Source organism: Pipra filicauda, unplaced genomic scaffold (genome assembly GCF_003945595.2).
Source record: "Pipra filicauda isolate LSUMZ 115617 unplaced genomic scaffold, ASM394559v2 scaffold13_size5146498_pilon, whole genome shotgun sequence".
Taxonomy (NCBI): Eukaryota; Metazoa; Chordata; class Aves; order Passeriformes; family Pipridae; genus Pipra; species Pipra filicauda.
Window position 1 is genome coordinate 1,789,549 of NW_024103874.1, and position 71,554 is coordinate 1,861,102.

The 71,554-nt window shown below is 48.5% G+C and overlaps 1 protein-coding gene across 4 annotated transcripts; it reads right to left on the reverse strand.

The window, feature by feature from the left end:
• Positions 1-14,777: 14,777 nt before the first annotated feature.
• On the reverse strand, positions 14,778-59,157 carry PMEPA1 (prostate transmembrane protein, androgen induced 1). 4 transcript variants are annotated; one of them, XM_039378516.1, is made up of 5 exons: positions 58,691-58,810; positions 43,414-43,452; positions 22,189-22,343; positions 15,786-15,839; positions 14,778-15,686 (listed from the first exon to the last, which is right to left on the reverse strand). In XM_039378516.1, exons 1-5 carry the CDS (start codon positions 58,791-58,793, stop codon positions 15,141-15,143), a joined length of 897 nt encoding a protein of 298 aa, XP_039234450.1. In that variant the 5' UTR covers positions 58,794-58,810; the 3' UTR covers positions 14,778-15,140. The 4 variants fall into 4 exon arrangements, with proteins under 4 accessions (XP_039234450.1, XP_027566397.1, XP_027566398.1 ...); XM_027710596.2 differs by having other exon boundaries at positions 14,778-15,689; positions 58,691-58,793; XM_027710597.2 differs by lacking the exon at positions 43,414-43,452 and having other exon boundaries at positions 14,893-15,689; positions 58,691-59,157.
• Between the last annotated feature and the right edge of the window lie 12,397 nt (positions 59,158-71,554).

Below are 71,554 nucleotides of genomic sequence, written 5' to 3' on the forward strand. Positions count from 1 at the left end.
TCAATACAGCAAGTGTCTTATTTCCATATTAATGATCTCAAGGTGTACATACTTATATATATCCACATGCACTGCATTAAAAACACTCATATTATCATATAGCATTTCAAATTCAGGTAAATAGAAGCAGTTGATTTTTCTTGGTGGTATCAGTTTGAAATTCTCCATCCACAAACCGTTTTGAAATCCCAAACTGAACAAAAATCAGAGTTATTTCCCACACAACAGATGCAGTGCAACAATCTTTAGGAAAATGAATTTTTAGTGTATTGTTGCTTATGGTGACTTCTGGTCATGGCTGGTTTCAAAGAAGATATTGAGTGTAGCAACAAAATATGTTTGCAAACAGATAATTACCATTATTTTCAAATAGAAGGTTATCATCTCCAATCCAAGTATTTCAAGGCTGGGAAATACCAACATTACTGTTATTGCCACATTGATAAGTTATGTTGTTGGTTTATACAATTAATGGTGCTCAGTTGTTGGACAACCTAAAATGAAATAACATAAACTTGTTACTAACAATCACAGCAAAGAGGGGGTTGGGAAGGAAGGTGTTTATTAACAAAACACTCCAGACGCAGAATCTATAAGCAAAACTGAACTAAAATTCAGTTTCCTAGTAGAAAGATGTGAGATGATGTTGCACTGCTTTGTGTAGTGGAAATCAGTGCTTCTCACACCTCTTATGTAGCTCTCTTTGTATCTAGTGTTTCTCTGATGTCTCAGGCTGCCATTTGCCCAAGTGTCAGGAGGAAGGAGCGGAAAGAAAATGCAACTTATCTGATGACAGAAGGAAGTTCTGGTTAATTTTGGATTCTTTTTTCTGCTATAAATCTGTATTTTCATTATGTTTTATCCCTATATGCAGCCAAAAATCACACAGTGCCTGAAGGCTTAGCCCTGTTTTACAAAGGGTGGAAAGGAGGGGCAGCTCAGTGGTTTTTCATCTCCTTTCCCTTGTCACAGCACAGGCAGCTCCAAACCAGCCTCCCTGCTCTGACCACAAAGGTTAATGATCAATCCAGCAATAGCCATTAGCATCAGTAACTCGAGAAAAACATCAGAAAATTGAAGAGCAGTCAGTGCTCTGTAACCCAAAGAGAACTGGGAAGGAATTTTTTGTTGGCTAATTGGAAGCAGCAATAATCAAAAAGGCAAAGCTCCTTTAAGCAACCTTACCTGATATAACAAAAAATAAACCTCAGCACAATATCTGCTGCACGGTCAGCAATTGTCTGCTTTGTGTTTGATCAGAATTCAAGCCTCTTCCTCTGCAGTTTGTATAACATGGATTGACATCCTTCTGCACCATCATTCCAACAAGAGACCCTTCAGCCCTCTGAGGTCTGTTTTGATGTAGAAACACAGGCAATTATTTCACCTGGGAAACAACATGAGGATTACTGACTTCCAGGGCTTGACAATACAGCACAGACCCTGTTCCAGCAGGGACAGGCCATGGCCTACCAGTGTTCCAGGGGCATGGAACCACTCAGGGCTGTACTTTGGAAATAGTACCTGAGTTATTATGCCCAATGGGCTCCATGCAGCCAGGACATGGTGCCTAAATGTCTCTCATCACTTTTAAGACATGTGAGAAAGAGGCACGTGAAGCTTCTTGCTCGAGGCGTCCAGCAGCCCAGTGGCAAAGCAGATGTGCAGCCAATCCAGCAGGACATTTCTCACTAGGACTCCTAGTGAGTAGGACTCCTCTCTGTTGTCTGTGGCTCTACAGAGCCCAAAGGGCTCCTCCACCTCTTCTGCAGATCCCCCAGGACACTGTTGGGGCAAAACCCATCAAGGGCTGAATGGAATTTGTGCCTTGGCCAAGTTTCAGCTCTTTCATACATCAAGCAAGAAAGGATGGGGAGAAAGAAGAGAAAGAAAGAGGCAGTTGACTTCATTCCCACTGGACTCCAAATAACGAACGTAACTAATTGAGGTCAAGGACCTGTCAAGTCAGCACATGGTTATAGTCTCAGAACAAAAGCCTGCTCCCAAGTGCTTCCCACAGTCAGTGTTGCAGTAACAACTTGGGAAGGTTTTCAAAGTATTTACCAGTTGCTGTGTCTGTCGGCCGGCATGGAAGCTCCCTCTCTGTCATCTGCACAAATCCTCTTGCATTCCTCCACTTGCTTTACCTGCTTTTTGTTACGTTGCACCCACAACACTGTGGGCTGCTGGCTTTGCAGTGCAAACAGCAGTACCAACCTGGATGGCTTTTGTTTTGGCTAATCTCAGATGGTCCAAATCCAGCGGTGATGCTCCTTGAGGCAGCTTAATATTTTCTGTGTTTCAAACCACCCCCATCCTGAATTTTGCTTTTGTGTAGTTATACAGCAATGATTACAGATTTGGGAGGGAGCTGCAGTTGGAAAAGGCATGAAGTAGAGGGAAGGCACCCCTCCCATCCCCCTGAGCAGCTGGGAACTGCAGACATAACTATAAATTCCTGTCCAGTGAAAACTGTATTTACTCATCCAAAACAAATCCATGTACGTCACCATTGCCAAGGGCTCTCACACAATGGATCACACTGATTCACACCCCTCCTGGATGCCTCACCAGGAGACAGGGCTTGCTGTGGGTGACTGCCACGGGCCTTGCCATGACACAAGGTGACTTAATTTCAAAGAGTAAGCAGGAAACTTTGCACAGGAACATCTTCTTGGCTGGTGCTGTCCCATGAGAAAGATCAAAACATCACCCCTTCTGAGGCTGCAGTCCCTGATCCTCAGACCCCTTCCTTTGGGCCAGACATGGTGTGTTCTACCCAAACTTATCACATGCCCTATTGCACCTGTGGAAGGTTAAGGCCTGTGATTGATTTTTGACCTCATTGTTCTTCCCAGGCCTGTCTTGACACTCTCCACCCCCAACCCCCTCCTGTTTTTCATGAAATCCAGGCCAGCAAGGAGGAAGAGAGAGTTCAGTGCATCTGTTCACCACTAACATTGACAAACAGCACGTAAGAGCTTTGCTAACCTGAAAAGTATTGGCATATCTAACCAAAACCCACTTGATTTCCCCTGGAAAGCAAAAACTGTGAGAGGCCATTACTAGCAGGTTGCCCTTGCATGGGAAATAATTCAATCGGGTAATGTGAGGCGGGAGAGCTTAGCTGTCATTTTACAAAAACAATTAAATGCATGAAATGTATCTTAATGATATAATTAGGGCAAAATTCCAATCCTCCATTAGTAGTGGCATTAATTATTGCAAGCGCATTACATTCAGTATTGCTGAAATGATGAAAACCTTTGTTATGCAGCTTTATTAACAAACAAATAAATAAATGAAACCCGATTATCTGCTCCTCAAGAGAAGCTCTGATGCGAAATTACTTTTGAACAAACCTTGATTACTTTTGCCTGTTCAGGCTGGTGGCAAGAGAGGTCAAAGCACCACAGGGAAGCGACTGTAAAACACTGAACTGCTGTTGGGACCCACCATGGCTGTTTCTGGGGGAGTTTGGTGAGGAAGTTGTATGAAGCAAAGTTGATTAGGACCATCACACTGACCCCACAGCTCTCTTCTCTAACACACCTATTTACACACCAGCTGTGTGCAAGACTTTACTTCTACCCTCCTAAAGCAACTGAAATCTGTTGTCACCTTCAGGGCCTGGTTTGCAGCAGGGCAAGATCTCACCTGCCTTGTACGAGAAGCAATGAATCACAGCTTTTCAGTTTTTACAACTTATTTTACACTTATTTCTCTCCTCTGCTCCCACTCACTCAGACTGTCAGTTCTCTGTGAGGTTCCTGGGGTTTTGAGGCAGTTGGTTTGGCACAGCAGAGCCAAGGGCTTTGGAGCCAAGTACCTTCTACCTTCACTTCAGAGGAGCCGTCGATCAGCTGCTAAAAGGCTCTTGGAAGATGCTCAAAACTGTTTTATATATTGTGACAAATAGTGGAATTACCCATCTCAGAGGTGTAAAGATATCAAATATACCTTTCCAACCAATGGAGGAAGCCATCAATAACGTTCCCCCACAGGTACACATTTGGGACTATAAGAGAACTTATTAGACATGGAAGCCTGTTTACAGTGATTTTCAATGTTTAATTCAGCACAAGGAACAAAAGTTGGAGAAATTAACCCCCTCCAGACAGCCATGTGACTCTTAGGTAATAACTGCCAGAGGACAAGCAAACACATCAGTTGAGTGATTGTGTGGATACCTGCTGAAAGAAGGGGATTTTCAATTATGCATGGTTGATTTTCCACATGTACAATTCCCGTTATACAGGGGAAAAAAAAAATCAATTAGTGAGAGTCATTTGTTTCTGAACACATTGGTTGGAGAGAAACATTAGTTCAGAAACATTAATTTCTGGACAAATGTTTACAATTAAAATGCAATTTTGATTCCACTCAAGTCCTCTCCTGTTACCCTGTATCTCAGCCAGAGAAGAGAAGAAATAAGAGTCTCCAGGAAAGGCAGATCAGGGGTTGCAGCACTGGGAAGTGCCAGCCCTGGGTTTGGTGAGAGGACACTGAGACACATCAAAGGACAGGGCTGGGGCACTGGGCTGTTTGTGCAGCTGAACCTTGGTCCTCAAGCCACAGACAAGTCCTGGGTTAACAGGAACCCAGGAGCAGAGAGGACAGCACAGAGATGGCATATGGGGATGGAGAGCAACATGATGCAGCCTCTGAGAGTTTAGGGGTTTTTTTTCCTGTGTAGGGACTGATAATGCAGCATTTTTTTTAAAGCAACATGTACCGGTGCTGGGTGACATTTGTGCTGTTTGCCCAAGGCCTAAAGTCAGTCCAGAAGCTGAGGACCAAGACAGAAAGTAGCAATGAGCACAGTCTCCTGGGGTGTCAAAATCCCCCACACAGGCAGAACTTGCAGAAGCAACAACTCGTGGCTGTGCTTTCACCCACACAGGGAACAGAGAGCCAGAGCACAAGAGGAAAACCATTGCCTTTTCCCATAAACCAAAACTTTAAGAGAAAAGACAAAGCCCATTTTCCAAATTCACATTTGGTTCCAGCAATTACTCACCACCAGCTACATTTGCTCATGACTCAGTCTGAGACCTCGATTCAGAGCCGAAACCTCACCGAGGAGCCGGGCATGTTCTGACGAAGGGGAAGAGCTGAGTAAACCTGTAAAAATTCTTTAAAGTTAGTCGACTTCCTTAAAGCTTTACTTCATACCAGGCTTTTCTACACCGTGAGGAATCTCAGTTACATTCCTTGGTACTGTCCCTTTGTTCCCCAACGCAGCTACTCAAACACCACGCACCCCAAGACGCAGGGGCTCCTTTTGAAGCGCTGCCAGGCTGTAGGCAACTGCGACCACATCCTTCTGCACACGTCAAGAACAAGTTTTCTGAAGGTGCCTCACCTTCCTTGAGATCTGCTGCACATAAAGCACCTGCCTGCATCACCCCCCTGGTGGGGTTTTCTGCAACCAAAGTTGATCTCCTGCCACAGGTTACTCATCAGATCTAAACTCTCAGCAGCAGGGTGCAAGTGCATCCAGGCACTGAGAAAATACACAGAAATTGTTTATTTAAATAGTTTATTTGGGCATTTACAGTAAAACCTGGCCTGGAGAGTGTAAATAGAGTCCCAGTTTCATGCTACTCTTACAACATTACTGTAAATCTAGTCATAGTATTTTTTACTTCAAGCTCAGGAATTATGCACCCAGCTGACCTTGCACTGGCACAAGAGGGAAGGAAGCTTTCCAGACCTCCTGTTTGCAAAGCAATAAAACATAACAGGGCTCAGAGATCAGAGGGAAAATAAACAGATCCTTTCACTCAACCTCCTCCAACTCCCCCTTTTTTCCTCTCCCCAGCTTATATTTAGCTCAGGCTTCTCCATGCCCATGGAAGAGCTGCCCTGGGAGCAGGGAGGCAGGGCATCAGGGCCAGGCTCCTTGAGAACCTCCTCAGAACAGAAAATTGACAGACTTGCTCAGCAGAGCAGAGGGAAACAGCAGCTCTCAAGAGCAAAATACAGATGAGATGGGCAGTCAGGCCCATCAGGGTCATTCAACATTTGTTTTTTAACCTGGTTCTGCTCATCTGAACCTTGCACAGCCTGAGGTTGAGATTCAAGGAACAAAAAATAGATTTGTGTGTGCACATTAATAAGTTGTCTGAAGTGAACATGTGCTTACAGCTCATCTTCTTCCCAGGGAAAGCCACTGGTGTGCACTGATCCCAAGTTAAAACCTAACCCAGCTCCATCCTCACACTCACATCAGCTCTGCTGATTACCCAGACCCACACAGACCCTCCTGAAAGCACCCTGAAGGGGTTGGTCTTGCAGGACTGCATGCTTGCATGACTATTTTAGAGCTGAAGTGTTTTGGATGCCTAATTCTTACCCATCCTAAGTGGCCCACAAAGGAGAAGGTGGGCTTCTAGTGCAGCCCCACCTGCCCTGGTCCAGAGTGTTGCTTGGAGAGCAGTGCATGGAGGTGCTTTTTACTCACATTTCCAGCCTCTGTGTTTTTAAAGCCAGGCTTCTCATTAACAATGCACAGCAACACCAAGCAATAGCTTTGTCCTGCAGAGTTACTCTCTTAATCAAATGCAGCTTCACAGAGCCACGTTGATCTAATTGTTCAATGTCCAGGTTCCCTGCCTTCGCAGAGATAAATACTCCAAGGAGCTGCATTTTGACTGGCATCCAAAACTCACCACTGGCTGCTGGGATTGTGATTTATTGCTGCTGCTAACAATCAATCCTAAGGCAACCATGTGCATTTGAACCAAGAGTCAGGATTGCACGAGGGGGGAACGAACACCCACCAGGAGCTGACAACTAATGGATCCTGACCAGCAGTCAACGCTCTCCCACGTTTCTGCATTGCAAACCCCACCCCAAGTGCACTGCATTGAGTGCTTCATGTCATCTCCCCTCTGCCTAGTCCAGAGCCATCAGTCTGGTCAGCCAGAGCTCTAAATTTCATTTCTCCACTTTTCAGTCTTACCTGACAACAGGCTCTCCATGTGCAGACACGGGGAGGAAGCTCAGAAGCTGTGCAGCCACCAACCCGACCTGCTGGGCAACACAGGGGTGCTCTCCAGCAAGCAGCAAGCGCCACTCACTCTGAGAGCAGCAGCTCATGTTCCCCAGGAAGAAGGCAGACAGGGAGGAAGCCCTAGAGCTGCCACGATCAATGTACTTCCAGCTACAGAGGAAGAAAAAGCACACATACAGCTCTGGCAGCGTGTGGCTCCAGGACAGCCTGAAAGCCAGTTTTGGGTAGCCATAAAAATGCCATAAATCCCAATCTCACCTCATAAAGAGGTGGCTGCTGTTTCAGGTTTATCCTTCCTTCGCATCACCCAGGCAGCTTCAGAAACCTGGGACATCACTAAATCAAAACCCAGTCCTGCCTCATGCAGCTGCAGAGGGTGGTCAGGAAACACCCTCTGCAAAAACTCCTGTAGCTCCTACTCAGCAGCAGAGCAGAGAAAACCCCAGAGGAAACCACCACCTTCCCTGGAGCTGCTTAAATTTGCCTCCTGGGCCATGGCAAGATTGTTCCCACCTGGGACAAAGATCCCATCTGGGCCACCTGCCTGCCTGTCCCCACCTGCCCACTCACCAAGAAAAATTCTAAATCTTCCTGCACTGGGTTCCAAGGACAGGGGTGAGCTTTTGGCAGGGCTCCTGAGCAAGGGGAAAGGGAAAGAGGGAAGCAATTTTGCCCCCATCATACCTTAAATGAAGGGTATCTTGGGCAGTGCTTTTCCAGCCTTTTCCAGCTCCTTTCCAGGAGAACAAGGCAGGAATTACTTCCTCTTTTCTTCTGCCCAGTCCTTTTCTTTTGTTCCTAACACTGTTACACAGTCCTGTTTTATGCCAAAGCAGTGGGATTTTCTAGACTTTTTTTAAAGGAAAAAAAAAAAAAGGATAGCAGCAAGTGTTTGGAGTAAATTCCCATTAGAGTTGGAAGAGTCAACATCAGGATTCCTGTGAGAGCACGTTGATTTCTTAATAAATCTCACTGAAACCCTTCACTGGAGCACTCACCATGAGGGAGAATCTGTTTCCAGTCACTTTACTGAGGGTTTCTGCCCCTGGTCAAGGCTTCCCCTCCCTCGGTGCTGAGACAGGGCTCTGCCTGCACAGAGGCTTCGGGGCCAGCATGGAGAAAAAAGCTCCAACAAATCAACCCGTGGGAAATGCAGCCTGAGCAGATTAAAAAGCAAGAGATCGACTCCAGGTTTCCCACCTCAAAGCACTCCAAGCCATCCCGAGAATCACTGGTGGGATGAACCCTGAGCACCAGGAGCTGAACAAGCCCCGGCATGGAGGGGGTTTGCTCCGTGCCCTCCAGGCACAAACCAGATTAAATGCAGGCAGAGGATGGACAAGGAGAGCAATGCAGAGTTTGGGTTAGGACAAGTAGATAAAATATGGAGACAAAAAGCAAAAAAGAAGTGCTTTTGTGCAGTTTAGATTCTTTGAAGTTGGAATTTGCACCTTCCAGCAAGCACACCAGGTAAAGCCACAAGAGCTGCTGGAAGCAGAGGGAAAATCTGAACCCCCTTTCTTAAGTCCTATTCAATTTGCAGCACAGAAATCTGTTTAAAATCAAAGGCTTTGCCACCTGGGGTTTCCAAAAGTCACAAAGTTGTTTCTTCCACTGAGTTGCAAAAAGAAAAAAAAAAAAAAAAAGGTTAAAAATAATCATTTGCCAATCAGTGCTGCTGCAGCGTCCCCAGATCACCTCATTAGCTGCGGAAAGGTAGCTTAGTAACAGCATCTCTCTGCCCGTTCCCACGCACTGCACGGGTTGAACTTGCCTTTTTTTTTTTTTTTCCTTGTCATTTAAAAAAATTCCCTTTTGGAAAATGTGGTGTCAGCTGAGTTCCCATTTTCTGTGGGAAGATGTTGGTTTCAGCTGTGAATCCAAAAATGAAAGATGTCGTTTCGAAACAGTGATTCAAACCAAACCTTGTCCTTTCCCTGCTTCGCTGTGCCTGGAGCAAGGTGGATGTATCCCACTTGGATATTTGTGATCCTGAGGTTGGTGTAGGGGCATTGCCTGCCCTCAGACATTTAGTGTTTTGGGGGTTTTTTTGCACATTTTTTGCTCCAAAAATGCTTTGGAGCCCCTCGAGCCAACATTGGGGCCCATCAGCATCAGCACAGCACTACAAACATCTGACTTCCTACCATGGGGAAAAGTGTTCCAGCCAAGGCCAGCTGCTTTCCAGCACTGCATCACCCTGGGTCATCTCTCCAGCAGCAATGGACACCAGGAATCCCACAAAATAAACCACAAGTGGGAGGTGAGTAGCACAGTTCAGGAATCAGAGCCAGAGGGTTGGATTTGGGGTTCTCCTCCCTGGGCTGCAATTAAGCTGCTTTCAGTCATAACCAGTGGTATTTTCCCAACTGGCCACCAGCCCGGGGCTGTGTTGCAAGTAGCTGTCCAGGCAGAGCATCCCAGTCTCCCGCTGAAGCCCACAGGAGCTCCTCATGCCCACATTAAAGCCAAGTGTCCACCACTTGCCCATCCAAAGCAGCTGGAGGAGCTGCTTGTCAAAGCCAGGGGCCACTTCCAACAGTGCTGCCACCCGAAACACAGACTTATGATCAGCCAGAGAGAAGGGCTGGGGAGACCAAGGGCTTGGGCAGAGCTGGTGACCCTCAGACAAAGTCCAGGGATTAATGAATACACATTCCTTAATCCCAAGAGGGAACCCAAGGTCTGGGTGAACCTACAGGATATCCATCCTTCAGAGACACAAAAGAAAACGCCCTGCAAACAGTCAAGTTTTCAATCACTTTAATGTGATCACTGCAATTTGACCACAGTCTCAGAAAGGAAAAGAGTCACACGAATTATCTGTGCTTAGGATTTGAGTCAATCTACGCAGTTCTTGTTGATTGACGTTATTCAAGTTAAGACCTTCTGACCATCAGTGACGTTCTTGGCTGAAAAGGCAGGACCGCGAGTGTTGGACATACTGGTGCAAACCGGGAATGCTTCTTCTGGGAATTCAAGCTGCGCCACCTGATCTACTCAAAAGGAACCAGAGCTGTACACGCACACAGGCACACACGGACCGAGCATGCAAATACACCAGGAACCAGCTACAGCTTCACGGGGGAAACACGCGGGGCAATACAGAGGCTGGGCGGTTGTTCAGAACAAGGAAGGGGGGAAACCCACACAAATACCCAAAACTGAGCAGATTCATTTTCCAACATCCGAAAAGAAAATAGGAAGAGCTTTTGAAATTACATTGTGTTGACAAACTCTTGATTTTTTTTTAATTTTTTTTTTTGGGTGGGGAGTAACAAAGCAAAAGGTGAAGGCAAATTTTCCAAAGTATTGTAAAATTTATTGTATAAGTATTGCAGCTTTTAGAATGACATATAATTGCCACTATCGGTTACTGGTACACAAGAAGCGTTTACAACAGATTTTTGTAAATTGGCATCAGAGTACATATTCATACTAAAACAGCAAAATATAGATAAGTACTGCATTGCATGTGCTGTCAATAGTTTACATAAGTTTAAATTGAACAGAACTCAGGATACAGGACTGCCTATAACAAACTCCAAAGCCAACGCAATGCAACTGGAAGTTTAAGAAAATATTAATACAATGAAATGTGTCTATAAGGCAGGCAAATTAGGACTTTAATGTTGTCCTTCATGAGCTTCTATAGTACAGCAAAAATTTGAAGCATGGTTTCTGGAAAACTTCTTTTTGTTTTTTTGTAACTTTGTGTTGTACACAGAAAATCTCTGAGTGGTACAGAGACAGAAGAGATTAAAAATTCATCCTGTTCTGGCCTAGCACTGTTAATGCTACACGTCTGATTCAGTCTTTTCCCGATCCTTAGTAAAAACATTGGGCTTTTCTTTATTTATTTTTTAATATAGCAGTTAGTGCAATTTCATAGTTCAATACACACACAAAAGGGTGATTCTCCAGAAAGCAATGGGATATCCTTAGACCCCCACTTAAGACAGAATGAATTTTGTAACACTTATGGAAACAACACACTGGATTAGTAAAGCTGAATCCTCAAACTGGTGAAATCAAGGGTTGTGAAGGGAACACATGTTTTACCAGTGTCAGCCCCAAATGAAACCCATCCTTCCTCCCCATCCAGATTGACAAAGCCACGTTCCCATTCCAGGCCATTAAGATTTGGGGGCACTTTAAGGATGCTGTTTGCCGTACTGTAAGCTAAGAAACTCTGCAAGATGAACAACCCCTTTTAAAGCTAACGTGACTTAAAACTCCAAGCAAAAAGGCAGGGTAGGACACGAGGTTGCTAAGCATTAGCAGTGCCTTGTTTTTTCTGTATTTACTTAAAAATGAATCACTCCTAAGGGGCCTGAATCTCTCTGCTGGAAGCTGCAAGACACCTGTGGAGCAGGGCCACAGCCCAGCTCTAGCACCGCTCTCTGCTGAGCTGCACCAAGGCCAGAGGGAACGGGACAATCAGCAAGGGTGTGCAAAGCAAATTCCCTGCCTTGGTGGCAATACGGGACGTGGGAATTGGGAAGAAATGGACCCCGAGGCAAAAAGTAACATTAAATAGTAATAATAATAATAATAACAATAACAACAATAATAATAAAAAAAAAAGAACAGACCATTATTTCTCAACACCCACTCAGAACTTGGAGTTGATCTGAGCCCAAGACCTGGTATCTGCACTTGAAATACACAGTTCTTGTGAATGCAAAGAGAGGGATGGACAGAAGAAAGACAAAAGGTGACAACTTGGCTCCATCAAGGAGCTGCACCCGCTGCCTGGGACCTGGGGCTCCCCCTCACCAGGGCTGCACTGGCCTGGGGAAAGGTGGCAGCTTGGGTTTTGTGCATGGATGGGCTGAAAGGCATCGTTTGCAACACAAATTTGGTGTTGATGAGCCACCCCATTTCACACTCATTAAGTTCCCCAAACTAGAGAAAGAGGTAAATGAGACTGGACCCAGGAACTCAACAAACTGATCACTCAACTGTAGAGCTCGGGGTGATGCTTGAGAAGTAAAAGCTCACACTGGGAGTGGACTGGGGAGGGAGAAATAAAAAAAGAGAATTGGTTGAAATTTTGAGGACTTCCAAGCATGAAAGCTGGGTTCAATTGCACTGCATCTTCAGACCCTCTTCCACTACCCCTCTGTGCCTATCCAGCCCCTGCCCACTTCCTTGACTTTTCCACGGGGTTTGGTGTCCAGGTGACACCCTGTGACAAGACAATCCTGTTACCTAACAACCTCTGGTCCCCACGCCACCTCCTTACTCACTGCTCAGTTTTAAACATGTGATGCATATTCCACCCAAAATCTGCTGAGGTAACCGTATTTTTTTTTTATAGCAAACAAACTAGTTCAGCTCACTGAACAACCACCCCCCCCCCCACAAAAAAAAAAAACAAAACAAAACCAAAACACAAACACCCAACCCCAACAACACTATTCACGCATTTTGGCTCAAGAGGGCAGTAGATATTATATTTCGGTTTCTCTTTTGGTTGGTATCTCATTTACAATATCCACCACAGATTCCTACCTCCCCGGGTAGGATAATGTGCATAAACGTGTTCAAGTTCCCTAAGAACAGTCGGAGCAGAGCAGCGGCCGAGGGAGCAGCCGGCGTGGCCAGGCACAGGGAGCTGCTCCGGGAAAAAAGGGACTGGAAAAGTGAATGCAAGGTCCAAAGGAGCAAGAGACCAGACGCTGGTTACTTGTGACACTAAGGATGATTTTGCTTTCCCCTCTCTAAAAAGGGAGGGTTACTGTTTCTTTAATAAGGCACTAAATAGACATGTTACATAAAGGAAAGATACATTTTAAAAACTCGTACAAATTCATCAGTTTTGTACCTTTCATGACAAACTAGATTTATTTCCTTTGCGTTCTTTTTTTTTTTTTTTTTTTTTTTTTTTTTGTGGCTTTTTTTTCTTTTTAGGTCATCAAAATTTAGGTTACATGACTGTAAAGCTATGAAGATTTCAAGAGCTGTGGAAAAGCAGTTCGAAATATTGAGAAGGTACAGGACTATTTCTAGGCAGAAATAAAAAAAAAAAAGCAAAAAAAAACAATGATCAAACTTCAAGTTCAGCTATTCATCATCTTCTTTAAAATATATATAAATATTGTTCAAATGGTCAGAACTTCAAAACCGTTCTCATGGTTAGGTTCGTTTTCGTTTTCAAGTAATAGAAAAGTTGCTTAAAAACAATAGTTTTATTGCCTTTATATCTTTCATTTATGTCACTCTACTAGATAGCATCCTGCAGAAAAAAAATCAAATCACACCCCCTTGTAAAACCTTCGCTCTCTGTGGTTTCCCTACCGACCCTTCCTCGCGCTCGGACAGACGGGACCCACAGCGGGATTTTTCCCTTTTTGCCTCCTCTCCCTCACTCTCTCAGGTTTCCCACTCGCTCGCTCCGTCACGTACGAATTCACCGCGAGGGCAACACACCTACCAGACACCTACATGATATAAAATGTAAACAAGAGCATCGTAAGACAAAAAAAAATGCTTCCGAAACCAAGATAAATTAACGACGCACAACACCCGGCGGCGGGAGGGCAGGTGGGACCGTGGGGTGAGGGACATTTCAGAGGAGGGAAGGGGGGGTTGCTTATAAAGCCTTAAGCATATTTCTGTAGCCTTTAATTAATACATCATCACAGGAGCAGATTCATTTCCATCTACTGTACCCGGTGCCTCTTTAGCTGGGATAATAATGGGATGATAATGTAAAAAAAAATCAGGATGACCAGGGACGGCAGAGCTGCGAGACACGGCTGCGCCTGCTTATGCCAAACAGAGGTTTGGGAGGCTGATACAAAATGAAAATGATGCTCACCACCACCACACTTTTCAGCTCGTCCTTTCAAGGAGACATTTAAACCCAGCTGAAAGGCAGCCGGTGGGTGTGTTACCAGTGACTCACACCAACTTCCACAACCACCACTTGGGCTCCAACAGGGCCCTTCAGTTGAACATTGAAAGAAATAAACCAAAAAACACTTTGTTCCTTCAGACACAGAAGTTTATTCTCATCCCAACCACCCCCCCCCTCCAAAAAGTTAGAGGTTGTAAAAAAAAAAAAAAAAAAAAAAAAAAAAAAAAAAAAAAAAAAAAGAAAAAAATCAAGTAATTTTGGCCTGCTTCAGTCATTCCTGACTCTGGGAAGCAGGGAGTTTTCGTTTTACCTTGTTACTCCAATAATCCTACCGGATGACATACAGACACACACCAACTCCTCTTGCTTTGTAGGGAATGTATAAAGGCGTGGCTGTCGGCGGCCACGCGCAGGGACTCTGGAAATTCAGGATTTCCATAAGCTGCATCTCGCTCACCGCTCCTCCCAGGGCTGGCATCTCCACTCCAGCGATCCTCCTCCCCTTCCAGCTACTTTGTTCTTCACTTCGACATAGATCCCTTAACAGGTTCATGGTAGACACGATAGAGGCTTTGACCAACACAAGCACTGACATATTTATATTAAAAAATAGTGCAAAATTTCAACATTTATATAAATAACTCTAAACCCCTGCTTTTGATTTTTTTTTGTTTTTTGTTTTTTTACAATGTAATACACGCTTTTTGAGTTGGCACTCAAAAAATTGCCATTTTTCTTCTAGTTCAGAAAACAACTTTTTTTTTTTTTGAATAGGCCTCTTCTAATACAAAAATACTCCTGCTCCTTACACATACACTTTCTCTTATTTTTAATATATATTTATATATTTATATTGCAGATCTTTAAACAAAATGGTTTTTGTGCAAATATTTTGTTTTTAAAGATAAGTGAAATATCAAACAAAAAAAAAAGCATTCACACACAGCCCAACTAGAAACAAAAAAAAAAAAAAAAAAAAAGACTACAGTTGATTTTTTTTTCCTTTTTAAACGTCTAGACACAGCTCAATAAAGAAATGTTTTTGCAAGCTTGGTAGGCTTGTGCATTCAGACCAGACATAACAAGTAAATATTTATACACGGAGAGATGGGGAAGGGCTTTTTTTTTTTCTTTGCTCATCTTCCTCAACTCTCTCTCTCCTTTTTCTTTTAATGAGAAGTGCAGAGTGTTTCATTTACTTTCTTGCCTTTTTTTTTTTTCCTTTTTTTTTCTTTTTTTTTTTCTTTCTTTTTTTTTTTAAAAGGGGTGCCCTTTTTGTTTCTCTTTCTCTTTGTTCCACGCCGTTGTGCTCTCAAGGCCATTGATCTGTGAGTGATGGAGTCTGCTGCCCTCCAAGATGGGGGGCATCCCGTTGCTGTTCTGCTGGTGCTGGTAAAACGTGGACCCCGGGTAGTGCCCGATGACCTCGCTGTAGGTCGGGGGTGGTCCCTCCATCCTGCCATTGCTCCCATAGCAGGTCGCGCTGATGCCAGAGTTACTGCTGGGGGGGCACGGCCCCCCGTACACCGAGTTATCTATCAAGTCACTGTCGAAGATGGTTCTGTTGGGGGGGGCCCGCACCGACTCTCTGTTGAGCTCCATTTGCTGCTCGGGGTCGCGCAGCTGCAGCGTGCAGGGTCCCTGGTACGGGGGGGGCTCCTCGCCGTCCGACAGCGAGATGGTGGGCGGCAGGTCGATCTCGTGCTGCATGTAGGGGTAGGTGGGCTGGAACCGGTTGAAGCGGTCCCTCTGCAGGAAGGATGGCACTGCCAGGCGGTCGCTGGGCCTCGGGGTGTAGATCTGCTGCTGGAAGGGAGAAAGAGAGAGAGAAAGAGGGCGAGGAGTGTGAGACGCTGCAGCGCGGGACGGCGGGAGAGGCAGCGGCGCCCGCATCGCCCTCACCTCTGTTATTCCGTTCCCCGACACGGTGCTTTCCGAAGGCCACAGGCTTCCCTCCTGCATTGGAAAGGAGAAGAGAAGGCACAGTGAGTCTGACTGCCAGGGTGGGTTAAAGCTCCCTCTGCAAACAGCTCGTGCCAGGTCTCAGCCCAGAGCCCAGGTACGGTGCTGCTGCTGCCGCCAACAAGTTCCTGCAGCAACACACAGCACATGACCAGAGGATACAGAGAGGGTAATCAGACAACAGAACGGGCTGCCCAGGGAAGTGGTGGATTCTCCATCCCTGGAGGTTTTTAAGATGAGACTGGATGTGGCACTTAGTGCCATGGTCTAGTAACCACAGTGGTAGTGGATCAAGAGTTGGACTTGATGATCTCAGAGGTCTTTTCCAACCCAGCTGATTCTATAATTTTATGAATTCACTATGATCATATATGCTGGGTGTCACAGAGGTACATGCTAAGGTATTACCACTGAAAACATCCCTTCTGATCAAAATTTCCCTCCATTTTCACCTCCATTTCTATTTAATAGATCATTTGCAGAATGAATGATGAGAACGACACCAGCAAACAACCCTCTCTCCCGTTTGCAGACTTCCCCCCTCCCGCCCCCACACACCCAGCATGGTTCTTTCCCTGGTTCAAACATGCCAGAGGAGTATTTTTCAATTTGTGATCCATGAGCCGTGGGTGATTCACAAGACATCAGAAAATGCTCCGTGAAATAATGACAAGATTGAAAAAAAAAAAAAAACAAACCAAAAAAAACCCCCTCACACCCACATTCTGATGCACACAATCAAGGAAATCATAGGAAAATAAAGATAATAAGCAAAGACCCAAATGTTAAGTCTAATTTTGATTTGGCTTAAAAAATAGAAATCTGTAGCAAGTGGATGGTTCCAGAGTATTTTTTCCACAAAATGATAAGTGGTCCTTGGCTTAAAACAGACTGAGGGATTGAGGTGTAGAGGTTTCCTTACACTGCAAACATCACCCTGATCCTGCAATCCAAACCCTGGCGCCAACAACCCCAGGCATGATAAAGCCACAATTTCCCCCAAACCCTGAGATTAGTTTACAATTCATGATCAAAACAAACAAACAAAGGTTCTTCCCATCTGCTAGTGATACTCTGAGTGTACACAGTTCACCCCAGACACTTTTGCCTTAGGGACCGAAATATTTAAATATTGCTAATATTCACATATAGCAACATCCCTCTGGCAGGCAGGGCTGGAGGAAAACAGCCAGAAGGCTTGTAATTATAACCTAGAATAGCTGGCACTTCTCAGTTCCTTGCAGGTGAATCTCCAGCCCTTGCACTAGCAAGTCAGGCACAGGCAGAAGCATTTACCAACAGTGGAAAAAAAATGCCAAGGGAAAAAGAAACCCCCTTTATCCCTTTAAGTGTCCCACTCAAAGCCTATGCAGCAGGGCCCTCCTGGTGAGCAAACCACTCACCTTCCTGCTATGAGAACACATATTGCTCTAATGGTGGGGGGTCCAGGCAGCCCCGTGCCCTGACACCCTGTGAAAAGCTGTAGTGGTACCGCAACCCCACAGGCACTTTCCCTGATAAAGTCAGAAGGGATTTTGCCTGTCTGATCCTCCCTGGACCTCATCCAGCTGTGAAGCACATCTGGCCTCATCCCAGGATGCAACACACAAGGGAACAGGTTGCTGCATTCCCTTGCAGCCATGGCAGCATCTCCAATCCCCCTCCTGACAGAGCCAGGGTGTCCCCGTGGGCAGTGCCAGACCCCAGTGCTGTGACAGGAGCCTCAACACCCCCCTGCAACATGCACTGACAGCCCAAAACACGGCACCAGCACTGTGCTAAAATCTGCAGAGAAACCACCCATTATATCCCCCTGCCCCCCCTTTTTCTTATTTACCCCAACTTTGGAATATATTTTCTCCTATGGTATCGCACATGGTATCAGATATGGACAGAATATATCAGGTTCCTGTTTTTCAAGCTCAGCTCTGCACATAAACCTCAAGGCAGTCCTGGTGCCAGTGCAAAGAAAACAGTGATTTATATGGAAATGAGATGGCCCGGAATCTTTTTCCTTCTTGGTATTTTTTAGGAGCACCTCCTCGGAGCAGAGGTAAAGTTCCACAATACCCAGTACCAGCACCTTCCCTGGCCACAGCTGTGGAATGTGCTGGCTGAGTGACCGCCCTTCCCCGTGTTTCCTACAGACCTTGAGATTCCAACATGCAACTGTTTACACAGGCATCGACTGTTTAGTCTGGTCCATTTTACATGGATTTCTTGCCTGCAGGGATAGGCTCCAGTCAAACTCCCCCAGCAGCTAAAAGATCCATGGGGAACTGCATCTACCACAGACCAAATCCTTGCCTCTGACTCCCTGCTCAGCCATGGCACTGACACCAAAGGGCACAGGGAGGATTGCCAGTGCCACCACATGCAGTGCCAGACTTTCACCTCATCCCAAAGGACGCCAAAGCAGCAGGCGGGAGCGGGAAGCACTCCGAAAATTGTGTTTACTTTGCCATGCCCCCGTGGCAGACTTCCTGAGCAGTGAGTACCCCACTGCCTTCTGCTAGATGTTTTATATTTAACTTGGCAGTGGGCAGTGCCATGGCAATATCCCATCTGCTTCCCCCTTTCCTGGGAGTGATGTCAGCCAGTGCCCATGAGGGTGGCTGCATCCCGGCTCTGAGAGCATTGCCGTGCTCAGCTGGGACACCCCACCTGGCAGGCAATTGGGAGGGCACGTACACAACATCCCCTACCCTCAAGCACCCAGAGTCTGCACCAATATCCCATCCAGGTGTTTGGAAGCAAAGCTCTGGCTCACACGCCAACTCATCTGTTTGGACAGATGAGGTCCAGGAATGATGCTCTGGGCAACACACGGATGCAAGAGCAGCAAACCAGTACAAACAGCACTAAAATGGGATCCTCACAGATATAAGGAGCAGACAGGAGATCTGTTTTCTATAGGAGCTGGATCTCTGCAGCTGTTACCAACCACCTCTGCCGGGACTCCAGAGCCTGACCCGGACACGCTCACTCCCCGTCACCGACACACTACCATGAGCCCAGCTGGGGAATGGCTCAGTTCTCCTAAAAACTCCACAGTGGGATTAAAATTGCTGGAAATCAGTAATCAGAGGAGGGAAAAGCCTCAGGGACAGAACACATACATGCTTTTAGCCTTCACTTTGGCCCTGGGATGGCTCCACAGCCCCACCAAACCAGGCAAAACTGTGCTGCCCCAGCGGGTCACAGTTGGAACCCTCGTCCTCGGGGCTCTCCTCACTCACCTCTGATTTTCAGAATATTTAGGACTTGAATCCATCTCAACAATGAGCAGTCTAGAAAGCCATGGTTTTCTGAAATGAAAGCTGAGATTCTGCTGTCTGGTAAGCAAAAGAGCTGTAAAAGCCTCCGCAAGTATTCCAGGACTTGCTGCAGAACCTAAAATTACTTTTTAATTTCTTTTTAGAGAAATCAATCTTCCACTTTTATAGAACTGCTTGTTTTAGTAATGTCAGAGAATTTTCTCTGTAAAGCTGCATGGTGCAAATTAAGCTTCTGAGCCTTCAGAGGGACTCATATTTTCCATTTTGGGGGACAAAGATATGCTTGGAAACTGCAGTTAAACCACTTTTTCCTGGGGGAGTGGGATACCACTGCTCCAAAGGTGCAGGGACAGTGTCATTCTGACTGCAAAAAAAAGTTTTCAGTAGCATTTCTTAAATATTCTTAGTTCTGGAAAAATAAAGTTACTTGTCATAAGGAGACAGAGTTTGAGTACAGCGAGAACAGTGATGGAGAAACACATGAGGTAATACAAGAACTGCTTGCCAGCGAGAACCGCATTAAAAAAAAAAAACAACCTTTAGGGAAATTAATTTCTCCTTCAGCTGTAATTTTTGAGCTACAGCAACAAAAAAGGACAACTCCGGCAGACCGAGCATCCTCCTGACCATGGGATGAACTGCTTTAATATTTCAGAAGATGAAAAGCGTGAATGCAGCTCCAGTGCCCGTCTGCGGTCACGACACCAAAATGAAGTTTGGGATTTAAAAAGCCCAACACCAGTTCAGCGCAAGTTTAATGGATTACATAAACCAGTATCCAGCCCTGAGTGGCCTCTGCCTGCCAACACCCAGCCCTCCTTCAGACTGGAGCTGTTTTCTGCTAAAAGGCACACTGTGCTGAGCCTGAAAGGTGCTGCCGTTAAGATCTTTATTATGCTGGATCCCACTGTAATGAGATTCCCACTCATTAGCACATGAGGTGCTTCTCCATCCCATCAGGAAGGTGCTTGGGCCACAGGGAACCTCTGCTGCCACTCCAACAACACTGCACACACAGCATGGACAGCGCAGGGAGATGGGGAATAGTTCTAAAGAGGGGAAAAAAACCACTAAAATTCCACATTCCTATTTCTCTCCTTAAATCTAAAAAAGGTTTTGAAGACTCCACACCCTCACTGAGGTCACGCAGAGGCACAGAGGTAAAACTCTGCCAAAAAGCCATTAAATCACTGATGTGTCTGAAAGCTGAGTAAATAACAGAGCTGGGCCAAAAAATGGCTGAAAATGTCGGCCTGGTAAAATTCAAAAAATTAGAAAGAAAAAAAAAGAATAAAAGGTAAAAAGAATTATTTTTTTAAACAGTCCGTTTTTCATTCAACCTGAAATTTTTGGTCAATGTCCATGTGATTTTCTCTTCTCTTTCCATGCTAGCCTTCTTTCATCTTTTTAAAGAAAATAAAAACAGGCCACTTAAGAAAACAGAAATTAGTGTATTAAAATAAAGAGGGTTTGATGTGAATTTTGCCTTGAAAACGTAAAATGAAACACTTGGCATTGTTCACGTAAAACATTCCGGGCACGATAAAACAGTAAAAAAAAATCTGAAAACGGGAAAACAATGTTTCTGCTATTTTTAATAACTCGTGCTCGGGTGCCCACACTTTGCCACTGCTGGATGGGCACAGGATGGTAAGAGGAACATAAGATTTCAGTGACCCCCAGAGAAGCCAGGATGCCTGCAGGGAGTTTAGCCCTGATCCGCAAAGCAGGGAGGTGTCTGAGTGATCTCCACCCTCCCACCAGCTGGTTTAATGCGGGATCAGGTGGGATCGAGCATTCCCAGCACTTTGATCCCGCTGCAGCAGGACAGACATCCTCGAGCTGGGCTCACGGCCGTGCACTCTGCAGATGTGCTCCACAGCCCACGGGATGAAGGGTGAGTTAACTGAGCTTGGGGTTTGCACAGCTCTCCTTCCCAAGGGGAATCTTCCTCAGCCGGCACAAAGCAACTGATAAGGGACCTTTGTCTGCCACGTGTGGGGTGTGACAAAACGAGCAGCTAAGAGGGACAGCCCTGGGCAGCCTTCAACTGCACTGTGCTGAAGGCTGATTCAGTAAAAGATGTTAGGTATCTCCCTCAGGAAAAAAAAAAAAGTGGAAAAATAGAAGAAAACAAAAAAGCAGGCAATCCCAGTATTTGATCGTTTTTCCTGCAGCGAGTACAGATTTGATTCAAGAGAGCACTGTCCCACAGCAGCGTGCCCTGGGACCCTGCAAAGGAGGGGGCGTGGAGCAGTGACCTTCAGAGAGCCCTATTGTTTAAAGAGCTCTCAGATCCTACAGGGTGAAGGCTAAAAAATAAAATAAGTCTCAGTACAAGATACCCCTGCGCTGAAGACAGAGCCAGGGAGGCAGCTGTGAATTAAACACTGTCCTCCAAGAAAATGTGATGTCTTTTCTTTGTACATCCTTCTAAGTCTCTCTGAGCCACTGCATTTGAGAAAACTGCATGAACCAATATCTGCCTCGAGGCTGGAGAGGTTTCCCCTCTAATCCCTGTCAGAGGTACAATTAACATGTTTCTCCTCAGGCTTTTATAAGGCAGGGAGCCTGGGTTACAGAGAACCTCTCGTGCACCCCCTTGGAGAGATTTCTGCTTGTCTGGCTGACAAGTGTTTTCTGGCCCTTCTACCACCAGCATCCGTGAAAACTGGAGCAAGTCTGTCAGGATTTCCTATTCTCTGCAAGGTAGGCAATAAATTTTTATATAGTCATTTGAGACGGACTGGAGTCAAAGAACTCAATAGCCTGGGGCTGCTGAAACAAGGCATATGAACCCCAACCAGCTGAGGGTACGTGGTGGTTTCAGGAACAGGACATGCCAAGAACAGCCTTGTGCAGTTACTTTACTGATGTAAAATCCGAATTGCAAAGCCCAGGGCAAAAGCAGATGCTATGGCTGTCAATAACTTAGCACATGCAGAACCCTAAAGAGCCAGAGGCACCCCTGAAAGGCTCCCCCACCCCCAATAACTGAGAGACACACAATGCCAAGGCCAAACATGATCCGGCACTGGTGACTGGAAGAGCAGGGTGTGACTTACTGATGAGAGGTTCTCGTCTCGCCGCCTGCCCTGGCTGTGCCGGCTGATGAAGGATCGCGCAGAGAGTTTGTAGTGGTTCAGCAGACACGTGATCACCACCACCATCACCATCATCACCACCACGATTATGATTATCTGTACAAACTCCAACTCCGCTGCAAGAGAGACAGACAGACAGACTTTGAGCCATCAGGAAAAGCAACAATTCATTGAGCACAAGAATAACTAATGTGGCCGAGATGCGATGACTCTGCTCATCCTTCCCCTTAAAGCTCTCACACGTGCCTACGTGGGCTCTGTGTGCTTTGAGCACAGCTACCTACTTAATAAAAACCTCATTAATTCACTTTTTCACTGTCACAGAAGGATCTCTAGGAGGTATCTTTAAGATCTACAAAGCAGTGTTTCCAGGCTACAACACAGACCAGACCTCCCAAAGCCCTCCTGGCTGCAGGGTGCTAGACATCCCCACTGCCAGGTACAAAACCAGGAGCATCCCAGTGCCTCACTCGGGGCCACACAGCCATGAACCAGCATAATTCATCCTAATGAAACCATTTAGCTGAATGAAAGCTAAATTTCTGTAATTCTCTTCCCATCACCACCACTCCTTCCTCCAGGGAGGACCGGACTGGAGTCCTCCTTGGCACATTCCTGCACCAGGCACATGTCCCCTCTGTCAGGGGCATCACAGTGGGAGCCCAGGGGATGGCACAGCACAGCAGGCACTGGCAGCCCCCCTCTCTCCATCGCTGCCCATCCACCACAGGAAGCAGGCGGGGAGACCTCCTGCTTTTCGGTGAGACGCCAGATGGGTGCGATGTGTCTGCCCATGGGGGCCACATCCCGGAGCTCCAGACATCCCTGGGCTCAGGGCTCGGCAGTGGCAGCTTGAGTGGCTTGAACTGGCATAAAGAAAAGCTGCCAAAACCCCTCCAAACAAACAAGAACAAGCAAACAACAGACTATCCGGTTAACTCTGCAGACACTTGGCAGGAGGCAGTAAGAAGCCACTCCTAAAATTTCCTAAGGAAATAATTCCTCACACCTCTCTGAGGCTTAGGAAAATTGAGTACTAGAGGCAAACGTAGCACTCCCTGGGTCGTTATTTCCATGCATTTGGCAGCCAGGGAATACCTGCCATCCCCAAACCACTCAGCCACTTCCCTCCAAACCCCCTCGTGCCAACAGTGCCCAGGGCTGGGCAGCAGCAACTCCACTACCCAACATAAAGGAGGGGCCAGACCAGCAACATTTAATAGTTCTGGGGATTTACACTTTGTTTGCTTCTCAGTAGGGACAGCTATAAAATCCAGTTTAGGAAAGCTGTGCCCTAAGCTATCGTGGATGCTGCCATCTGTATTTAATCTATACAGACACACACGTATATGTTTGTATATACATGGCAAGGCCCAGCAGACCTCCAAGGGCAGCATCACACCACTCACACCAGCTGGGGTGGCTTCTGCTGAGTCAGGCAAATTTATTATTTTTCATTTTTTTTTTGTGGAAAGTTTTCTCCTGACAGGTGGCATTTGAGTGCCAGTAAAAGCAAATAAATGTCAAGAAAACAGTCCAGGTGGTGAGCACTGCCAGTTACCTTGGAGCTCTTTCTGCTAAACAGCAGCTATTTCTGCCACTGCCCACTGCCTGCAGAAAGCAGAATTATGCCTTGAAAGCAGGAGCCTTATCTGGCACTTCGAGTGAGGGACTTGGAGCACCCCTAAAACGCAGCTCCTCTACACCAGAAGGATGCACACGGGGTGGGGAGAGAGGGATTAAAAGCCAAACGTTGCAAAAGGAGTTTTGCCTTGAAAATGCCTTTCATCTTAAAGGACAAGCTCTGGGTCTTTCACAGCAACCCCAGCAAGGTGCCCCACGCCACTGTGAGAGGAAGAGCATGGATAAAACCCCCCCAGATTCCCAACCATTTGATCCAGCCCCAAAGCAGCACAGCTCACCCTTGGGAATGACAGGCGACTGGACCCAAGAGCTGCCAGCGGTGCCTTGTGCTGGAGAAACTGGCTCAAACAAGAGCTCATTTCTTTTAAACACAACTCATATGCTGCAGAGCAGCCACCCAGCCTGGGTGCAGAGCCCATTTTTTTTTTTTTTTCAGAATTCGTTATGGAAAAGAAAAAACTAAACAAAAAAAAGAAAAAAGAAACCCAGAAGTTTTTAGGAAGATGAGTCACTTCAGCCTCAAATGCACCATGTGCTTTGGCCACGGTAAGAAAACACAAGAAAAAATATAAATGGAGCCAGTGATGGAAAACTTCCTTTTCTGTTAAAAAAGGTATTTCTGAAGAAAAACAAGACTAAAGTAGTTGTAAAGGAAAGTTCCTTTCCTAGGATGAGAGGTCCCTTAAATGAACCAAACCTTGCTAAATTGGTCCTGGTACTTTGGTGACCCAGGTGAAGTTTTGGCCATCAGGAAGTGCTGCCCTAATTCCTTCCAAGGAGGGAACACACACAAGATGTGTCACTTACAAATGACCTAAACCAGGCTCCCCCCACACACATATAGACATAGAACCAGCAGAGCCTGAAGCAGAAGAAAGGGTGGAAATTCCATCAGGGTTTAGGACAACACGCCTGCGTCTCATCCACCCCCATTCAGCCTTCAGTGCTCTGGGACTCCTGTAACTGGAGTATTACAAAACACTTGCCAACAGGTGCAATAGGAAGGCACAGGATGAGTACCAGAACAAAGGGGACTCTGCTTTCCAGCAGGGATGTTCCTCCTGCCCCATCTCTATCCCAAGCCCAGGCTGTGAGGAGCAGCCCAGCCTCGCCATGCCCAGGAGCAAACCCATCCCATATGCAGAGATGAGCTTTAATCCCAAGAACACTCATGTTGCCCAATCTGGCCTTTGGAAAAAATAAAATAAAAGTCAAACCAAACCAAAAAAAGGCCCACACACTCAATTTGTGCTTTTCAAGTTTCAAGAGACTCATTCCCACTCGAGGCACCAAAGTTTCTGCCAACTCTCCCTCTGTTTTAACTTGTCTTCATGGGCTTCATTTGCAGAAGGGAAAAACAAACCCAACACACTGAAAAGCTGGATATACTCAGTAAGATTTTATCCAAGCAGCTCAGTCAAACTAATGAAGAAAGATCATTAAAAACCCCAAGTTTGAGTTAATACATTATTATACAAGTGCAATTCAGCTGCTATGCTAATAAAAAGCCTTTGGGGAATGAAAAACAAGCCAAACTGCAAAGCACATAATTTATAATTCTACTGGTATTCTTAAAAACACACACACAACAAAACAAGAAAAAAAATACTCAACACATTTTGTATTTGGCTTCCTAATCATTGTCACTTTTCAATTAGAAGAGACCTCATTCCATTTCTCTCTGTAATTTTCCCCAGGGGAAGTGTTATAAATGCACTAGGCTTTACAAGATGGGCATATTCCGCCTCCAAATGCAAAGCAAGGTCACACTAATTTAATTTTGCATAATTTTTATTCCAGAATACGTTTCAAACTAACAGGTTCAGACATCACATTTAAGTGACACAACCTGCTTTTCCGTATTTCCTGTCTAGACGCGGCAGCTCCGGGAGCCGGTCACCGTGCGTGCAACCGTTTTGCAACTAAAGCAATTTCCCCCCCCCCAGATTCTCACCATCCCGAAGCCGGGTGTTCGTGATCGAGTCAAACCTCCTGTCACGTCCCATTCTTCACGTTCACCGCTCGCTTGCCACTTCCAACCACGCGTGGCCCTGAGCGAGGGTTTCACGGGAGATTACAGGGACACGTTAACGAGCGATCGGAGACTCCGCCGCTTCCCAAAGCCTGCTCTCCTGCTCGGAGGTGTATCTAGGAGGCAGCTCATGTCCTTGCTGCCCACCCCCTGGCCACCAAGACCACAATGCCCTAAAGCACTCGGAATTTATGTGAGTAGAGCTGACGTGGGGGGCACCTCACTGGCACGACCCCACTCGTCCCACTGTGGACCACGCTCACCGCTCGACAGAAGCAGCTGCAGGAAGGTGCATCTCTGAGCTTCCTCGAGTGCCTATAAACAAAATACCTGGCACCCAGAGGTTGAAAATCCATTAACATTTTTACAAGGAGGGTGATTTGAGTCAACGGTGACTCTGGGAGCGCCGAGCCTCTGCACACCCTCGCGGCTCACGAGGGCCGCAGGGGAGGTGAGGCTGGGACGCACTTTAAATGCATTGCCTTACCTTTTACAGCTACACTACAGTTCATAAAATGCTTACTATAAACTTTATTAATGCTCTTCCTTCCACATAGGCTACCTCTGAGGAAGACAAACGCTCTAAACCACCAGCAAGGATAAAGGAGGAAAAAAAAACCCCAAAACCCTGTATTTTGCTGCACTCATTCTGCAGCTATTACTTACAAGTGGACAGAACAGCTTTCAGACAGGGCCTCAGCCAAGATGACCTTTGTAGTCAGCCAGGTATAATACACATCTGCAGGTTAAACCAACTATCCATAAGATTCAATTACAATTTCTGTATATACTGTAATGATGAGAAGTGAAGTTACTGAGGAGATAACGGCTAAGCTGAACAGAAGTAGTTGCACTAGCCATGATTCCTAAGAAAAAAAACCAAATTTTAAAAAACCCCAATTCCAGTCATCATAAACATTGTGGTGCACCATGATAAAACCCAGGTCTGTTTTGTTGCGACAAAACTAAAGCCAGCAGAGAATCTCCTGCAGAACACTTTGCTTCTCCTTTCACTTCCTCTGGGTATTTTTGACATTAAAAATCCCTTAGTTCTGACTCGAAACATTGCTGGGACAGTTCAAGTATGATAAGTCTGATCACAAGCTCACACAGACTATCCAAAACATGCTCTTAAGGGTGTGGAGAAACAACTCCTGCTGCTGATTTCATCTTCTGGTGGACATCAGCCCGTGTGAGGCAATCCAGGCAGGGTGAGATACCTCGCAAACAAGCCTCGCTGTTCAAAGTTAATGAACCAACAATTAATTTTTACCCAGGATGGATGGAATATGCATCTCAGCTTCTGAATGTTCCCAAGACAGTCCCTCAGCATCAGAGCCCCACTATCACTTTTTTCCTCAGCATTCTTTGGGAAAATACATTACATCTAAACCTGTGTTTTGAGCTCACTCTGTGTGCCTGATGGAGAGGAGAGCTGGTAAGAGTCTGGCAAAGCCTCCTCTGGGCCTTGGGAGCGCTGGGAACAGACCCTCCACCACAGGGCAACTTCCAGCAGTGCCCCAGCATCTGCAACAGCACAGGTCACAGCAAAGGGAGAACGTGGGTTTGAAATGAAAGCTTTACCCTAATCTAGAAACTGATACGAATCTGAGCAGCAGAAAAATCCAAAAGGAAGTGAGTAGAGTCAGGGAGACTAAAAAGGGACTGAGAACAACGCGGATTTTGCCATTTTAGAAGTTTCAGAGAACTGTGGAAACAGCATTTCCCCCTGAATCACTGTGTGCCATCACTGCCACTGTACATAAGGATTATTTTTAATTAAATGTCACTTATGTACCCAGAGAAAAATCCTGAAAGTGCCTAATGTAAGGAGCCAAGGAAAGCTAAATGTATTGAGCCTCCCTCCACCTCTGATCTTCACTTTCTCCAACACATTTCCAACAACTTTTACACCACAGCTCAATGGGGCAGTGTTGTACAGAGATCCCTCCTGCTGCTGCCTGACGAGCCTCAAAAAAAAAGGCACAAACAGACTGAGGCTTTTCTAACTTCCCTGTTGAAGGACAAAGAGATGTAATCAAGTCTGGTACAAACCTGGGCAGCACCTCTTTAGCCTCCAGAAGACACAGGCTATGGATGACTTCTCATGGCAGGTCACATGAGTTCCCTGGCCCCGTCCTGCCCTGCAGACCTTCTGCCCACCCCAGCCAGGGTTTCAGAGCAAGGCTTTGCCCACAGTGGTGGCACATCACAGCCTCCCTCCCTCCTGGATGACAAGGCCATAGCCTATGGATGGAGTCAATGCACAGATAGATGGTGGGGAATGATGTCATTCAGGTTCCTGGGAAGCCAAAGAGGGCAAGCAGCTGGAGCAAAGCCTGGCACAGGAGATGCACCACGGTGAGGCAGAGGAGTGCTCACCCTGACCCCAGGCACTGAGATCAGCTGCCAAGTGCTAAACTCAGGCTCCCAGCCCAGCTACTGCAGAGGGACAAAGTCTTTCCCTGGGTCACTCAGCCCAGGAGCAAGACCAGCTCTGACTCAGCCTCACTGAGGAACTTGGTCCCTCCTGGGACTGCAGAAGGAGCTCAGCCCTCAGTGCAGGCACGGAGCTGAAAAAATCACCGGCAACAGGATACAATTACTGGGCACAAACCTATAAGTGTGACCAGGGAATCCACAGCACAGGGCACCCGAGCCCTCTGCCAGCGACCTGCCCTTAGGTGTGTGGGTTGGCAGCAGGATACCTGTCAGCACCATGCACAGAGCTCGGGGAGGCTTAGAGAAAGAAAAGCGTCTCTCTGCCTGCCCCCAGAGCCCCTGCTCCAACTGTGAAGCAGCACTTTCTGCTCCTTGGTGCCCATGGTTATTTACAGAGCCTAGTTCACCAGGTGACTCAGCACTGTGAGTCAACAGATTCCAGCCGAGAGCCTGCAGTGACACAGAGTGGGGCATCTCAGTGGGGACCGTCCAGCAGCAGCACCTGGTGAGCAGCACCAGACTCTGGCACAGCCCCCAGGGACTGGAGAGAGTCAGGTCATGACCTGTCCTGAAGCTCCTGAAATCTGTAAATGAATTGCTGCCTGTCACCTAAATATGGGGACACTGTAATGTCACACTGCATGTCCTGGCTTCTTCTGTAATCCTTGGGGATTTAGGGTAAGTTCGACTGACTGCAACACTGTCCTCCATGCACCCCCATCACACTCCAGAAAAGAAAGTCTCTACACACAACACAGAATCTTTCCAGACATGGCAAAATTAACTGGATGAATTAATGAAAAGTGTTGACAAACCTGCAGCGAGCACTTTCATCCCCGATTTTCCATTAACACCTCTGATATCCACAGAGCTGCCCTGGCTGCACAACTCAGAGCAAGACACAGCAGAGATGTGCACAGTCCTGACTGCAGTTCCCTCTCCTCCCAATTTTCTCATCTTTTCATCCACCCCCACCCTTAGGCATCTTCTGTTTGAAGAAGTTCCTCATGGCCCTTGATGGCAGCGCTTTAGTTACGTCAAAAAAAGCACACAGAAAACATAAATAAGGGTACAGCTGGCTTTTGACTGGCCATGTGTAGATGAAGCCACACAAGAGAGACACGAAGCTGGTGGGGAGAAATCAGTCCAAATCAGACTGGTACCTCCATTAATTTGAAGCTTGGAGCTGAAGAGCATCCATGCATTTTTCCTCCCTGCTCATGACTCCCCAAATCCTGCACTTACAATGTTTGTGGGGCACCCAGCAGGGCTGCTCAAGGATTTCAGCCAAGAACAGTTTCAGATCAGTAACCTTAAAGGCTTCTCAGCTTTGCAGCTTGTGCAGTCCCTCAAAGAGGAAAACAAGTCTTGAATAGGGGCAGACCAAGGTCCCCTTCTCCCAGCATCAGTGTCTATCAGCACCCAAAACCTGAGTTGCTTCATTAGCACCCTTTAGCAAACATCCTTCTCAGCTGCTGGTCCAGAGGTCCCTGCCTGCTCCCCTACCCACCAGGGGGCTTTGACAGGCAGACAAAGGACATGACCCAGCATTTTCTCCAACAGACCTGGGCTGCCGCCTTCGCACGAAACTCATTGCCAGTGGGTAGGCAGAGACACTGCCCTAAACTAGAAGTGATGGGTCTGACTTTCAGCCGTTCTCAGCACCCACATCTCCGGCTGAAGGCAGCAGCAAGGGTAGGGGCTTGGGCACCAGCAGGCTGCAGAGGAGGAGGAGACACTCTTATCCATTCTGTCAGCTCCCTGACAGCCTGACTCGCTCCCCTCCCCAGTCTTCGCTGACTTTTCAGAGCACCACAGCTCCAGTGGTGCCCAGAGGCACCCTCAAAAACAAGGAGACACACAAGGACAGCCCTTGCCATGAACAGCTGGGAGCCTCCCGCTACCTTGCACGCCCCAATAATTAGGGCACAAAACAAGTCCTAATCACTGCTGGAGAATGAAAGCTGAGGACACCCCGTACCACCTTGCCTTACACAGACCAACATGCTGACTTTTGCAAGCAGAGAACCAGAAAGGCCAGTGCTGATGTTACTTAACCAGTCTGTAGCAGGCCTGGACCAAAGTGAGCTCCACAGAGCTGGCCTGAGGTCTGTCCAGTCCTTGTGCTCAGTTTAGAGCCCTGCCTGCCCCAAGATTTTTTGCCTGCCAGCTGCAAGCATACTTGTGGAGAACAAGGGATAGATGTTAAAGCAAAATGTGGGCACACTTTGGAGCAGCATGTGGCTCCCTGGAAGGACCTGAGGGTTAAACTCAGCAGAACTGAGTCCAGCAGAGGTGCAGTTGTTATGCCAGATGCTCATCAAAGCCTCTGTGAAAGGATGTGGGTTGAGCAGTGTAGCCAAAGAGTGGATTTTTTCTATGCAAAGCTAAAGAATGTGAATTTGAAAAGAGCCATCTGAATCTAGTCACCCTTCTGAGCTATGGTTTCAGTAGGGAATAAACTCCCAGCTCCTCAGTGAGTGGCTGCAGGGACTCAGACTCTGCAGCATCCCACTGGAGTGGCAGCAGGGTCAGTGTGGGACCCCTTACCCTTCCCTGCTCATACAGCATGGGGAAAATACCCTGGCACAGCAGCCATACTGCCCAGTGCAAGCAGCTCTGCCCTGGCACATCCTTCCCAGCCCTGCTTGGAAAAGGGACATGCCCATTATGCTAAATATTACATTTGAACTGCTCTAATTTAAGCAAGAACCAAAACAGCTCCAGGCAACAGCTGGAATCCAAAGGCTGACAGAGAGGGTGCAGCACCAAATGCTGCTCCTGGTTCAGAGTCCATTTCATCCACCAGATGCTGAGCTCCACTCGTTAAAGAGACCAATGTTCTCTCTCTTAGGACAGGGAAGAAGAGATGAAAGAACAAAGAACTTCAGATGGCAGATTACTCACCCTCCCCACTCGTCTGTTAGGTCATCTTAGAAACAATCAGACCAGGCGAAGTCATTACTGCACTATTTTTGTATTAGCATCTGCTGCATTTATCTTCTAATACCTCCATAAAACCAGATACCAAGGGCCCATCAGACTGTCAGCAATTGTATTTGTTTACAAGGGAGCACGGGAAGTACTGGAGTAAGTACAGAATATGATCTCGATATTGAGGTTGGCTCCAACCAGCAGCACCCTGAAGCTGCAGCAACACTGAGGCATCAAAGAGACCAGGATCAGTCCCGTGACAACAGGCAGGACAGCTGGGAAGAGCCCGTTGGATTTGGGCCTGCTCCATGCATCATCAGTACAGTTAAATGCAGCTAAACTGCATTTCCAGATTCAGCACGGCCAGTTCTGAGGTAATGAGCAGAAATGACACAGCGCGAGCCAGTGACGGCAGGCTGAGAGTGGGGAAGGAGGGCAGGGAGCAAGTGGGACTCAAAAAAGAAGCCAGTTTAGAAAAAATATTGCTGGCAAACAGCTGATGGGGCCCCAAGAAGTCCTGTTCATAGTGCCAATTCTTGGGCTATAAGTGTGTTTAATATAGTTCTTTTTCTTCATCTGTCACCTTGGGTAATCAAGCATCACATCCTCTTGAGTCAGTGACAAATGATGGCCTCATCCTGCATCCCCACCCCCAATTTTGTTTGTTTTAAAGGAAACGGCCCCATTTCATGCTTAATAGCCACGGAAACATCAGACTGGTCGAGCTTCAGAAAATTTTTCAGTTCTTAAAACACAGCAACACTCTGGGCCTGTTTTCAAAAGGTGACCTTCCTGAGCTCGCACGGCTTAGTGGCAGGGCAGGGAGCAGGACATGCATTCAAGGGCCAGAAAGGCAGGATCGGCACGGTGGAACTCAGCTTTTACATGGAAATGGCAAACGTGAGAGCTGGGTCAGCAGCTCTGTCAGCTGGGACACTTCCCGGCTCCGAGCAGAGACCTGTCAAATGGAGACGTGTTTAGAGAAACTCCTGAAGACATGAAACAGCTCCCTCGGAGCAATGAGAACTAACAAGGTTCTTTGGGACACCCAGACTCTAAAATCTTGCATATGCCAACCTCTTCTCTCCCTTTTTGTGCCTATTTCTCTCACCCTCCCCTTGTCCAGGGTTTTGAGACAAGGTATTTCATGCACAGTGAGCCTGATCCCAGCCTGCCGAGATGGCTGGAAGGAGTACCTTGCTTTTGAAGTTACTCCCAAGGGTGAGAACAGCTAAACTGGATTAAAAGAATAAAGTCATTTTGATTTTGCACTTAAAAGCAGGTAAATCTGCTTGCTCACTAGAAAACGTGGAGCAAGGCTCACGGCCCCCACCAAGCTGAGAATATCCAGAGTATCTCCTGATCCCCCAGGGGCAGCACGATGGCATCAGGCCTGGAAGATGTCTGGGCAGGGGTGAGGACAGAGCATCACCCTCCCCCCTTGAACATCAGCACCCAGAGAGGGACACAGGAACAAGAGTTTACCGTTTGCAATCATAAACAGCCTGAACCAGGAAAAAAAATCTACCAAATAATGACTGAAAATAAACAATATCTGGATCAAACCCTACCAGCTGACCCTAAAAGATCAGACAGGTTTTGTTTGTCAGGGGTATTTCTAACAGCCAGTAAAAATAAACACATGAATAAATAAGTATTTTCGTATACGCTGGAAACACTCCTGATCAATATGTGGCTTGCTACTGTAGGGGTTTTTTTTTTCCTTCCACCCAGCAGAAACTCATGACAAAGGAAAGCACATCTCATTTATGAACTTAGCTATAAATACTTTTGCTAACTGCCATTTAGGAATTTCATTTCCTGCTTGAGCAAGTCCTGTTGAAAGAGGCAATTACCAAATTTGTTTCTAGTTATAGAAATAGATGTTTGTCGCTGCCCACATCTGTTTCGACAGACAAATTGCCAGACGCGGACGCTGCAAGGAGAGCAAGTGTTCCATCCAGGGAGGGCTTTGCCACCTCTCCAGAAAGCTAACGGCAATTAGGGACGGGGTTTCCGATTCCAGCTTCCTTTCAGCCCTGTTTCCCACTGCAACGGAGCTGCCTCGCACCGACAGGGCACCTGCAGCCTCAGTCAGCCACAGCCACCTGCACCATGTCCCACAGTGCCGGAGCCTGCTCCCTCCTCCTGCTGCTCCTCCTGCAGAGACACCAAGGAATATGGGATTCACTTGTCACCAGGCCCACCAAAACAAGGCAACTTTAATTCAGGAGGTCACGAGGACCCGGTGCACTGTACAGAAAGGCAGGGAGCAGCAAAGCATTCCCCTTGCCTGCAAAGCAGTGAGATGGCACAGGCTGTCCTGCTCCACGTGGGACACTCACAGTGCAACAGCCAGTGGAGACGGGGGTTTACGGCTGCCATCAGCAGGGACCGCAGCCTCTCCCAGCTCAACAAATGCTGTATGTACAGGGTTTTACCAGGTCTCCCTCCCCAGTGTCCTCTCTTTCCACTTCCCTCCACTCAGGCTGTCCCCTAGAAAGTTTCCATTTCCACTCATTCTTGGGAAAACTATTTGTTGGTCAATTCCCAACATACTCAGCCACAGCCCTGCTGGAGCCCACCGTGTGTCAGGTGCCCCACTGCCAGCACCCAACTCCCATCACGGTGCTCAGCAAGTCCTGTGGGAACAGCCCTCGAGCAGGGGCACCCCGGGAGGGACGCAGGGACAGCGGCAGTGCCACAAACACGACACCCATCGACTCTCGCCAACACCCGGCTCAGGGGCGTGGTGGAGGCACAGAGAAGCCACAAAGCACCACGAGCTGCAGCCAGGGAACCTCTGCTCCTACAGCATTTCTCCTGTGTGAATGGCTCCCCCCATCACCTCGCTTGGAGAGAGGAGCCCGTCAGCCTTTGGGAGCAGTGCCAGGGACCCCGCCATGCCCCCACCCCGAGGCTGTAGCTCCCCTTGGGGCTCCAGGACACGCACCCTCGGGCAGCAGTGCCACAGGGGCTGCCCCGGCTCGCAGACGGGTGTTGAAACCCAGATTGAGCAAGTTGGCCAAAGCCACACAGGTCACGACAGGGCTGGAACTGCGACCGGATTTCCTCAGCGCAGTCCAGGGCCGAGCAGCAGGAAACGCTCCCTCCTCTGCCGCTTCCTAAGCCCCGTTATCATCTGCATCACTCTGCAGCTTTTGCCTACCAAAGGAGTGACCTTTGGCAAGGTAAGTTACTCCCACGGAACAAGGACAATCTTAAGTTACAGACATAATTATGCATCGCAGGAAAAAGAAAAAATATGCAAAATGCATGCAAATGCCCAGACACACACACTGCATCTGGTCACCACGGGATTCAAGTTCAGCTCTTGAACTGGTCTGAACTGGTCTCCACCACCAGATGGGAGCGAATGCATGTGCACACTCTCACAGAGATGTGAAAAAAAATTATATTTATATATATATATACACACACACACCAGAGTGAATGGGGGAGGTGAGTACAACCGCCCCAAATCTGACAAAATTAAAGGTAATAAATTTACTTCCACCTCAGTTGCAGCAACAGCCTGAGAAAGGTTTTAACTCCCACAGCAGATCTGCTGGGAAGTCTGTTTCGCTGGGGGGGTTTGCATACCCAGGTTTTAGGGCGCATACAAAGAGAAGCCCCATAACAAGCAGGGTGTGGGGCCAAGAACAGGGCTGGGCTCCCCTGCCCTCCCCGAGCATCCCCATCTCCATTTCGGGCTCTCCTCCCCATCTCCAAGAATTCCCCATCTCCATCCCGGCCCATCTGTGTCCCTCCTGCCGCCCCATTGTCCCGCTCCCCCGTCCCGTCCCGGCGCAGCCCCAGACACACGGGGGGGCTGCGGGGAGCCGACCCCGGGTCAGCCCCCACAATGGGCTCGAGGGGAGGCGGCGGAGCCCCGGCTGGCCCATCCCGGCCGCTCCCGGCCCGGCGCTCCCCCGGCACCTGCCCGCGGGATGCAGGATTCGGGATACGGGATGCGGGCGGCAGCTGCCCCGCGCCGGGCGCGGGGCGCTCGGGAGGGCGGGATGGGGGCAGAGCACGGAGGAAAGGATTATCCACGGACACAGCCTGTCCCCTTTTCACTGAATTTAACAATAAAGCAGTAGCTATAGCAACGGGGTTAATTAATGCATCGATTTGCATAACTAAAACTCCCGCACCCATTCAAACCTCGCTGAAATGTTCATTCTTACACCGGCGGAGCGCCCGCGGCCGGGGACCCGCACCCACACCGGGATACGGGGGTGCGGGGACACCCCCAGCTGTGCCCGCTGCAGTGTGACCCGGGAGTAACCCCCTCCTCACACCTTCATCCCCCCCAAAGCACCAGCATCTGCAAACCAGCACGCCAGAAAGAGCAGGAAAACGGGGGCTGAACTGTCCTTCAAAAAATAAAACAAGAGGGGAAAAAGTGATTTTCAGGGATGGAGGGAGTAAAGCGCATTCCGAGGCAGAGGGGGTAAGGAGATAGGGAATGTAAAGGTTTCAGACTATCGTATAACCAGAGGGGGAAATGTCTTCTCACCACAAACATGCATCTGCATGATGTCTAGACAGTCATAAAAAGGGCAATTAAAGTACTGCAGGCTGCAGTAAGCCAATGTCTCCTCTCCCAGTCTAAACAGTTGAAACATACTGTACTAACTTCGAAAAAAAAAATATAGGATAGGGAGAAAAAAAAGACAAGTTTGTAAGGAAAAACGTTTTGAAATTCAGTTTTAAATAAGCCGGTAAATTAATTCAACCTTGTCACATCTTTGCCTTATAACATATCAAATATTCCGCCTGCGTCCTGTCTAGACTGCGATAACAAAGGGCATTTAAAGCCCTGCAAGATGCGCTGACAGAGTAGCCATTTAAAGATGCAGTATTGCTTTCTCCATCTAAAACGATTTGTCAGATGGAGTTAAAATGAAAATGATAAGTAATCACTCTGGTTCACAACCATTTCAAAAGAAAAAAACCACAAAACCCCCACAGCTCATAGATATAAATCCCACTAAAATCATTCCAATGTATCATTCCAGTGGGATTTGTCTGGCTTCTTTTTTTATGGCATTTGCTTTATTTATTTATTTATTTTATTAATCTGAGATGTCAGTAGCTTTCTGCAGCACATGCATTTCTAAATAGGAGTGTATTAAGTTTGAAAAAGCCAGCTCCAAGTTTTAACTGTTTTACTGGCATAAAATGATAACTCGTGGAGAGACACTAACATAATCCCAAGGGTTAAATAAAAACACAAAATTTCTTTTCAATGTTATTTAAAAACAAAAGAACAATCTACATCACATGAGAAAAACTGGCCAGTCCCCATCACTGACACAGTTCAGCCTGGTTAGTCCCTGTCCTCAGGAAAGCAAGAGAAAAAGGAAGGTTAAAGCAAACTATGTGGGTGTGCACAGCGTTGTTTTTTTTACTGAGAAAGGACCGTTTTCTGGAAAAGGCAAAACAAGATATAATCCTGTCTAACACAAAAAACATTCTCCTCCCTGAGCTTTATCAGCTGTTGAAGAACCAAAAAACTCAAAATAAAATATATAGACAAAATAGCTGATCTGCTGAACAGGACGGCTAAGGCTGCTCACGACAAAGCCAGTGCCCACAGGCCAACAGCACCCTCGGGGCAACGCTTTTACCAAGTGCAAGACTGGCTTTAGAGACTGTTTTGTTGTGCCATGGCATGACCACGTGCCCCTGGCAAGGGAAGGGGACTAGGCTGTGCCCAGCCCCGGGTCCAACTGCACCATCCAGTCCCTTCTACTGGGGGGAGCCCATGGTGGGAGTCACCCCTGGAAGTTCAAAATGGGGATGAACTCAGTTCTTCTCTGCTCCTCACCCTACAGCATCCCACTACCACCTCGTCTGCACCTCCCTCTGTCTCCCAACTCTTGTTTCTTAATTATTATTTTAATAAGACTGTTTCCAACTTCATTGTTCATTCCGCAATAGCCCAAGGGCTACAACTGTTCATTAGACAGAATTTCTACTTTAATTGCACTGACACAGATGTGTAGGTTATCTGGAAGAAATTACTAAAATGAGCAGTAAAGAATGGGGTTGGATGCTTTTCTTCCCTTATGGAGAGTTTAATTTAACATTATTTCCCCCCACGCCCCATACAAGCAGCATCATTTGGTGCATTGCGGGTTCACAGAGGAATTAACCCCAAATTGTTCCTGCTGCCGTGGTGCACACAGGTGCACTATGCTCCCAGTGCTGCATGAGGATTTCCACAGGAGAAGAGGGGCAGGTTTGGGGGCTGCAGGGTCTCCACCACTGCGAGCAGGATGGCCCATGTGCCCCAGGATGGCCCATGTGCCCCAGGATGGCCCGTGTGCCCCAGGATGGCCCGTGTGCCCCAGGCAGCGCAAGCCAGCAACGTTCACCCAAGAGCGGGAGCATCTGGGATCACAGATAAAGCTTTGGGGAAGAAGCTGGGCCACCACCACCCAACGTGTCCATTCCTGCACCAGCACTGCAAGTGCCAGGACTGGGGTGGGAAACAGGCTCCCTTGGCCCCCCCTCACCCTCTGCAAAGAGGTAAATCACCAGACACCAAAAAATGTCATCGCTGCTGCTCAACAGCGCCCGGGCTTCGCACCCAGCACGGCTGTGCAGCTGCCAAATCAGCCATGGAGTTCACATGAACTTCCTCTGCAATTCATGTTGGCCAGAGCCAGACACATAATAGCCTTGGATTCAGGGAGAAAGAGCTGCCAGCGTTATTTCTATTTAAAACCCTCTATTTGAGCTTCATAGACTCATTCTTCACACATGATACACATGCACACACACACGAAATGCAGAAGTGAGCCAGATCCAGAAGTGTTTCACTTCACCAAGAGCAGTGCCTAATAGCAATTCCAGGTTTTGGCTCTCTGATATTATTTAATAGATTTTAATTCAATAATAAGAAGCATGAATCCGCCAATTTTTTTTTATTATGTCTTCTTGCCAGGAAGAAGAAAAAAGTTGCTCCCAACTTTTAACCGAACTGTTCCCTCCTCTTTGCCTCCCACCCTAAGCAAGGGGCTGCAGCACAGAGGTACCTCCTGGCCAGAGGAAGACGGATGCTGCAGGAGAGCTCAGCCTGCCAGGGTGGGCCGGGGCAAGGGCAACAAGCAGATGCACATGAAGCGTTCAAGTCTCATCTCTAAATATGTCTAAAAGCCACTAAAAACTTCTCCTTCAGCCAAACCTATCCTTGATTTAAGGAGGGAGAAAAAAAATCCCAAATGCTACATGTTAAAAAAAGTCTGCATTAAGCAAAAAAAACTTCCCTTTGTTGCTAGGGGACTTGCTTTGTATCTGCTGAAAACCTTTAAAATGCCACCATTGTATTTTAACAAAACCCCGAGACTGAAGCATCTCATGTGCTAAAAATCAAGAGACAGAGCACATCAGTTCCATCTTTCCTTTGCAAGTACTTTGCTCAGGCCTGACTTCGTTTTGTATCTTGGTCCTCGATGCTTTTTGGCAGTTTGCTCCAGACTTACTGGCAAGGGCTAAAAGGTTTCTATTTAGCTGGTGTCAGCTGAGCATCTGTGCCGGCAAGAACTGGAGTGGGGGTGATCCCGACTGCATTTCAAAAGCACATTTCTTTTTGGGAGCTGCCACAATAATTTTCAGTCTAAGTGCATTTGGGTAATGGGGTGACTCCCTCCGGAGGGGTCCCCTCTGCAGGCCTTAAGCAGAGCACTCGGTTCTGGGAAGGATTCCTGGCCAGCGGAGGGAAAAGGAGCTGGGAACACTCCCTAACCTGTGACCCTGATAACAAAAGGCAGGGAGACCGTCTAGACCTCCAGTCTGACGGGGAGTGAAGGCGAGCATTGTGCTGGGGCTGCCTCAGACAAGGCAGGCACACAGCGCTGCGGGGCAGGAGCACGAGGCGGTCCCAGCTGCAGCCACCGACAGCATCGCCCCAAAAACCCACCGCCTGCTCGGGGAGGGGGGGCACGCACAGCCCACCCCTCCTCCCCAGCGCAGGGCTGAGTTTTCTGGGCAGCTCCCAGTCCCCAGCGCAGCTGGAATCAGTGGAAATGAAGGAGCCCGTCCGATTTCCAGCCTGACCAGCCCCGGGTTTCCCTTTGCCTCCGTGTATTTCACACATACAGTCCTCACGCTCCTGAACACACTGATCGTGCAATTCTAGCTCTATGCAGACTGCCAACAGGGGAGAGCAAAAAAAATATGCTTCCTTCCTTCCACAGAGCCTTTATTTTCTTCCCTCCTTGTCTGGCTCAGTTAAAACGGGACAAACCACGACATTCCCACTCTGCCAAGCCCAGAGATCAGCTCAACATTCAGAAAAGCTGAAGCCGAGCCCCAGCTCTGCCACATATTTCTTGTGTGACCCTGGACAAACCCCCTGCCTTCTCAGTGTTGAGGTCCTCACATATAAAAATACAAATACCCTAAATAAATGCTGGAGCGAATGGCAGGTTACTGCCAGGGAACTGCACGGAGAGAAAACAAAAGACCTATTAAAAGCCCTCTGTTCATCTCTGCCAGAGAGAAAACACTATTACCCAGTACTTAAAAAGATGCATTAAAGGAGAGAGAGAGCATCCGGGGGGGTTAAGGACACCCCTGGCAGAGCAGTGAGGGGAAGCACTCCGGGCCAGCTGCCCCCCACGTGCCCTCAGGGCAAGGACTCAGGTGCTCCCACACCCTGGCCATGCCCTTGGCCATGCCCTGACCATGCCACTGCAGGGACCAGGAGCATCACCTTGCCCTGAGCACACCCAGCACACAGTGGGGCTGGACCTGCACCAAAACCTGCCAACCTGCAGGTCAGAACTCTGGGGAAAACAAAAACCATTAGTTTCACTCTTCCTGAAGGAAAGATAAGTACCTCTCAGAAACTGGGTTTCCTGCCAGAAGATGTGCTCCAACCTGGCTGTACAGACAGGTCCTGGCTGTACAGGACACACTGTGACCCATGGTGGCACTGGTGTGGTACCACCCTGGGCATCAGCAGTGCTCACTGGCCCAGGCCAGACCTTTGGAGTTACAGCGTGAAGCTGAGCAAAACCAGCCTCAGCCCCTGAGATAGTTTTAATAGCCATGAAAAACCCACCCCCTTCTGATGAGAGGTGAAATATTAACAGCTGATGGTGAATACAGTGAATTCAGAGCAGGAGAGGAGTTTTGTTATCCTGGCAGCCACCTGATGCCAATCCTCAACTGCATACCCTACCACAACCACACCTTTCTACCTGAAAAAAGGTGAGGGCCAGGGAGTTTCTACACCCCCTGCCTCCATCGTTTCCTACTCCACTTCCAAAACATCACCTCTCCTGCAGCAGCTCCTTCCTCAGGTGCTCCAGGTCCCTGGGACCACCAAGGCACCAATGCTGCCCACAGAGCTGGGAGCTGTGGCAGGACACTGCGTGGTGGCACCAGGATGGGATGTCACACGCCTGCAGTCTCAGCAGGGTCCAGCCCCAACTTCCTCACAGCTTGGAACCTGCCATGGCAGCAGCTCTTCTTCTGACAACTGCCTGTGATTTATTTTGGTACACATGCCCAGGGAGACTGAGAGATCCTACACTGGGATTTTATCAGCAGTATGCAGCTATGGAAACAAACCCATTTAAGACTAATATAACAAAATGCCTAAACCCACAACAATAAAATAAAGAACGGTGCGTATTGGCATTTTCACAGGGGAGCACTGCAGTGAATGCAGAGCATGACCCAGCTTCTCTCAGACAGAATTCACCCAAACCTCTAAGAAATCACGTACTTTCATGTAGTTACATGTTTAGCTATGTGAATTTTGTTTTGTGCAAATCCTCCACCCTGCCCTTTGATTTCACAGAGTTCAAGGATGGCATCTCCTCCTAAATCAGATGAATAGCCATTTCGGCCCTTGCTGAGAGTATTCCCTCTTCCCTCTCCACATCCATTCCCAGCCACTCTTTGTGAGAAGCACGACAGCAGACACAAAACCCAGCAGAAACTGCAGCACCCCTTCTTGCTCCGTGTGCAGGGGGAGAATGGCAGTGCCTCACCATGCTCAGCCACACTGATCCCCCTCAACAGGAAAGAGAAGGATGCACAAGTCATTTACAGAAATCCAAAAGTCTGACATCCACATCAGAGACACCCCGGAGTTACTGGGGAGATGGTGGAATATTTAAAACACACAGGAAAAAAGCCCAAAGAAAGCTAAATCTCCCTTTTGAGTCGGTCTGAGGTGGTGCTCCCTGCCCAGGGTTGGTGTTTTGCCACGTGCAGGGCTTTATCCCAGGGATGGGCACGGGCATCTCTGCCCGGGGGTCCCAGCTCCGCAGGCAGCACCAGGGCGCTCCGGGAGGAAGGGGATGGTGGAGGTGGCGATGTCTGGGAACGCTGGCCCAGGCTGGAGCTGCAGACAAGGACCCAGACAACAAAGGCGAGGCAAAAAGCCGTCTGATAGAGGCAGCCCCGTCTGGCAGCCGGGTCTTTCAGAAGCCCGGGCATGCACTGATGTCTGCAAGCACAGCTCTTCGCTGGGCGCACAATTAACCCCGCAGCAAGATCCCTAAAGTGTCCTACAGCACACTCCAAACAGCATCCATCTGGTAAGATGAAAAAACCCAAGGAGTACATGAGCGCGGCAAAGGAGCAAACAACTGGAGACTGCAGGGAACGACTCTACAACAAACAAAAATTATGCTTAATTTTCTGTTATTTATATTCTAAGAAAACCGCATGTTTTCACTTGCATCTCTGCCTCCCTCCCCGAGGCACAAACACACACACACACAAAATGGGACAGGGAAGACCAAGGAAAGCAGGAAGAGCAGCACAGCCAGAACACAACCCCGCTCACATGCCTTCCCAAATCACAGGACAAGAGAACGGGTGCGAGTTTTACAACAGTCGAGTGACAGCAAACACCTTTTGCTGGAGTGAAAAACGCCCCGAGCAGCTGCTCAGAGCACCGTGAGAGACACCGGGGCTCCCTCTGCCCGGCTTACCTGCTGAAATCTTAAGGCATTAATATAAAATAAATACAAATAAACCATTGCCTGCTGCAGGACAGTTTCCCTACAGACTGGTGTGAGTGTCCCAGCACTGGGGCTGATCCCAGCCTCTGGCTCCTGCAGTTCCCCTGCCTGATGTCTGCACCAAGATAATGCTGCTGGGGGACCAGTGGTGTCTCACAGCTTTTTTGCATAAATAAGGACTATTCTGCTGTGGAACCAAATTCTGCCATCAGGCTCGAAATAATGCAACTGAAATAATTCTTTTTTTGTCTTATTTTAGATTATGACTTTTACCAATTGATGCTTGATGAAAGCCTAATGAATGATCTGTAGGCATTATAAGCCCGTTAAAGATCTGAGCGTGGTTATAAGCCAAGGTCATAAGCTCTATTGACTTCCCAGGCTCTATAGCAATTGATTAGCCATTTATTAAAATCATTTATTCACCACTTGTTAGCACTTTATTTTGCTGGTCCTTTCCCAGCGGGCTTGGGACTCCACATTTGAGCAAAGACACTTTACTTTTGGGGTACTGTCATAAACTCGATTCTAAACTGAGAGACAGATACACAGATGTTATAACAATGTCTTTTTAAAACAGCAAAAGCTATTTTTCAAACAGGTTCAGCTCAAATCCAGCAGCCTGGTTCAACAGGGCTCCCAACACCTCATTTTGTCTGCTGAACACAGGCAGCTCCAGCCACACTCAAGGGAAGTCTCACATCCCATGATGTTAAAGGGTTCAGACTGTCACACTACTTTCACAAAATACTATGAAAGTTTCTGTCCTCGATGTAGTGCTGCTCATTAGTTTGCCAGAGTATCAGCAAATGGAAGAGTACTGGTGCTTAAAAAGACATTCAGCTTTTGAAGATGGTTCTACATTGAACAGCAAAAGGAAAAAAATCCCATCCAGGATTACCAAAGTGCAGCCAGGTATAGATAGCCAAAAAACAGCAGGTTTGCACAGTCAGCCACTGAAGACAACACTGCATCCCCCTCTGCACCCAAACAGCAGGTACCTGCTGCTCTCGGGGCCAGGCAACGTCCCACCCGTTCCGTGGAGTGAGTAACCGGGGTGTTTATGGTACAGCAGCTGCAATCATGCAATCAGCCTTCGTAATTAGATCTTGGCAACTCTTGAAATACTTCACTTACCCAGTTTACCTGGAAAGGTGCGACCTAAACATTCAGTGCCTGGAGACATTTGAGAGAAAAACAGAAAGCATCCGTCAGTGATGGGAGCCACCTCCGACCGGCTGCAACACACCCCAGCTCCCTCCTGGGGACTCGTCCTGGCAGAGCTCCCCCGTACCAGCCGTGGCTGACACCTGCACCCAAACCTACCACCTCCAGGAGGAACAAAGCCACCCTGAGCCAGGTGCCACCACTCCTGGTTAGACCCCACATGCTTTTCCCACACCAGACATTGCTGTACAAAGTCCTGTTTCTCTCTCGCCCACACGGACCTCCCCAGGACCACTCTCCTCCACCCATGGCCATCTCACCTGGTGGCATGCTGAAGCCTTACAGAGGTTTGTGAAGTTTCTGTGATCACTCAGCCCACCCCAGAGACTTCTCTGCCACATTCAAAAGTGCCAGACTGCCTGCCCATGGCCCCGGGGCAGCACTCTGCACTTCAAAGCACTGGTGGGCTATTTGTCATGTTCTGTCTCCTCTGCAAACACTGGTAGCTGAGCCCCATGTGCTGCTGAGCCTGGGTGAAAGCTCGGGGTCTCCTGATGCCCCATCCCCCAGTGGGGGCTGTGGGGTGATGAAGAGGAAGACCCACAGCAAAATCTTGCACAACACCCCAGACGCAATGCCCAGCAGATGTATTTTCAAGTGAGGAGAACAAAGCAGCCAAAAGTTTGCATTAAAAGACAGCTCATGACTTCTCTCTCGCCCATCAGTGAGCACTGTGTGACTACCTGCAAAACTGAAGGGGTTGTGGGATATGGACCCTCCCGACCCCCCCAGCACAACCCCAGTGCCTGACAAGCTGTGACACTGGGGGCAGGGTGAGTGCTCTGCATCCCCCAGGGGCTTCACTGAAGAAACAGGACTTTTTTATGAAGCCCGTAAGAACTGTCTGTCACTGATAATGGTTAATTGGTACTAATTAGTACAGTCTGATCTGAAGGAGTCCTACTGGCCTATAAAAGTGGCCTTTAACCCAACAGACAGCAAGTGTGTCGCTGCCAGACACACCACGCCGGGGCTGCAGACACACCGCACGCTCCCACAGTGGCAGCAGAGCAGGCTGGGAGGTCCAAGGGGTTATATCAACACATCATTGCTCCCAAATAAAGCTTTAAAAAGCTACCTTCCATGCACCTGAGAGGACAGAGATAAGCAACTTTCGCACTCCAGGAAAAGATTAAGGGTCAGAGAGTTGCTGCAAATTACCACTAAATAACAAGGGGTCGTGGGCTCGGAGTCGGCTCACTGAGGTGAAGTCAAGCTGATTCAAAGGGATGAGTTCAGACATTGCAAATCAATGCTTCACATGCAGGTGTTCAAAAGTGACTGTGCAAGAGTGTGGTGTCACCTGAATGCACATGGGCTCTGAGAGCCTCCAGGCCCCTGTGCACCACCACCACCCTGCTGGAACGGGCACCGACACCGACCCTGACGGGAAAGGGAAGAAAGGAATTCTGCCGAGCCAAACGCCGACGTGTGGCAACAAGCTCGGACCTCCTCCTCCTCCTCCTCAGCCAGCTCTCTGCACAGAGCCTGAAAAGGGGTGGGAGGCTGGAAAGGAGTGAAAGGCCATAAGAAGACTGGAGGCCAAAAAGGGGTGGGAGTCCTAAAAGGAAAAAGTAAAGGCTGAGAACAAGTGGACGCCAAAAAAGGCTTGGGAGGCCCAAAAGGGTGGGAGTCAAATTTAGATGTTGAAAAAAAGAGCCCCCATGTCTGCAGCTGGTTGGATCAGGATCAGCTTTTCTCTGGTTAAATTTCCAAAAGGGTAGAAAGCAACATCTCTCCCCACTCCACAGCCCAGGCAATGCCCCCACTGGTGCTCAGCACGTAGCACTGTGCACACCCCAGGTGTGACACCCTGTGCACACAAAGGCACATCACCCTGTCTCATCATGCCTCATCCAAAATGTTTGGTGATGGTCTGGGATGTGTGGGAGAAACAAGCTGAACCCTCTCAAGCCAGGCAGGATTTTGGGATGCTGCTTCTCCCCTCTCTCTGAGCATTCCTGCCTCTCCCATCCTCACATCTGCCCTTTAAGTTCAGCCACGCATTTGCCAACTTTTTAAATGCAAATGAGAACTGGCACATAAAGTCAGTGCTTTAAACCTGACCAGAGCCACCCTCGGCTCTCCTCCCTCCCTCCATATATGCATAACTTTTTTTATGCAATCGGCAGCAGGGAAGAGATACAGGGAGTGGCTGAGCCGTCGGCGCATATTCCCGGTGGATCGGTGCCCGGAGCCCTTCTGCAGCCGCAGTCCTGCCAGACGGCTCCATGTGAAGGGTGGCTCACACTGTCTGCCTACCAGCAGCAGCAGCAAGGAACCAGTAATTACACTGGCTGGACCAACACCTGCTCGTGGTTTTGTCTTACACTGTTTGTGCAACCCAACAGGCTGCCAACAAAACAGAGATGTGCTTCGCCTAAACAGGTGAAAACATGAAACAGGGAACGGAGCTGCCGTGTTGGTCCCACAACGCCTCTGTGCAACACATGCTGGAAAATCGTTGCTGGTTTAGCCTGCAAGAAGGCTGCAAAGCATGGCATGCAATGAAAAGACAGGTCTTAGCTGTGGGAGGAGGGAAAAGGGCTGCCCATCCACAGAGCCCAGCTCCTGGATCCAGCCCCACGCTGGTGCAGGGCACACGGACGCTCTTTTCTGGGCGCCAGAACAGCATGGCTGGCCAGGAGAGTCCCACTAAACTGAGCATCCCACGTGGGATGATGGCATGCAGGACATGGTAGCCCTCCCCACCCTTCAGAGCAGAGCTGCTCCCCAAAAATCCCGGTGCCAGTTCAGAGCAGAAGTGCCCGTTCCCACACCAGGGCATGGGCAGGGGATCCAACCCTGCACAGTGTCTCTCACTCATGGAGCTGGAGCTTGGCACCGAGGTGGGAAGGGGAGGGTGAATACCCTGAAAGACCAAGAGCAAAGACCCCAAAGGAACACTTGGACCAGCCTCAGCCTTCCTTGCCTTTCTGCACGGCAGGAAAGCCGGGATCATCTCCAAACCCACCAGGTCACACCCAAGATATGCTCCCCCCTATCCCATCGGCAGATGGGATTTGTTGTAGATGATTTGTCCTGGAATAAAAACATCAGCCCCACCTCTTGCAGCCTGTTTACTGAAAGCCACTAAACATTAAACAGAGGCAAAAAGTGTATCCCAGCAACATCTGGAATTTATCCCTTCTTCCTTCTGCAAGAAAAAATAAATCACGCTCTATTCTTTCAGAGAAAGAAAAGTGATTATATAGAATTATAATGCTGGAAGAAGATAGAGAAGAGCAGAGATTTTCTTTGAAATGCTGTTTGGACAATTAAAAAGGGACAGTTTCAAAGAAGCAGCAAATCCTATCTCAGCTTCTTCCGCCCTGTCTCTCAGTGCCAGGCTTTCCTCCCATGTGTTGGCTAAGACACTTAGGAAAGCAACAGATTTTTTTCATCCTTGCAAGACCCTAAGTAAGTTAGAAAGAAAACCAGCTCTAAGGCCTAAGTGGTTAAAGATATACCAAATAAAAAAATTATTCTTCCAATTCCTGCCAACGGGATTCGCAGGAGCCTTGATTTCTTTCGGACCAGCATTCCTAAAGAGGATGGGTCAATCTCTTCCCAAGAGAGCCAACGCGCCGTCTCTCCAGACAGAAGAATGGAAAGGTTTTAAATATTAAAACAGGAAAGACTATCGGGATTAATATGAGGATGCAAGGTCAAAATGAGATTTCCTCCATTTCCTCAGGCTCCTGATCCCAGAATGGCTGGGTGACAGCCCCACAGCATCACCTGGCCCCAGTCACAGCCAGGGAAGCCTGGGTTCAGAGGGAAACCCTTCCCAGCCTTCCCAAGGGGGGAAGTGAAGCAGCCGCTCTCACGCCAAGCCCACAGAAGTGCCTCCAGCTACTAAATTACCCAACAACTTAAATGAACTGCATTGATCAGCCTGGAAAACAAAGCTGCAGCTCTTGGCATGTGCCCAGTTAGGAGGGTACAGCTGCATTTTTCACCTGCAAGTAGTTACAACCATAGCAAGAGACATCCCTTTCCCAGCCCTGACGCCCCTCCCTGAGGGGAAAGACCAAAGGGCAAACACAGGCAAGAGGGAACCACTGCTCCAGACACCTTTCAGACAGAGCAGAGCCTCAGTAAATGACAGGTGTGTCCAGTTTTGCAATCGAGGGCAAGGCTGTTCCTAGAACAAGTCCCATTACTTGGGCTATTCAACCCCCATCTCCTCGGCTGCACTGCTCCTGGACTGGATGCAGGATTTCATCAGGACATTAAACTCAGAAGCTGTAAAATCACTGTGCAAAAACCCAATTATACCTATTTTCGTAACTGCCAATTTAAGCTTGTATTTAGGTCCCCTCACATACCCCTATGTTACATAAAGCACTTCTTCCACTTGAAATGTAGCTTTCTAAAGGCCATTTTGCTTAATTTAATAGACGCCTAATGTGGGTCTGCAAATCTCGAGAAACGCAACCAAGGAAGACACACGGCTGCGAGATCCCCTCCCGAGCACCCAGCAAGAACAGGAGGGGATGAAAGGCATCTCCAAACCCATGAACCTGCTGTGACTGGAGTGCACTTGTGGTCTGAAGAGCAGCAAAACCCCACGGTCGAGTCAAAAGAGAAATTCCTGAACATCTGCACGCACCGTTAAACCCCCTTGAGACCACCCAGCGCTCCAAGGGCTGTACAGCAGGATGGATCCTTCCCTCACTGCACAACCAGGAGCTGAGCTGAGCCCACTCGGGCATGCTTCCCTCAGTCTGGAGAGAGATGCTTTCTGCACTTCCACTAAATAAATGCAGTCATCTTTTTTTTTTTCCTTTCTTTTTGTAAAAAGCTGCACTAATAAAAAGCTCATAGTGCATCTATTAAATCAAGCCTGTCCATTATGTTTATTGTTCCTTACAATTCAGGCCTGGATGGCAAGTCAGTGGAGGTTGAGAAGTATTTATCAAGAAAACCCATGAGAACGATGAGGATTAAAAGCTGTCAGCAGGACAGGACATGTTTGTAACCCTGTAGTTGTTCTGCACCTCGCTCAGAGCATACAGGACCCCCATCAGAGGCCTCTGCCCCCTCTCCTTGTGTCTGAGCCCATCTCTGGCACATCAGCCACCACCTGCATTCCCAGCAAAAGCTGAGAAAGGTGTAATGTGTATATACTGCTACCAATAAGTCACACCAGAGAAATATAAACCGCTGATTGCATTACACGCCAGTGACCAGTATCATTAAGTGTTACACACCTCGTGTGTGTGTTTGAACATGCTGGAGAGGGAGACACTGAACTCAAAAACACATCTTCCCGTTAAAGCAAAGTCCCAGGACAGTAATAGAAATGAAACAATAAAAATAAAATTTCTGCATATTATATGGGAAATAATTGCAATTTAAGATCATTTTCCTCTGAATTGTATGAAGCAGGTGTCCATCGATCACGTTGTTTCTTAAGTGTCCTAAAGACATCACTGAGCAGGCCAAGGTACTTTCAGAGCTCAGTGCTAAAGAGCCTAATCTGTATATGCTATTCCAAGTTACTGAAGCCAAGAGACCACCCTTGGTAAGGTGGAATAATGGGGGGAATAATGAAAATAACACAGAAAGAGCAGGACTTGCTCCTCCAGAAAAGCAGCTGAGATATCTGCCCTTGCAGCCTCTGACTGACTCTGGAGGAACCAAGTCTCACTGCACAAATACTTGGGAAGAGCACAAGGAAATCCAGCCCAGTTTCAGGCCTGGAGCAGGCACCAAGCACAAGCCCAACCCTGGGCCATCTCAGCTGCTCAGCTGTGTGTTTCACCCTGTGGCCCCAAGAGTCAGCTGGGACCCTCAGGACCGTGGGAAACGGCCCAGGAGGGTGTGGGAGGCGCAGGGCACAGCTCTGCTTTGGGGGGATCTTCTGTTTTTGTAAGAAATAACGACATTAATCATAACATTAAACAGAAACCGCTGAGGGGGAGAATTTCCAAGCTTGCTGAGCACAGAGCCCAACCCACTGGGGGACAGCTAGCAAGCGGCCACAGCAGGGCAGCTTCCCTGGGACTCGTCCTTGGCAGCCAAAGCCACGGATGGAAGTGGCGACAAGCAGAGTCAGGACTGTTGTAGGACTCGGGCTTGGAAATGTTAGTCTTAACGCTCAGCGGTTAGATGTCTTTTGGGAATTCATCCAAATGGCACTGCTTCCTTCCCACTTGCCCTGCAGGTAAATCTAGCATGTGGCTTACACAATCTGTTGACTTAAATAAAGCAAGGGCAGAAGAAGAAAGCTGTTCAGACATCAGGAGAGACTCATCAGTCCTTTGGGCAAAAGTCTGGGTCACTTCCCCCTCCTCAGCGTACTTGGGGTGTCAGCCAGGACCCCGTCCCCCTCCGAGGGAGCACGGGCAGTGAGGGTGCAGCAGAACCGGTCACAGTGCTCAAAACATCAGCAAAAAAGACAACAATGACATGTTGCCAAATTCTTCCATATTTTTGGCCAGCGACGATGCTTCAATTCAATTTAGAGAAATTGGAGTCCATGAGCTCTGTCCTCTGAAATCAAACACAACTGAGCAGTGACTGTACAGGTCTCCCAGGGCTCGGGGAGATGGGGCCACAGCCACTTCCAAACATCATTGTGCTGGTCCACCTGTGCTTCCAGCTTGTCTCCAGAGTAACACTCAGCTACCCTGCAGATGTGGGATGTTTCTGAAGCACTGAGATCACTCCATGCTCTGCAAGTTCAAGATCTTACTGGATGCACATATTTCAGGTTCAAACCCAGCTGCAGTGTGCAAGGCTGAAGAGCAGGCAAGTAAGGGGTCCAGAGCGAGCCTACCAGCAGTCCTCATCCCCGTGCCTCTGGAGGCTTCTTGTCCTGCTATTTCCTATTGCTGTTCTCAAACTCCCTCCTCATCACAATCAACTCCAGCACCGAGTGCCAGCCCTGGGGATCCTGCACTCCTGAGCATGGCAGGAGCAAACAGACTCCCCCAGAGCAAAAGACTAAAAGCTGAACGGAGCAATTCTGACAGAGCTGCAACCAGGGATGATTTGTTATCAGTTACAAAGGGAAAATGAATTCTTACAAATGGGACGACAGCAGAGGAAGGCTACCTTGTCAGATGCTGGTTGTTTTCCCTCTGAGATTTTAAACCACTGAGGATGCATTTGGAAGGAAAAATGACTCACCTCCACCTGTCTCTACTAAGATCACACAGCCATTCTACCTTGTGTGCCAATGACAAATGCTACCCCTGATCACCGATACAAGCCAACTAAGTAAAAGGCCAAATTCTGCACGTAAAGCATAAAATGACTGAGGTCTGCCACTACAAACACTCACAGTGCAAGTTCCAGTCTAAAAATCTTAAGGAAGGTAGAAGAGCCTTCCACATCAGTGAGGATGGTGAGCTCCTCAGGAGGCAAGCTAGACACTCAATCCATCTCCTGTATCAGATCTGCGTTAACATTTAAACAGGGCCTGCTGTTGTGATCTTTAGCAAGGAGCAGATGTGGTTTTGAGTAATGGTTAGCGTTACTTAACCGGTTATATTCACCAATGTAATTGACACCTATTCCATCATCCTTAATACACCCACTTCTTTCTCCGATACCATAAATAGATTAGAAAAATTTCTGCAGATGGCCATGACCCCATTTGTTTGTGCACTTAGCCATGTATGAATCACTCTTGGCTTGTAGCAGCACTCTGGAATTACTGAAAGATAACTAGTCGGCACAGACACCAATAAATGAATCATGCTTTCCACAAGACCAAACCTTTGGGCTTTTACAGACTCCAATTACAAAGTAAGAAGAAAAGAACAAAGAAATTACTCAGTCTATTTGCACAAAGTCATGCAGAGTTGATTCACAGTTTTACAGAATTATTACTGACAATCATTTGTAGGGGGTTAGAGTAACAAACCAGCTACTTTACATATTGGACAGAATGAAGAGATGGAAAAAAAAATCCCCAAACCATGTCCTGCATATATTCTTTGAAAAGTAGCATTGATTTTGGTGCCAGTACCTCTTTTCATTCTTGGTATGCTCCGAGCCTGGGGGTTAATCAGCTTTCATTTGCCAAGGCTAAGTTCTGCCTTGCTGGGTTGCTTGGGCCAAGTTTGCAAATGTGGGAAATCCTGTTGCACCTGCTGAAGTGCACAAACCTCACGCCTGCAAACCATCACAGGCACAATCCCTCAGCTCTACAGCCATCAGCAGGGTCTCATAAATGGCTCAGAGAACTGCCATGTGCAAAAGCACTCGCCTTTCTAGCTGCACATTTTTGAATGTACACTGCAAGTGAAAAATTACCCAGTCTGAGGCATTTTATTAAAGATATGTGCGAGACTGAAACCAAACACCAACGTGTGAACCACTTGAAAGCGCTGTGGACGTCCACCAACACTGACAACTTGTGAGACAAGTTCCCAACGCTGTGCAAGGTATCCTTATGTAACACCACAGCCCAGGACACACCAATATACACCACACACAGCAAAAAATACACCCTCTGCTAAAGGGAGCATCAGCCTAGTCCTGTAGCAATGAGAAACTGGAAGTCTGACTAGTTGGACAGACAAAAGGACACTGATGGATCGTGACCTCAGTGATGCTACTTCACTGTATGCAGTGAAAAAGCAGCGTTAAATCAAAGAAATCTAAAAGTGAAGGTGGACTTGATGCCAACCTGAGCCTGGCTAGGGACCAGTGTGCTGCTTGTAGCATCTCTGAAGTGAACAGAGTCACTGTCAGTTTGGGAAAGGATGTAAATTAAACGTACACACAATGCTATTTGTCTAAGGCCTCCCAGTGATACCACCCTTGACATGTAACCGAAGATCCAACTTCCTGAGTGAATATACCTTGGAAATCATATGTGTGCCCTGTTTTACACTCCTGCTCCACTTGGTCCACAAGCAGAGAGGAGCTGCCAGCCTGGTACAGCTTAGAGCCACAGCTCAGGAGAGGCCAAAACCAGCACCAGAACAGCTACCATACAGCTCAAAACTAATTTGGGAAAACTTGTTTATTTGTTCTCATGCTTGAGGCTTCTGATTTCTGAAGGAAAGTAGAGACTCCACCCCAAACTGGCTACAAGAAGGAAAGGTGCTATACAAGATTTACATTAAAACCTTAATAAACATTACCAATTCCTACCCCTCTCCATTACTACATAAATTAATGCAACGAGCTCTCTTGTATAAGAATATGTAGGCGACAACAACCTTCTCCCTTCAACAGGAGTTTATCTGAGGATGTGCTGTAGATAGAAAGGAAGGGAAAAGATTCCCAGTAGGGTTGTCTTTAGAAAGCTTGAGTCACTAGAACCACGGTCTCCAGGTGCAACACAAGACTAAAAAGATGAGTGTGCTAAACAGTAACGTGTCCTTCAGAAGGAAAAAAAAAGCTAAATCAGGAACCTGCAGTATGAGGTGGATGCCTGGATAAACACTGTACAACAGACCGCAGCAAAAATGCTAATGCAAGTTTAGTTTTTCACACCAGAGAGATTTCAAAAGATTTGCAAAGCTTTGATAATATTTAACATCTTTACTAATTTCCTTTTTGGTGCAATCATAAATTTACCACGGTAGCCAAAAGATCTGGGATGAACTACAAGTTCTAGCTGGCTCCAAAGCCAACAAGAATAATGTGTGCTGTTACTATTTTCTCTGAAAACATACCTCTGCAAAACTGACTCAAAATGAGAAAAGAAATTGTGAAACTGTCATTACAAAGAAGCATTTAAAATGCAGATCAAAGTGCTGCCTTAGAAGCTGTATTCCTTGCCAAATCATCAAAGCTCTCTTTACTCTCAATAGCTCCCCAAATCCTCTGATTTGGATGATAAATTCCTACAGCTGAAATTTATCTCCTTTAAAAAAAAACACAAAACAAACAACAAACCAAACAAAAAGCCCAAACCCCACAACTCCTCCTTTATGGTTACCAACTACTTCATCAACCAGTTGATTGAACCACTTTTTGTACTACTAAATTAACTTTCACAGATGTGTTTATGCCTGTGTGCACACACAGACAGTGAGACTTGCTCTCAGCAGTGTGTGTGTGTGCAGGGTCTCACCAGCTCTCAGTGGTGCCTGTGTGTGTGTGCAGGGTCTCACCAGCTCTCAGTGGTGCCTGTGTGTGTGTGCAGGGTCTCACCAGCTCTCAGCAGTGTGTCTGTCTGTGTGTGTGTCTGTGTGTGCAGGGTTTGACGTGCTGACACTCAGGTGGCTGTTCCTGACCCCGCACTCACTCATTACTCCTCGAGGAACTCCCAGACCACTACTACATCCCCTGCAGCAAGGAAGCAGCAACACAGCAGCCCACTAATCAGCTCTGAAAGATGGAGATGAGAGGTCACATCCTGCTGTCACAGAGGGGAGCCCTGTGCTGAAATCTTCCCTGTTCCTCTCTGGTGCCGGATGCAGACGGAGCAGGTCTCTGATGTGCTTCCTCACCTGGGATCTGCCCGAGTGACCTACCTTCTGCCACCCAAAATAGTTATAAAACAATCACCCAGCAATTCAGCCACACAGACAGGAAGAACACTGCATAAAACATCCCTGTTGACATCAATGATTCCTTTGCTTTATGGACGTCTGGGAGCGTGCTCACGGTGTGAACCAAGTTTCCACTTAATTGCAGCAAAGTGGCCCTTGTACCTCTCTCCTCGTGAGCTCTCCAGCCAGGCTTTATTACTTTGACAAAACGTGCCAACAGCAGATGCACCGTGTATTGGAGAACAGGAGGGATCTGATAAGATAAACCACACACACCACACATGGGATCTCCCTCCAGGAAGAAAACTGGTAGGCAGTTTTTACACGAAACACCACCGCAAATAAATGACCTTTTTTTCACTAATTAGGCTTAGCAAACTCTGATGGTTGCTGCTACCTGAATGAAACAACACCGACAGACATGACTGTACAGTGAGTTACTCAGGAAAGAAGCTGGATTGTAATTACTGTCTATTAGTGACACCATGTATTTTGGTACTTCCCTTGGAAAGGTCTCCTCACGTCTATCCGTTTATAATTTAGGTTTACAAATTCATTCTAAAACTGGATTTATCAAACCACCAACTTCAGCCTGGGAAATCTAAAAATATTAGTATATTTGGTGAGCAACAGCAAATAAAGTAAGAACATACATATGTGGGTTCCATCCGCAAGGGAAGCAGTGGTAGTTCAACTAATTCAACATCTTGAAAATTCAGAGGTGATCCCAGGCCCTACCTTGGGAATTCCTGGCGTTAAAAATAAGGTTGCTGTTCCCAGCACACCCTTCAGTGCTGGTCCACTCAGAACTCAGATCTGAAAACACACTACTAAACAAAACAAAGGCAAATCAAAGGCTCATTCAGGGGGTGGAGGATGCCTCCATGGCAGAAGGTAACAGGACTCAGTTAATCAAACATGCTCCTCTGAAAACACCCTGATACTGACTGAAAAGGAAGAATTAGCCATGTCTGGTCTCCACTTTGCATTATAGATGATCACCTCTGATTATACAGGATCACCTCTAGTGTCGTGTGTGCCGGTCCCACTGTGCAGCTCAACACAATCCAGGTGTTCACCCACAGGAAAAAAAAAGCAAAGTTTGACTATTTTCCCTGCATTTCCCTTCTGCGTCTTTTCATTCTCCCATTCAACACCAATTATAAAACACTAAAATTAAAATCACCAACTGAGGGCACAAAACTAATTTTAAGAAAGACCCCTGTGCTCTCCAGGCCTTTCCCTGGGTATGAGAGGTATGACCTGCAGGGCTGGGACTTCAGAGCATCTGGGTCCCCAGGGATGGCCAAGGGCACACACAGACTGCTCTTAGGCCACTGCAAGCAAAGCCATCCATGCTCTGCTCCTCCTGGATCGTACCTTGGGGCGCTGATCTCAGCAAAAAGCAGCACTTTGTCATGGACACACAGCCAGAGCCAGACACAGGGAACTCCCCGGTTTGGCTGAGGTCAAACTGAGATGCCACAAACTGAGCATCCTCTGTGCAAGCACTTTCAGGCTTGTTGAAACCCTGGTAGCATCTCTGGTTTCCTTCTATGAGGAAAACTTGGGGGGGAATACAGAAGTATGTGGTTACTATCCACTCTGCCCTGGAAGAAGCCGTAACTGCCATTGACATAGCGTCAGGAAAGAAACATATTTGCCAAAAAAGCAGTCTGTAGCGGAAAGGAGATGTGATCCCTGGTTTGAGCCATCTGCATTTGGTTTTTTATTAAACCAAAGAATGTGAAAACCTAGAAGTCCTTGCTTGGACAGAAACCTGCTCTCACAGTTTGTGTCACTGGCCGGACACAGCACTGCCACCAGCCCAGGGCACTGCGGCCAAGGGGACGGAGGTGCAACGGTACCTCTTAAACTCCCAAAGGCTTTGGATAACGTTCCTGCACCAGCAAAGCCTCTGCCCAGAGCCACCCAGCCTAGAGAGAGCTGCTCTCACACCCCGTGCCTGCAGTCATCCTCCCGCAGGGATGCCCAGGTGCCCGCGGGATGCCCGGCCTTGGCACCCACACCCTCCGGGAGCCGTCCCGGTGAGGAGCGGGGAAGGCAGCGGGGAAGGCAGGCACAGCGCCCCGCTCTGCCAAAATAATTAGTTATTTACAGACTCTTCCGCCACCACGGTCACCCCTGACCTCCTTCGGCAGCCGGAGCGATTAGAGCCCACTGCCGCAGACGTCTGGCTGCTTAACACGGCCCGGCACACTGGCACTCCAGCCGGGCGAGACTCCGCGCCCCCGCCCCCAAAAAGCCCTTTTATAATCCTAATCTGGGAGCGCCACACACAGAAACCAGCTGCTTCCTCCACCGCAGCGCCGCAGCCTGCCATACGGAATGGAGCCTGCAAGGAAATGTTCGGGGGGATCGCTTGGCCAGTTAACCTATTCAGAGGGTTAAGTTAGAGGAGTTTGCAGTTATGCCGCCGCTTTCCCGGAGCGTTGCTGCCTTGGTAACTTTTCGCTGAGAAATTAAAGAGCATCTGGTGGTGGCTGCTCCGAGGATCACTCGAAGTTGTATTAGAAAGATACATAAAATAAAGAGACGGGAGGAAGAAAAAACGCTGTGTGATGAATTTATCTCAGGGAGGCTCAACTCTGTCCTTCCCACCTAAGCCAGGTGGAGGAAGCGATCAGGTAACAGCCCCTGCAGTGCAACCAAAGCTCTCCTGGAGCACTGAGGTGAGGGAACACTGCCCGTCACCAGCAGGAAATAAATAATAACATTGGCGATAAAGAAACCTGCAGGAATATGAAGTAAGGGCAGGCGGCAGCAAGGGAGCTCTGTCCAAGGCTCCCAGGAGCTAATAGGAACTCAAGTGTTTGAATGGCAGGACCCCAGAGCTGACAGAGGGCAGGGGACAAGTCAGGGAAGGATCTCAGGAGTCGTGTGGCATCGGGCATGAGGCTCCTACAACACCCACCCGAATTCAGGCAAGGTCTCCTCTGCTGTACTTCACTGTCCCCAGCCTCTCGCACACCCCCATCCATAACTGGCACCTGCCTCCTACCAAGCCTTTCATACACTGAAAAAAATGGGAAAAAAATTATAAACTATGCTGCTTCTAAAAAGTCACAGAATGAAATTAAAAGCCTGAGTTGTTCCAACAAAACCTCATGCCAAGAGTTAGACTGGAAGAGAAGCTTTTTCTTCAAAAGACATTACACATTTTAATTCACAACTTTTATCATAACCATGAGCCTTGATCAGACACAAAGTAAAGTCTCTCATCCTTGGGATTCTGTGGGACATAGTTTATGTTCAGCAACTGGCTGACACAAAAAAGAACTGTATCTTCATTATTTATACACTGCTATTGGTATGCACATCTAGCCCGGCCTGTTAAAGTCAGGAAAGAATAATGGTCTATTCAGTACCGGTAGTGTTAATAAAATCAGGCAAATCCAGCTTAGTTTTGTCTGAACACGAATGAGATTAAATCAAGATTAAAAGTGCATACAGTACAAAGGGTATGGTTTATGCTAAAATTCAGAATGAACACATTTGAGTACCCGGTATACAAATGCCTGCAGACCTTCCCCGGGACTCAGACACCTGAATTAAACAACGATGAAACTGGAGAAGGAGAAGGCAGATGACACTGGACAAAAGCCATCCAAAATACCAAGGGACAGATGCTCTGCAGCCCCGCTGGAGGTAACGGGGCAGATCCTGTGCTAGCAGAGACAGGCACAGCTCAGCTGGCTCCCCCAGCACACACCGAGCGCCAGCCTGCCCCGTCGCAGTGCCAGGAATATATGCAAAATCCAGACTCTTTCCCAAGTTTTCCTTTTGGGCCATTTTGCATTAGTCTGTGCAGGGTTTGGATTTCACGGCACTGAACGAGGTGCTAAGCAGGGTACAATCCTGACAACCCTCCAGGGCCGGGGTTCCTTGAAAATCATCCCTTTACAGAAAATACCATTTGCTTGAAACTGCCAGAGAGCCCAACTCATTCCTCTTTCCTCAGCAACAATATTCCTTCTCTCTCATCTCCGTGCACTTCATTTCCAAGAGGGAAAGAGCACACAGAGAAGTGGTGGATATTTAGGTCAGGCACTGGCCTCACTGCTACTCTGCGAGGGCTGAAAAATATTAACGAAAAAAGGAAAATCGCCCTTCGGAACAAAAAGCCCCGAGGGGCTGGAGACGGGGGGAACAGGTTCCCAAATACAAGCCCTCCCCGGGTGTCCGGACCGCGATGCTCCCCCACCCGGTACCGAGAGGAGGGTGATTTACCCCGGGGGAGTTCAGACCCCCGGGGGAGGCTCGGGGGCCCCGCAGCATCACCCCGCAGGAGGGAAAGGCGCGGGGCAGGGGCGGCTGCGCCCGCCGGGGCACGGCGAGGAAGGGGCGAGATGCGGGCGGTGATGGAGCCGCGATGGGGAAGAGCGCGGATCTCACACAGCCGGTGCCGGGGAGCGCCCGGTGGAGGCTGATCCCGGGGAAGCTGATCCCGGGGAGCTCCGCCAGCCCGGCCCGCGCCGTGTCACACCCGCACCAACATCCCAGCAGCAACAGATGAGAGACCAGGGCTCGCACGGAGGGGGAAGGAAAATCACTCCGAGAAAGCGCATCGCAGCGAAGGGTCCCGGCGCCGCCGGGAGCCCCCGCGGAAACTTCCCCGCCCGCGGCGGGGCCGCCGGGCGATCCCGCACCCACGGGCACCTCCCGCACCCACCCCGGGGAGCAGCAGGACAAGTACTTACTGATCTCCATGCTCTGGAACAAAGACCTTTTGCAGTTGCATGTGCAGGACACATTGGGCTGAATAGCTACGGCCGTGCTGTTCAGCCCCATGAAGTTATACATTTAAACAAAAAAAAAAAAAAAAAAAAAAAGGGGGGAAAAAAAAAAAAAAGGGAAGAAGGCGACGGCGACACAAAGAACTTCCCAGCCGCCGAGCGCTCCCCGGGCAGCACCACATAAAGCCGGGGCTCCTCCTCGGCGCGGGGGGGCGGAGGGAGGGAAATGCAGCTGCGATCAGAAATTGGAAATAAAAAACCCGGCGCGGCGCAGCGGCCCCGGCAGCGGCTCCGCTCGGCCCCGCGGCTGCTCCGCGCCCCTCCGGCCCGGGAGGCGGCTGCGCTGGGCCCGGAGCGGCAGCCCCGCACTTTTGTGGGGCGCGGCGCGGTGGGAGCGCGGTGGGAGCGCGGCCCGCCCGCTCCCGCTCCGCTCCCGCCCCCCGCGCTCATTCACGGCCACGGGGACGCGGCCGCGCCGCCGCCGCCGCGGGCGGGACCGTGACGTCAGCGCCAGACGGGGACTGCCCTTCCCTCCTTCCCTACCCTGCTTCCCTTCCCTCCTTCCTTTGCCTTCCCGGCGCCGCCGCCGGGACCAGCGGTGGGGGGAGGGCGCGGGGGGGGCGGCGGGAGCGCGCCCTGCACTGCCCCGCACCCGGTGCGGGACCCCCGGGACGCGCCCAAGGGGGGCGGCGGCTGCTCCGGGGGACTACGGAATCACAGAGTGGGTCAGGCTGGAAGGGACCGCAGTGGGGCATCTGGTCCAACCTCCCTGCTCCAGCAGGGTCATCCCAGAGCACACGGCACAGGATTGTGTCCAGACGGCTCTGGAATATCTCCAGTGAGGAGACTCCACACCCTCTCTGGTCTCTGTTCAGTGCTCGGTCACTGTGCAGGGAAGAAATTCTTCCTCATGTCCAGGTGGAACTTCCTGGGCATCAGTTCCTGCCCGACCCTCTTGTCCCATTGTTGGGCCCCCAACAAGCAGAGCCTGGTCCATGCTCTGACCCCTCCCTGCAGGCCCTGACACACATGGATGGAGTCCGAGTCCCCTTCTCAGTGTGTCTTCTCAAGGCTGAACAGGCCCAGCTCCCTCAGCCTTTCCTTGCAAGAGAGATGCTGCAGTTGCACTTGCCCTCCCACACCCACTGTGGATCTTTAATGCACCACCCACACTGCTGAGCCCACCCTTCTCAGAGCCCACCCCAGGTGGGTTTGGTGTCACCCACCACTCCTGGCCTCCACCAGGACTCATCAAGAGATTTTGCAGATCAGCCCCAAAAGCACCTGGATTCGGGCATCCTGCAGGAAAAACACCTTCGAGCCGAGCTCACCCACAACACCCACCCTGCTGCAGCCCCACAGCACCGAGACACGGGGCTTCGGTCTCGCCTCACACAGCCAGTCCCCAACGTGGCTTCTCAGACAAAAAAATGGGAAAGACTGGAAAAGAAATGTGGGGGAAAAACCTGCACCATGGCTGAACCTGGTGTAAATTCCGCCATTAGCTCCAATGTTAATGCCAATGATGCTGCTTTCTACTCGGAAACTATTCCAGACAGAGACATTCCCGCTTTGTTTCAAACCATATGCTTTAAAATGGAGTGACCCCATTCACTCCATAGACAGGTTAAAGATAAAAAACATCATCTCTCCTCGAGGGCTCAGCATGCCAAGCTTTAGTCAAGAGAGATTTTATTTTTTTTTTCCCCGGGAAATAAACCTGTGAAAACAGAGGTTTATAATGAAAATGCTGAAACAAGCTTAACTACAGCAGTGCGAAGTAGCTGCTATAATACTTGGTGAATCCTGTTACTGGGAGATAAAGGCAGCTTCAGTAATCTTCTAAGAAAGCATATTTTCCCATAATTGTTGATAGCTCTGATTTAGGATTTGGGAGTATCTGAAGAGTCCCCAGCTGGGCCTGTGCTCCCCAGAGATGCTTCTGGGAAGATTCGCCAAGACAGGGATGAGCAACTGACCTGCAGAAATCCTATTCCTACAAAGCTGTGGCAATCCCACAAGATGGATGGTGTTGAGAGTCGGGTCAGGCACGGTGGCACTCACTAGTAAGGTTTAACCTTTATTTTCACCCCAAAAAATGGAATTTATTTCTACATGACTACTTACAAATTAATGTTAAATAGCTGCCCATGCTTTACTCCTGCAGCCCAATCCAGTCCTGTGAAAATGCCTGGAGAGAAGGAACAAGGAATTTCCAGGTTGTTTAATCTTTTACTTCTTGCCACTTGACAGATGGTAACTCCCAACAATTACTAATCCAAAGGAAACACGGAAGAGGATCGTGCAGCTCAGATAGAAACAAGCTTTAAGAAGTTTGTGCTTCCCAGAAGTGAATTATCCAAGGAGTGCTATTCCCAAAGGCGGTGAGAGGGACCGGGGTGGCCCTGGAGGAGGGGGTTAGTGTGCAGAGAGAGGAGGGACGATTACCTGAAAAAAAATCTACACTAGAACTAGAGATAAAGCGATTCCAATCCTATTTTTATATTTTGTTCCCTGCCTTAGTTTCCTCATTGGTAACACACAGGAGGGGTAATCCTTTACCTGCTTTTTGGTTGATTGCTTCAGGTTGGTCCAGGGAGGCTCCATTTCTTTTGTGGCAGTCAAACTTTTGGAAATGCTTCATGAAAATGTGAAGCAACATCACCCTTATTACAGGGACGTGGCCCTCGGGTGGGAGCCCACCAGCCCCAGGAAGGCCATCAAGAATGTCAAAGCCAGGAACACACAGAGTCAAAACTCTGAAGATAAATGCCAGTTCAGATATGCTTTATCAGTCAACCCACTTTTGTTATTATTTAACTGGAAATATATTTTTATGTTATTTTTAAAACACTCGACAGTTGAATGTTAGAGACCATTCTCCAATGGACCTTGCTTGACTGGCCAGGAGAGCTTGCAACTAACACCCTTTGCACTTAAAACACTGCCATAAAGTCAAGCTGAACAGTACAAAATGGTCTCAAGCAAGTAAATGCAGCTCTAAGTAATGTATTATTCCTCTGTGGCAGGTCAGGTCCTTGAGTGGTGGGTTACAGAACCCTTCTGCACAATCTCTGCTGCAACAAGCACAGCTCTGCCTTTCCCAGCTGGGCACGGCATCACCCACAGGCCCAGGGATAAAGGCTCCAGTTTCAGATGCAGGCTGCTGCAAGTTCACACATCTTCCCAACCTTCTTTAAAAATAAAGAAAAAAAATAAATGTTTGCAAGTCGATGCTGGTTTAAAAATGTTATGTTTACCACCATCCCCATTTCATCTGAACGACTCATGTGGCTTTAAGAACAATCAGCATTTTTCCACCATGATTTAAGAACAAATAATTAAAGCCATCCCAGATGGGCTTGTAAAAATTAAAAGTACATCAGCTAAGCTAAACGCTTCACCCTGTTCTTTGTAATGACACCATCCACCCTCCAGCCCACCCTGTTTGTCAGAGTCTATTCTGTACCAGCAGCAAGTACTGGTCAGTGGGACACTTCCAGAGTACACTGTTGTTGATTTTGGCTCCTGCATTCTGTCACTGATCAGCTTTCTTCCACTTCTTTTTATGTCCTCCCCGGAGACCCCTCTGATGGCTCCAGGATGAGTCTGGCACTGCGAGATCTCCCTTTGCTTCCTGGATTTGCCATAAAACTTCAGGGTGAGCCGAGACTGCTCCCTGGGCCTCAGGCTCTTCAGTTGTGGAAAGGGACACACAGGAGCTCCAGTGTCATCTGAGGTCCTGGGACAAACTGAAGGACACGGACACATCAGTTGGTTCTGGCTAGTTTGGGACTGTAACTTAATTTTGCTCATCGCCAGACCAGAAGTCAGGCATTTGCCTGTGCAGTCACATTTAAATCTTCCCTTTTATTCCTCACTGCAACACTTCATCCCTAGTTAAATCAGCAGCACTAAGGGTAAATTCATAAAATGTGATGGGGAAGCAAGATCCACGTGAGAAATAAGTAACTCCAAGAGTCAAATCGTATTCTTCCAAAAGTGGTTGAGTCAATCTAAGGAAAAACAAAACAAAAAAGCTCCACATCTCCCCAAAGCTTTGTTAACTAAACAGTTGTCCATTAAAGAGTCCAAATATTTCCCAGCATTAGTCTTTGGATTAATGTTAAATCGATACACACTAACGCAATAGGGCAATAGTTACCATGGTGAATAATTCTATATTTATTTTCAAGCAAGCCTTATTTCTAACAATTCCAGACATGGTTTCCACTTTCTGGTGACTAACCTCTTAATTTAAGTTTATTTTTCTTAACTGTTTGGTACCAGAAACTCAAGTTTTCTCCCCAGCAATTAGAACAAGTGTTCTCTGCCACAACAGAGAACAATGCCGTGGGAACATGGATGCTCAGCAGCTTTAGCTGAGGGCTCCTTTGCCTGGGAAGGTCAGCACAGCTACGTCTCAGGTATGATTTGAAGCGTACAGGATGGTGTGAATTACGCCTCTGATGGACAAGCCCTCATCCTTACTTGGAATGTCAGAAGCCTTTTCCCTCTGAGGCTCCATCCCATTTGCAAAGTGCCGATAACCCGCCTCAAACAACATTCCACCTCCAAAATGACCTCCTTCCCCTCTCTGGGAGCCCCCTCTCAGCCCACCCACTCCCTCCTTTCTCCCTGGGCGAGGCCAGGACCCTCCTTCCCTCCTGCTGTGACATCGGGCTGACAGGGGACAATGACCCTGCTGTCACCAACCCTGCAGTTCACAGCTGCCTCCCGAGTGCTTTTTTTCCATCCCTGCACAGGGTTGGGTCCCATTTAGGAGGTTTTGTTCCCAACCAGGAGGGATAAAAAGTCAGTGAGTATTTGTCTGTAATGAAAATTTTTACTGAAACCACCAGAATGTTATTCCAACCCATCCTGGACCATTTGGGGCCTGATATTACTCCGTCTGACGTCACTGGAAAGACTCCACCTTTACATTTTATTGAGGCACTGGTAGAAAATATATCACTGCACTACCAAAAAACAATCACCCTCCGAATTCATAGCTCCCCAACTGAACACATTTCATTTTCTTGTGCTAGAAAAACCAGGATGGCACATGTGAAATGGAACAGCACTGAGGGAAGAGTTTTAACTCCATGAACATAAAATAATCCTTAACTTTTTTTTTTTTTTTTTTGATGGAACAACAGGCATTTTGGAGAGAGGAATGGCGTTTTGGAAAGCAGACAAAGATGACCCCGAGCTCCCCGACTGAGAGCTGACATACCCAAGTGAAGACTCCAAGCTCATCCAAGGGAGCACTTGGGCGATGCTGAAAGCCAGCTCTGACCCTCTGACCCGCTCCCAGCACCGCTGCTGCTTCTGCAGCAGAGTGGGAGCCGAGCAGCTGCCAAGTTCATAGATTCAACTGTCCTTACATGATGCCCACCTGCACCTGGTTACAAACACACACACACACACACACACACACACGGACACGCTCCTGTCTGCCAAAACCACCACTGCTGCGCTTCGTTTCTTTTGTTTCTCTCGAGACCTGAGATCAGCCAAACCCAGGCCCTGCTCTGCCCTCTTCTGCCTGGACACCCCTGGGCGGGCTGGGGCTCTCACAGGTACCGCTCGGTGCCCCTGAGCGCTCACACCCGCTGCCAGTGCTCCCAGCGCGGCCACCGGCCCGGGAGTCACCCGCGGAGCCCTCTGGCCCCGCTCTGCGAGGAGCAGGCTCCGGAGATGCCCCTGTCCTGAGCCGCCATTCAGTGCCGGCACAGGGCGAGCGCTGCCCTCCCCCTCCCACCATTGCGGGGTCCCACAGGGGTTCACCAGCGCTGTCCCCTCGAGCCCGCAGGGACACCCGGCAGGACAAACCACCCACCCCGCGGGGCGGCCGCGGCCCCTTTAAAGGCCCCTCACGCGGCGGGGGCGGCCCCGCCGTGCCGGGCGGGCGCTGCCCCGCCCCCGGCCCGTAAGGGACGCGCCGGCTCGGCCAATCAGAAGTGCCGGCCGTGGCCGCGGGGAGCGAGGCAGCCAATGAGCCGCGCGGGGGGGGGGGGGCGGTGGCGCCACGTGGGGCGGGGCCGTGACCGCGCCGTGACCCGGGGCCGCCACAGAGGCGCAGCGCGCGCCCGCCCGCGCCGCCGCCTTAAAGGGCCAGTGCGGGGCCGGGAGGGGCCGCGCCGGCCCTGCGGGGTGCGGGACAGCGGGGTGCGGGACAGCGGGGTGTGGGTGTGGGTGTGGGTGTGTGCGGGGGCTGTCACGGCACCCCCGGCGCTGCCAGCGCATCCTGCCCCGGCCACGACCAGCTCGCCCGGTGTATCGCGCGGCAGGCGGGGCACATGGCATCACCTCTGCGGGACGGCGAACGGGGACCGTGCCCTGCCCTGGGACAGACGGACAGCCAGGGCTCAGGCCGGGCAGACGGACGGACAGCCAGGGCTCGAGTGCACCCGCTGGGCAGGACAGACGGACAGGCAGTGCTGGGCCATGAGCTCCCGCGTTCCCTGCGCAGGGCTCCACAGCCCGCTCCGCGCACAGACAGCGGCAGGGCCTCCGAGGCTGCCAGGGCCGTGACCTTAAACTCTGCTTCCCTTTAGGCTTTAGTTCTTTTATACCCTCGAAGTGCCTCTCGGTGACACCGCGGAAAGCCCCGGTCAGGAGCATCGCCCGGGACGGGCCGAGCCGCTCCCGCTCCCCGGGTGCTGCCGGTGGGAATGACTGCGCAGCAGAGGGAGAAGCCCCCAGGATGTGTGTGTGTGTGGCAGGGGCTGAGCTCGGCCTGGGCTGTGGGTGGCGGGGAGCCAAGCGCAGCTGAGCGGCCCCACGGTGCAGAGGGGCCCATTGTCCCTGGGCAGGACACACAGAACTCACACCCCGAGGGGCCCCGGGCACTGCCCGCTGCACATCTGACATGGCCATCGCTGCCCCATAAACCTGGGGACGGGGGAGCTTCGACACCAGAGAGACAGGAAAGCAAACAAACAGGAGGGCTAGGAAAGAGGGAGGATCCTGGAACACAAACGCTCCCATAAATGTCTTTTCCGTAAGTCTATTTACTCAGCTGCTGAAATTATTTCAGCCGAGTGATTAGTCTTACATGCTAAAACCAAGCCATCCATTCTCCTCTCTGATAGTCCAAAATCCTACATCTGGTACTTTATCTGCAGCCTATTTTCCCCCCTTTTGTTTAAAAGAGAGCATTTCTGCAGTGTTTGATCCCCAGATGCACTGTATCATCACAGTTTGGGCTCAGGGGTGAATCACAGACATTAAAATTGGTTGTTTCAGTCCCACTTGGCTGCAGAGAGTTGAATCCTCCCTCACAAGGCTTTATTTTCTAACACAGAAGAGACAAAATTGATAATTTGAGAGCCTGACTTGCAAAGAGAATGAAAGGAAAATGTTTTAGCTTCAGATGATTAACAGCCTTAAAACGCACATTTGACCTCCCTGTGGTGCCTTAGGGTGTTGTCTCTGGGGATGGGGCTCTCTGAGGGTTCTCTGTTTCCTAAAACATATTCCAGGTAAAATTAGAGGCCTTAAAGACTTTGTGTGAGGCCAGATCATCATCATCAGCCTCAGCGATTCTCTGAGCTTGAGACTGGCTAAAGTACATTGTGTATTGTACATCCAGGTGTCAGTGTGGTATACAATAAAATAACTGAGTACGGGATGTGCATAAAACATCACCCACTGTCCATTACCAATAATCTCCAGTTTAACGGGAACATTTAAAAAGCCAAATTTTTGCACTTCTTTCTCAAATCACGTGGAGTCTTGCCTGAGCCTGGCACTGCTTGGCACAAAGAGAACTTACAGGCACATCTAATTAAATCATATGAATCAGGGATATTGAATTGTTGAAAGGGTTTTTTTCTTGTTGTTATTGCAGTTTTAGATTTCTAATGATACCAATAATCTGTGAAATTATTAATTCCAAGTCTTAAGAGAAAACACAAGAAAGACACCTTTTTGGGACTCCAGGGGCTGCATGTGAATCTGATTTTCCAAATGAAATGAGTTATAATATCAGTTAAAACCTAAAGGCTTCACTTTCACAAATCTTTTATGCTAGATTTTACACAGCTAATACATCGCCAATGTTTCCAAGGAAACCAATATGCCCTGTTCTCACTGAAACAAATCTCACTATTAAAACAATTAAAAACTTAATCTGGGTTCCCTCCCTTCCTCCCCCTGTCTCCTTTTGGTATTATCGTGTGCATTTTAATTAAAAACACGATTGCAAGAAATTTTTTACACGTACGTAGGCTACAGCATAAATTACCTACAGGAACCTTCACTCTGGAGCGTAATAATCGGGAACAAAACGTATTGTAACAACTGAGCAAAGCCAAATTAAAAGGAGTCTTGATGAATCAGTTATAGCCACTGCTCATCTCTGAAGGCCACAGCCGATGGAGAGGAGTTTAAAACTCTGCCTGGCTGTGAAAAACCCAGGTTTAGGCGTCAGGTGTGGATTACACAAATTCCTGGATCTCAGCTGACACTGAGACAGTCCTGGCTGGTGGAAGCTCCGGCTGTCCAAAGAGGAAAAGGCAGCTCCCAAGGGCACCAGCAGTCGGCTGTTCGGAAGGAATTCTCCCGTTTTTTATTGCTGGATGACCGAGCGATGGGTTTTAAGGTCACGGTGGCTACAGGATGCATCCGTTTCCCAACCCGCTTCCGCAGAGCCGCCGCTGCACTGACCCTTCACTACAGAGAGGTGGGAGGCCATGGGATAGAGTCGCCTGAAGGCAGGCTCAGAGGGGTCTCCTGCCTTGTGCTCAGTGTAAAAGATGCACAGATGTGGCACTTAGGGACAGAGTTAACGACGGCCTTGGCACTGCTGGGGGAGCAGTTGGACTCAGTGATCTTAGAGGTCTTTTCCAACCTAAACAATTCTGTCATTCTATAAACTTAATTAAATGAGAGGCCCCGATACCTCCACACTCTGCACCCATACACTCTGCAATGAGAGTGCCTGGAGAAAGAGAGGGCTTGAAAATCCATCACTGATAGCAGGCTGGGAAAACCTGATGGGGCTTTACAGCCGCTGTCAAAGCAGCCCCCTCCAAAGCTGGGTCTTGGTGGCACAGACAGGGCAACTGATGTCCTTCTTTGGAGGAAGTTCCTTGTCCTGCCGGGTTTCTGTGTGTAAGATTTTTGGGGTGCAGGCCTGAGCTGACACCTCAACTCAGTGCCAGAGGCACCTTCCACTGGCAAGAGCACTGCCCAGTCCCAGGGATGGCGGAGCTTGGAGAAGCTGCTGCGCTCCTTGAGCCTCTCTTGGTTTGTTTTTGCTGACTTGGAGAGCACCATTGCTGTCCTCAGGAGTTGGAAAACAAACAGAACCCCGGGTGCCAGCACCAAGGAGCTTAAAGCCTCGACGCAAACACACGGTTCAGGCTCTGTGCTCCAAGTGTTTTGCTGGTTTGATCTGAAGAGGTATTAGGATCCAGCCGCGGGGCTTTGGTGTCTGTCTGCCGAGGAGAGGGATCTGCAGGTCAAGAGGCTCCTGAAAAGAGGAAACCGGCTCCAAGCACGAGGAGTGAATGGCACTGGGAAGGCAGCAAACACAGCCCCACTCTTTGTTCCCCCTCATTGTGTTCCCGGCTCTCCCTGCTGCACATTCACCCGGCTCCTCTGTTCCCCTTGTGTGCGACTTCCACTCCCGTGACAAGAGGCTGAGCACGAAGGAAGGGAGCAGTCGGCACATGGATGTTTCATGTGGATCCAAGAGCTAAATCTGGCCCTGGCTTGTGTGCTCTCCCCGGCTCCCCAGGGAGCAGAAGGGAAACGCAGCCAGAGCCGCTTCCTCCACCATTGTCTGAGCACTGGGACATCCTTCTGCCCGCGCCGGCCAAGGGCAGGGGATGGGGATGGGGTGTCTGGGAAGCTTCCAGTTTGCCTCACGCCTCTGCACAGGGCTGGACTGAGAAACTGGATTGGGGCCCAGGCTCTGTCCTCCCTCCCTGGGATTCCCTTAGGCATTGGGTTGCCCAGAAGATTTAGGGAAATGAATCTTGCTCGCTGCTTTCACACACATCTTTTAGGGTACTGTGTGTTGCTGTGTGCTCTTTGCAAATGCAGTTTCCTGTGAAAAAAAACCCCAGCCTTGCTAACATCCCACATGTAATGTGATACATTCCCATTCATACACACTTCCCACCACTCCGACACGCAGCACTGTACAACCAGAGAGACAGAAAGTGTACAGCACGTCTGCACTCAGAAGTACAGAATTCTTCTGGCGTGCAGGGGGTGACTTGGGGTTATTTGGGTGTGTTTCCACACACCCCCCCCAACTCCCCCCTTTTCCAGAAGAGTTTGGAAAATTACTTTCCACCATCTGCCCTGCCAGAGCTAGGAAATATTTGGAATACATTCCATTCTCCTAATGAACACGCAGCAGCAGGGGTGCTGCAAATGAGAGAGACAAAATCTTTCTAATGAACAACAAATGAACTAGAAATCACATCTACATCGCTTCAGCTTTTGTTGCCTATAGCTTTAGGGTGATTCACGGAGACAAAAATCAATGAATGCACTGTAGACCCAGGTCTAGCACGGCGTGCAGAAGTCTTGCCGTGACCCAAGCCATATTTGTTTTGGATACAAATACAGACTCTCACTTGCTTCCTTTTCCTTTAATTGACAAAAAAGTAGGGGAAGAATTTAAGTATAGTCCCTACAACTCTTGTTAACGCTCTTCAAAACGTGTTGAATTTATAGGATACTGTCAAACGCATATTAGTATTCATGACACAAATCATGTTGCTCCCAACTGGTGTATAGAGCTGTATCATGCTCTTTTGTTAAAAAAATAATGTGCTCAAAATGAAGAAATTAGTGGTTCTTTCTCAGAGGAAATGGGCCAAAAAGCTCCAGTTGATCCATGCTCTCCAGAGACTGGGGATGGATGTTGCTGAGCATGGACAGAATTTCCAGACCCACCACAGCAGAAATCAAGGGCTTCTCTCAAGTACTGTATGTGCCATTATGAATATGCAATTAGCTGCTCTTCTCTTAAGAGTTTTGCCTGCTGCAAACCAGCCAGACATAAGCAAGTTTCCACCCAAGGCTTTTGGTGTCAGAAACTTGGACATTCAAAGGGGAAATCTCAGTTCAAAGCTCAGATGCTGTGCAAGGGACACTGTGACCCATCACAGCTGGCTTTAGCACAGGAGAAGTGTGGGGAAGAAGGCATTCCTAGAGCTACAAACCCATCCACATCTGTGGGGAGTCTCAGCTGGGCCAGGACCCCTGGTATGGAACGAGAAACTGGCTGAGAATGAAGGCCCTGATCCTGACAACGCACTGATGCATCCTGAGAGAGCAGAGGAGCAGCAGGAGGGAGCTGTCCCGTGGGAACAGGGAACACTGTCTCATGAGAACGAGGACTTGTTCTGAACAGAGTGACTGAGAAAAATATAAACATCAAAGGAAAACAGGGACAGGTGCACAGAAATGTTGTGAGAAAGTAGAACTGAGAAGGTCCAACTAAAATCCACCTATTAGCTGTAGTTTGTGTGTTTAAATTGACCTATCTGTGTAATATACCTGTACCAAAAGAACTGTATTTAAGAAGCTGTAAATTGCAGCTCGTGGCTGCTGCTACTATTCCTATCCTTTCCAATAAACTTTCTTGCTGAATATTACATGTCAGAGTCATCCCAACAACGACACACGTCCTTATTGGCAAAATCTCTGATCAGATACTGTGGCTTTTCTTCAAGCCTCCTTACAGGTGGATTTATTTTCTTACACCAGTCCACGAGCTCTAGCCCAAAATACTCAAGGAGTGACAAGTGCCAACAGAGAACTCAAATCATCAGCTCCAAAGCTGAGGCATCTCTCAGCTCCCCCCTTAAAGGAAAAGCCACATGAGCATAGGGAATGTTTCCAGCCTGCACTGAATGTCATCACACCAGCCACGGCAGGGCAAAAGTAGCATTGCCAGGCCAGGCAGATGTAAGTGCTAGAACAGGGAAGGGGCTGAGTCCTAGAAATGGAACCTTAGAAGACACTACTGACACTTTACACACTACTCTGAAATCCTAGATTGATGCCACACATTTCCTAGAGCATTCCCAGAGCACAGAGTTCCTCATAGGAAGCATCACCAGCAGGCAATATTGGAAACAAATACCAAGAAATGCATCTCATCCTGCCTTATGGGAGGTTTGTGAAACTCTGGAGCCTTTAGAGACAAGCACAGAGCAGCCCCATCACAGGGCATAAAGGTGATGGCCAGGTAGGCTTTGCCCTATATAGGGGCAGCAATACCTGCTCTTCTCTGCAATCCCTGCATCCTCCATGGGGTGCAGGAAGATCGGGATAGAAGGCATTGCACTGCCTTTCCTCCCTGCACCTGGTGCTTTCACCTGTTTGTGTACTGAGGTGCTGAGTTTTTGGTGTATGCCCTCATTTTCTAGGAGCCTGACTCTGCAGTTCCTTCAAGCATTTAACCTGCAAGAAAGTCAGCAGTTTCCCCAAAAAGACCTTACACGACCAGGCCTCCTTATTTAATACCATCTCTTGCACACATGTTCACCTTCCTTGTCTCCCATTCCTTGCAGTTCCACTCACCTGAAAGAGCAGCTGCATTCAGCATCCCAGATTCATGAAACAGCCACTTGCCTTCTCCTTGTTCTTGGTCTCTCACATTAAAGCACATATTAAAAAGAAATTAAAAAAAAAAATAAGTAGAAAAAGAGAGAAACAGAACATTCCTACAAAAAAGCAATTTCTTGGCTGGCCGTTTTTTTTTTTAACTCCCCTCAATATGGCAGGAGATATTTATGTCTGAACAAATCCTTCTCCCTCCCAATCAATCCAGCTTCCCCTGCTTCTGCAGTGCAG

What these genes read in the sequence shown, in the direction of transcription:
- PMEPA1 (XM_027710596.2), bottom strand. Translation starts at nt 58,793, where the DNA reads ATGTATAACTTCATGGGGCTGAACAGCACGGCCGTAGCTATTCAGCCC. An exon ending in GTTCCAGAGCATGGAGATCA is followed by an intron (nt 43,453 to 58,690) that starts GTAAGTACTTGT and finishes AAATGTCTCCAG; the next exon opens with GCACTGAATGTTTAGGTCGC. An exon ending in GAGACGAGAACCTCTCATCA is followed by an intron (nt 15,840 to 22,188) that starts GTAAGTCACACC and finishes TTTCCAATGCAG; the next exon opens with GAGGGAAGCCTGTGGCCTTC.